Genomic DNA, 51,336 nt, shown 5'->3' with positions numbered 1-51,336 from the left:
GTTCCCTGTTTCCTTCTGTCCTGATTTTCTGCCTCTTCCTGCCTTCTCATATTTGCTTTGGGCAAATATTGCCCTTTTGATCTAATATAATTGATTGTTCTAAGGACTATGTTCCTCTCGGGTGTTATTATTTTATGGGCTTGTCTATTTGGGTAGAAGGTGGTCTCCGGGAATGGCTTCAGTTCCAGGACAGAATGGTATCTTATGGCCATAGTCTTGGGAGTTCCTCTAGTCTCTGTCAGACCAGTAAGTCTGGTCTTTTTGTGAATTTTATTTTTTGTTCTACATTTTTCTCCCACCCTTTCCGGGACCCTCTAGTGTGATCCCAGTCAGAGCAGCAGATAGTGGTAGCTGAGAACCATCTAGTTCTTCTGGTCTTGGAGTCTTGTAGGCCGCGGTTCATGTAGTCCATTAGCCCTTTGGACTAATTGCTCCCTTGAGTCTTTGGTTTTCTTCACTCTCTTTTGCTCTGGATGGGAAGAGATCAATAATTGTATTTTAGATGGCCACTCACAAGCTTTTAAGACTCCAGATGCTACTCACCAAAGTAGGATGCAGGACACTGTCTTTATGAACTATGTTGTGTCAATTGATGTAGATGTCCCCCAAATCTATAGTCCTTTGCCTTTGAGCTTAGGAACTTCATTCTGTGAGGTATTTGGTTATGTTTAAGAGGTTTCTCTGACTGTGCCCCTTGTGTGCTCTGTTATCTATATTAATATATGAGTAGGACCTATAGTCATGTATGTAGAAATATTCACCACCAAACCTGTATCTGTCGATGGGCGTGCTCCCTTACACTCTCCCACACCTCTTGGCATATCTATCTACCTATGTATCCATCATAAATTATTGTTTGTTAATACTATTGTTGCAGAATTGTCTATGCTATAGTAATTACCATACCCAGTGCCGTCGAGTCAATTCAGACTCATAGCGACCCTATAGGACAGAGTAGAATTGCCCCATAGAGTTTCTAAGGAGCACTTGGTGGATTCTAACTGCCGACCCTTTGGTTAGCAGCCGTAGCACTTAACCACTACACCACCAGGGTTTCCAGTAATTACCATAGTTGCCGTTTATTCTTGCATTCCTCTCAGTGTCCTCTCTTGCCTTGGTCATGTTGTGCTGACTTCTCCCATATTGTGTATTGCCTTTCCCTTCACCAATATTAACACGCATCTTCTATTTGGTCGTTTTCCCTCCCTCCCCTTTCCATTCTTGGTAACCATTAAGGAATGTTTTTTTCTTTTTTTCTGTGTGTAAACCTTTTGTTGTTACTTTATAATAGTGGTCTCATACAGTATTTGTCTTTTTGTATTGACTTATTTCACTCAGCATAATGCCCTCCAAATTCATCCATGTTGTGAGATGTTTCGAGAATTCATCCTTCTTCTTTACAGTTGCACAGTACTCCATTGTGTGTATTCTACAGTTTGTTAATCCATTCATCTGTTTGTGGGTACTTAGGTTGTTTCCATCTTTTTGCTATTGGGAATAATGCTGCAATGAATATGCATGTGCATATGTCTACTTGTGTCATGGTTCTTATTTCCTTAGGGCATATTCCTAGGAGTGTGATTACTGGATCATATTGAATTTCTATTTCTAGCTTTTTGAGGAAGAATCATACAGTTTTCCATAGCGGTTGTACCATTTTACATTCCCACCAGCAGTGTATTAGGGTTCCAATCTCCCCACAACCTCACCAGCATTTGTTTTTTGATTAGTGCCAGTAATGTCAGGGTGAGATGGTATCTCATTGTAGTTTTGATTTGCATCTCTCTAATTGTTAAAGATCGTGAACATTTCTTCATATGTTTGTTAGCTGCCTGAATGGTGAAGATGAAGGAACTTCTTAAAAAACAAAATAACAAAACGAAACCAAAAAGCCTTCTATGATGTATTTCATATACATAATTATTAATATTTGGAGTCTTGCCTAGTTGTTTTTGTGGCAGTCCCATAGGGCTTTAATTACTTCTCCCTATCAAGACTCTTATCCCCCCAACACACACCATCTCCAACCATTCTTTTGCTAACCCCACTGACTTCTGCTACACAAATGTTTTCATCATTCCTCACCGTGATCGTTAAGTTTGTGTGTCAACTTGGCTGGGCCGTGGTTCTCAGTGGTTTGGCGGTTATGATCCAGTTTGGCAGTTGTATGATGATGTGATCACTTCCATGATGACATTTGATATAATGTGATCACCACCATGATGGGATCTGCTGTGAGTAGCCAATCAATTGAAAGGCAGTTTCCTTGGGGGTGTGGCCTGGATCAAATATAAGTAGACTTTCTAGCAAGGACTGTGGGATTTTGCTCGCTCTGGATCCTGAAGCTGGCTCCTGTTCTTCTGACCTCTGGTTCTTGGGACTTGAGTTAGCAGCTTACCTGCTGTCTGGTCTGCCAATCCTAGGTTTGTCAGCCCCTGTGGCTACGTAAATCAGGAGAATCCTTTATCCTGACCCATGGACTTGGGACGTTTCAGCCTCTATAATCGCATGAGCCATTTCCTAGATATAAATCTCTCTATATATTTATATGCTTTATAGGTTTTGCTTTAGCAAACCCAGCCTAAGACACTCACTAACAAGTCTTCCCTCTTTCTCACCAATCTTTCACTATGCCATCTCTAATGCCAATTATGCAGTCATCCTACTAAATTTCTTATTAACTCTTTGGCTTCCCTCCTGGGTCTATCTATGAGATTTTTTCTTGCATATACATGTTCCTTATTACAGTATTACTTTCTAAGGAGAAATATCTTTTCCAGGAGAAAGCTGGGTTTCACCTTGCTTAATCTTAGGTGTATAAGCCAATCTTGCCATGGGAAAAAGGTCAAAGGACATCTCTTGAAAAAGGGCATTTGGAAAAATCTTCCAACAATTTTTTAAAATAAAATTTTGGGAGGGAATAGGGAATACAGATCTATGGTACAAAAGGGTAAAAATTTCGCTAGGCACTCAATTCCTTTCTCTGGAGGTAACCAAAATTACCATTTTCATGTGAATTCTTCCAGAGATGTTCTGGCATTTAACACCCTTAAGTACATACACAGGGTAGCCTGCTGCATCTGGTATTCAGCTGCGGTCTTCTCCACTCTGAACAAATTCTCCAATGTCTCTTCAGTGTCCGCTTAGGGCAATGCAAAGAGGATTGGTGCCCTTAGGCTGAAGGGTTCCTAGTAATGAGATCCTAGATGGTACAGCACATCCATTGCCCTTGTTCTCTGCAGTCCATTTATTCTGATTCTCTGATGCTTATCTCACTCTATTCTACCTAAGGACTTGGTTCTTTAGACCCTTAATTAACTCAAATTGTACTGGCTCTGTCCTTTCATGCATAGCAAAGGCCTCTAGCATCACTCCTACCCTCCTACGTGCACACCGAGTTACTGATTTTTTGTCTTGCTTGGTTTGGATCTCGTCACTTATGATCTCAATTTCTTCCTTTTCAATACTCTTGTAGGTATCTGTTTCCCACAGAGTCACTGCAGGTTGATGTCTACACCCTACCACAGCTGCTGGGATTCTCACTCTGAGAATACTACTATTTGTATCAAGGGAACTCTCTTCTTAGGTTCTTAATGCTGCTCACCCTCAAGGTTTCAATGTACCACCTTGTTCTCTGGAGTCCCTTGTACACCAAAGCCAGGTATTTTCTACATATAGATGTAGGGAGAAAGTCTGTCTTTTCCCACTAGGTGTTGTTCTTCATTTCCAGGGCATAGACCCAGGCCTGCTTGTGCCTCTGTGCCAATACTTCCTTTTAAAACAAGATTTTTACTTCTGCCTGTGGGCCATTTTCTTAATGGCAAGGCATGAATGCAGGGGCAGGCTGTCTTCTTCATTCCCCAAAGGCATCCTTGTACAAATAGAGTCCTCCTGACCTTACTGACCAGTATATCAGGTAAGCCTGAATTCCAGCTCAGGTGAAGGCTAGGATCATGACTCCACAAGGCATGCCAAGTCCTTCCCAGTGTGGGTCCCCACTCTGCTTTCTTCTAGCTCTTCTCCTTCTATTCCTTTTCCCTTACGCCCCCCACCCCCACCACCTTTAGGCTTCTGTGCTCCAACTACAGTGACTATTGGCTATTCCGTCAAAGTGCATCAACTTTCACATCTTCTTGCATTTACCTATTCTGGTCTCTCTTCCTGGAATGTTCTTTCACCAATTTTTACTGGAAGATTATCTCTTCATTATTCATAACCCAGCTCCAATGTTTATTCGCCTGTCAAGTCTCCCTCAATGCTCCTAGTCATAACTAATTACCTCAATACCACTTTTAAAATAATTTCTCTATTAAAAAAAACCCACTGCCATCAAGTTGATTCTGACTTATAGTGACCTAATAGGACAGAGTAGAACTGCCCCACAGGGTTTCCAAGAAGCACCTGGTGGACTCTAACTGCTGACCTTTTGGTTAGCAGCTGTAACTCTTAACCACTACGCCACCAGGGTTTCCTTCTCTGTTAAAGTATTTATGATATCCCAACTTGAAACTATTTATTGGCCAACCTTGGCAGTCTCTAACTGGGAAGTCAAACACAGACAGCTGCTTGACAGTAGGAGCTATCTCCCAGCCTCTAGCACAGAGGTTATGGTCAAAAGTAATCACGATGCGTATGATCAAATGACTGAATAGCAAAGAAAGAAAGATGTGTAACAGAAGATAGGCCGCAAAAGGTAAACAGTAGTGCTACAGCTGAAGGCGTGTAACAGTTATAAATGATGTCCTGGTTCTGAGAGTGAGAAGTTACTTCAGAAGACTAAGAAGGGGATCTGCTGGAATCTTTGACTTGTTGGCCAAGGTGCTTTGATGCACATTCAAGGGGAAGAGGCAGAGTTCCTGAAATCAGAACTTGTCACAGTCTGGGCAGTGGAACAAAAGTATTTATATACCAGTTACTTTGGAAACTCTATGGAGCAGTTCTACTCTGTCCTATAGGGTCGCTATGAGTCGGAATCGACTCAACGGCACTGGGTTTGGTTTTGGTTTTTTTTTACTCTTGGGAAGAAATGTCCTAGGTGATCCTGGCCTGAAAATATCCAGAAGAGGGGGCTCTTAGGCAGGTCTCTTGTGGGCCTGAGGATATGTCTGGGTAGAGGTTGTGCCATGTATATTTTTAATTTTCAAAAAATGAGCCACTCAATGTATTGAGTAAATAAATAATACAAAATAGTTTTAACTTCAAAGAGGGCAGCTATTAGGAAGGTATGTATGGAAATGTATTCACATTTCTCTGAACAGTCTCTTTTCCTCTTTCCCTTGCTTCCCATTTCTTGATTTTTTAAATAATTTTGCCTTTTATATATATGGCAATTTTCCAATTATTTTATTTTCTACACTTATTATGATTTTTTTTTTTACAAATAAAGACCATTCATTATAAAAAAAAAATTCAAATAAGGAAAAAGAGAGAGGGAGAAAAAAAATTTCTCAAATACTATCTTTCGAAGATGATTACTTTTAATTTTTGGTGACTACCCTTTTTTTTTTTTACCCTTACGTAGTTTTTTTACAACTATAAATTTAAATTAAATTATGTATAACTTTTTAAAGTGTGTAATTTTTAAAAAATACATAATTAAAAAAATTATTTTGTTTATAACATGATTGGAAGTGGAAAATAACTTTTCTCTCCTGCTAGAATTTTATTTTAAAAATGCCTATTCCTTTTTTGGGGGGGGGAAGGTAATACATCACATGACACAGATTTTAAAAATCACCAAAGGATATACAACTTCTTGCATATCTTCCACAGATTCTGTATGCATTATATAGTCACACAAATAGTAGCCCACTCTAAACACTATTCAACATCTTTGTTTTTGTTTTTCACTTGCAATAGATCTTTGAGATCTATTACATTTCAGTTCACTGTAATTTTCAATACTATCACTAGGTGGCAAAAATTATTAAAGTGTAAGGCATCCCTTTTGAGTGAGACTACTGAAAACAAATGATTAAAGAGATGCTAATACCTTTTGAGAGAAACTCAGACTCCTTAAGATCAGGAAGTGCAGAAAATGAGAGTTAGGCAAAAAACAAGAAGTATGAATTGGGTGGTAGGGAATTGGCCAGAGGCTGAGGAATGGTGGGGAGGGAGTTGCTCAATTCTAGCTGGGGAGGGAGCAGGCTGAGGCGAATGGAAGTGGCCAAGGCCAGTGAGTAGAGACAGGGAGGGAAAGAGAAATTTGTGGAGGAGAATAAGCAAGAATTATTGAAAATCTGAGGAATTCCTGGTTTTGTTCTACTTTGTATGTGTGGAAGGAGCGGATTCCCACCAGTTGCAATCCTCAATTTTTACTTCCTAGCAAAAAAAAAAAAAAAATTTTTTTTTTAGCACATCCTTGAGGCCTGTCTATCCCAGTGGCTGTCCTTATTGGTTCTCCTGCCTCTTGTAGTCCTCCTCACCACACTGGAGCTGCTCTAGTGTGAGAAGCCTCTCAAGGCCATCCTTGACCTATCTGGTGTGTCTCTGCTTGAGGTGACTTCTTCACCATCCTTGGGACAGAATCCAGGAGGAGTCAATCTTCCTTCCCCTGTGACTATAGTCTTGCTCTCCCAGGAGGTCCAGAACTCTCATTCAGTACATCTTCTCCAACAGCTCTGGGCTTTTCACAGATTCTCCTCCGTTCTTTGCCTATAGATAGGGAGTCCTGGAGAATTAATGACTGCTTCCTGGTTTCTAAGGGAACAGGCCTTCTGCCAACTTTCTGAGGGGCTCAGGCTATACTTTGTGTTATAATTCTTGGGTTAGATAGGGGGTTTCTGCTTACTCTCAGTGACATTCCACAAGCAGGATTTACTGATTGGTCTTTATGAAAGTAGGGATTTTGTTCAGATTGTGCACTCAAAAAATATCAGTCAAATAAATGAGCAGATAGAAATGTGGTTAGGTTCCCAGAATACCCCACAAAAGTTAATTTAGGTACAATGGAGATGGAATCTATGCTGAGAGTACTACGTACTGGGTGTTGAAGCTGGGAAAAGGAGGCTAAGCAGGACGGAAAGGGGTTCCTGTGGAGGGGACGGGTTGATTATCCCTTTCTTTCTTTTTCTATAATTTTTATTGTGCTTTAAGTGAAAGTTTACAAATCAAGTCAGTCTCTCACACAAAAACCCATCTACACCTTGCTACACACTCCCAATTACTCTCCCCTTAATGAGGCAGCCTGCTCTCTCCCTCCACTCTCTCTTTTTGGTCCATTTCGCCAGCTTCTAACCCCCTCCGCCCTCTCATCTCCCTCCAGGCAGGAGATACCAACATAGTCTCAAGTGTCCACCGGATCCAAGAAGCTCACTCCTCACTAGCATCCCTCTCCAACCCATTGTCCAGTCCGATCCATGTCTGAAGAGTTGGCTTCGGGAAGGGTTCCTGTCCTGGGCCAACAGAATGTCTAGGGGCCATGACCACTAGGGTCCTTCCAGTCTCAGTCAGACCATTAAGTCTGGTCTTATGAGAATTCGGGATCTGCATCCCACTGCTCTCCTGCTCCCTCAGGGGTTCTCTGTTGTGTTCCCTGTCAGGGCAGTCATCGGTTGTAGCCAGGCACCATCTAGTTCTTCTGGTCTCAGGATGATGTAGTCTCTGGTTCATGTAGCCCTTTCTGTCTCTTGGGCTCATAATCGCCTTGTGTCCTTGGTATTCTTCATTCTCCTTTGATCCAGGTGGGTTGAGGCCAATTGATGCATCTTAGATGGCTGCTTGCTAGCGTTTAAGACCCCAGACGCCACTCTTCAAAGTGGGATGCAGAATGTTTTCTTAATAGATTTTATTATGCCAATTGACTTAGATGTCCCCTGAAACCATGGTCCCCAGACTCCTGCTCCTGTTACGCTGGCCTTCGAAGCATTCAGTTTATTCAGGAAACTTCTTTGCTTTTGGTTTAGTCCAGTTATGCTGACCTGCCCTGTATTGTGTGCTGTCTTTCCCTTCACCTAAAGTAGTTCCTGTCTACTATCTAATTAATGAATGCTCTTCTCCTTTCTTTCTTATTAGTATCACTGGGGAGCTCTGGAAACCTGGTGGCATAGTGGTTAAGTGCTACAGCGGCTAACCAAAAGGTTGGCAGTTCGAATCCACCAGGCACTCCTTGGAAACTCTATGGGGCAGCTCTACTCTGTCCTATCCTGTCACTATAGTGTCACTACGAGTTGGAATCGACTCGATGGCAAAGGGCTTGGGCTTGGGGAGCTCTTGGGTGGGGTGAAGAGCAGGGGCTGAAACTTCAAGGGGAAGAGGGCAAGTGGAATGAAAGAGAGAGGAGTAGGAACAGCAGCTAAAAAGCTTGGAGCCCTTAGTTGTAGGACAGGATTTTCTCTTCCCTCCTTTCTTGCTATTAGGTGCTGTTGCCCAGTGAAGGATGATTTTCTGGACCACAAAACCCCTTCTCTTCTTGCAGAGAACTTTACCCCACTTTTACCTGGGGAAAGGCAAGAAGGGGCAATCAGGACTTGGGGAGAGGAACTGGAGAAACATGTAGGTGTAGTAGGGAAGTACAGTCTGAGTCCACAGTAGAAGAGGGGGCGGGGACCAGGGAAGAACTCCTATTTCCCTACCTACACATGGTACAAAGGGATATGGTCCCCCTACTGCACAAGGACCAAATCGGAAGCTGCTAGCAATTTTATAGGAGTCCTTGGGTGGTGCAAAGGGTTGAACATTCTGCTACTAATCAAAAGGCTGGTGGTTTGAAACCACCCAGAAGCACCTAGGAAGAAATGGAATTCTATTTAGGAAAAAAGAGCTCTTGTCTTGGAAGTTAACATATAAACCATTTTAGTAGATTGAGTAACAATACCATTGCTATTATTTTTAGAAAGAGGAAATATACCCTCAAACGACTAATTCTTGTGGCAGTAGATAGCAAAGGAAATGATTCTATTGTTACACTCATGATTGTTCCAGTGCCTTGACCTTCTCCAGGAACAGGTGTGCTCTTCGATGGGTGTCTGTCATATGCTCAGTGTAACACAGACCACATCATTTTCCCATCTGCAGACTCGGCCACCACATCCTGGATCTTGAAAATCTGAAAATGTAAACTGAACTATGCCCCTTTCAGGTCGCTATTCTTAGAACTTTATGTGAATTAACTTCTTACTTAAATTTTCCACACACTTAAGAAGGTTTTTCCACACAGGCTTTTGCCTCTCCTTAAGGAAACGAAACAAATAAGCCAAGCCCTTTTGATCACGTGATATTTTAGAAGCAACGGCAAAAGTATTTGTTTCAAGCATTTAAGTAGTTTTTCTTTCATGTAATAATTACGAGTATGCCAGTTGTAATTTTTTTTCCCCTTTGGGGCTCTGCATTCTCCTTACTGTTTTTAATTAGGAAATGTTTTAGTAAAATGATTTTGAAGGCAATCTGCTTGGGTTAAAATCTTAGTTCCATAGTTGTTAGCTCTCTGTTCCTGGGAAAGTCATATAACCTCTCTGTGTCTCAGTTTTCTGATGTCTAAAATGGAGCTAATATGAGTGCTTACCTGTTGGGAGGACTAAATGAGTTAATACACAAAGTTCTGAGAACAGTTTTAAGTGCATAATAAGTTCTCAGTAAGTCTTAGCTGATGTTGTTTAAACCAAACATGGTTCAATAGGAAGAAAATGGCTTGGTGTAGTTGTTATTGGAATAAGGTTCTTGCCTCTCAATGGTCAAGAATGAACAGGTAAGACATGTAGAATTTTCCATACAAGCAAAGCTTTATTGAAGAGGCTTCCAAGCAGAGATGAGGAGGGCCTAGAGCAACGCTTACCCTGTCTCACAGAACAAAAGACGGGCCTGGGTTTTTAAAAGCTCTTGGGTGGGAAAAGACACATGTTTATTCACAGGCATAGGCGGGGTATGTTAACTACGGTGCACATGCAGCAGCTTTCCAAGATGGCTCCTGTCCCGGAGGCCTCTGGGATTCGTAGCAGAACTTATTATGGGGTGTCGTGCCTGTGCAGTCTCTCGCTCCCCGGGTTCAATTCCCTGGCTGCTACTGCAGGCCCTCACTGTCCCTGGTGGAAGGTCACACAGTAGTCACAGGTGGATGTTCTGTGCATGTCCCTGGGCTGGTTTTATCCAGCTGCTTCTGAAAGACAACTTTAAAGAAGTTTGTGGACTATTTTCTGAAACCCTGCCCCATTGTTCTGGGGAATGGCTTTGTTTCTGTGCCCTGGCCCATTTCTTGTTACTTTGTTTGCAGATTTGGGGGGCCCTCTGTTCCCTGTCTTATGGTGGCAACAAAACAAGCTTAGAATCAGAAAGATCTGGTTTTGACTCCTGGTCCTTGCTTGATCTTAGACAAATTAACCTTTCTGAGCTTCAATTTCTTTATTTGTAAAATGTGAATAATAATGCCTAGTTTGTGAATATTGCTGTAAGGCTTAAATAATATATAAATACCAAGTGTAGTAGGTGTTCCAATCTCAGCAATAAATAGGTAAATGCATGTTAAGCTTGACCCACCCACCTCCCCTACTAATACTGCTCTATGTTCTTTTAGGCCAGTAGTTCTCAAAGTGAGGTCCCCAAGACCCTTACAGGGGGTCCATAAGATCAAAACTATTTTCATAGTAATACCAACATGCTATTCTTCTTTTTCACTGTTGGTGCAAATGCAATTAAAAAAAATTCTGACTCCTTAGCACAAATCAAGACAGTGGATCAAACTCTACTAGTAACCATATTCTTCACTACCATGCACTCACACATGCATACACACACAACTGCCTGTTTCATTTAAGAATATCCTTGATGAAGCAAGAAAAATGATTAATTTTATTAAATCTTGCCTCTTGGTACACTTTTAAAAATATTCTGTGTGATGAAATGGGAAACACAAAGAAGCACTCTGCTGAGTATTAAAATAGAGTACATGTCTTCAGGAATAGCACTTGAGCAATTGAGTTGCCAGCTGAACTAGCAGCTTTTTTTTTTTTTTTTTAAATACCATGTTTACTTGAAAGAACAACTGACAAGCTAGGGTTATTCAAACTTGAAAATTTGGCAGACATTTTCTTGAAAATGAATGGAATCTGTAAGTTGGAGGAAAGCAACTGATGGTATGTGTTCCCACTGATAAAATTCAAGCTTTCAAGCAAAAAATTAACATTTCTTAAGCTTGTTCTGCTAATGTGATCTTGACAGCTTCCCAATACTTCAAGACTTTTCTGATGAGATTGATCATGATATTGTATAATGAAATGTGTCAACATTTGGAAAGTCTGCATAAGTCAGTGAATCAATATTTTTTCAAATGACCAGTATGTGATGTGACAAAGTCATGCATGGTTAAAAGATGCATTTGAAGTACAAGACAGACCGATGGATTTTAATGTAACAGAGTATGAAAACAGTATTGATTAGTGTCTTAGTTATCTAGTGCTGCTATAACAGAAATACCACATACAGGTGGCTGTAACCTATCTTCTTAGTTTAGGAGGCTAGACGTCCAAATTCAGAGTGCCAGCTCTAAGGGAAGGCTTTCTCTCTGTCAGCTCTGGAAGAAGGTCCCTGTGTCTGCTGAGCTTCTGCTCCTGGGCAATCTTCATGTGGGTTGGCTTCTCTCTTGCACCATCTCTGCTTCCTTAATCTGCTCCTTTTATATTTTGTAAGAGATTGACACAAGACACACCCTACGCTAATCCTGTTTTATTAACATAACAAAGACAACTCATTCCCAAATGGGATTATAACCACAGGCATAGAGATTAGGATTTACAATACATATTTCAGGGGAGACACAATTCAATCCATAATATTCCATCTTTTGGCCCCCAAAATTCATGTACTTCCCACACACAAAACACATTCATTCCATCACCTCATCTCAAAAGCTTTAAATCCACTCCAAGTCCAAAATCTCATCTTCTGAAGCATTTAAATCAAATATGGGTGAGACTTTAGGTGTATTCCGTCCTGGGGCAAAATTCCTCTTCATCTGTGAACCTGTGAAATCTAGACTACAAATTATGTGTTTCCAAAGTAGAAAGGTAGAACAGGCACAAGGTAGACATTTCCGTTATAAATGGGAGAAATTGGAGGGAAAGAAGGGATAATAGGCACCAAGAAAATCCAAAACCCAGCAGAACAAATTACATTACCTCTCAAGGCTTGAAAATAATCCTCTGTTCTCTGAGACCACTGGGCAACGGCCCCACCCTCCAGACTCTGGGTGTTGGCCAGGGTCTCTGGATTCTGAGTGAAGGCCCCTTGGACCTGGGCTTCAGCTACACCTTCCAGGCTCACTGGGATGGCAACTCTACTTTGGGAAACCACATTGTCCTAGTTCATCTGAGTGGTGACCCCACCCCATTGGCCCCAGCAGGCCCCATTCTTCTGTCCTTTGGGCATGGCAGCCCCATCCCCCTGGCACACCTTAAAGGCAGCTCCACACTCTGGAACCAAGTAGGCAAAGATCTGACTCTTTGAAACTTAGGAGGCTGTGGTCCCACCTTTTGTGATCCAGGAGACCATGGGCCCAACCTTTGAAACCAAGAAGGCTCTGCTTCCTGTGCTCCTTCCAACAGTTCTGCTGATCTCCAAGCTGCTCCAGGGATAGTTCTTTTCTTTTCTTGGAGGACACAGGGGCAGAATGACCAGTAGCAAGGTATGCAGGGGCTTACCATAAGCAGGGTACGCTTGGGTTTACTTGTGCTTACTTACTAATCCATAGTGCACAATTTCACATGGGTTTCACCACATCAGAGATGAAATTGTGCACTACAGATTAGTAAGTAAGCACAAGTAAGCCTGTGGGTACCTTGCTAATTGAATAATCTGTCCCTGGAAGGACAAAAAATGTAGCTCCTATGTCCTGTTTTCTGCCTGTAGAATTCTAAGAGGTAGACAGTGTTCTTTCTTTTCATCCTTTTTCTGTCCCCTTCAGTCTAATTTGATGGGTTTTCTGCTGTGGTATTTGGTTAGGCCCATCAATCACAGGCTTAATCTCTTTAACAAAAGATTGTGTAGCCACATCCTTGGTGAACATTCTAGGATACATGTCCTTAGTTTGTACAACAGAATTATCAAAATCTTTAAGTTCTGTTTTCATTTTGCACAGTTCATTTTAAGTCTATCTTTCCTCTTGCATTTTAATGTAAGTGGTATCTTAGGCTGGGTTCTCCAGAAAAACAAAACCAGTGAGGTGTACACACACACACATATAGAGAGAGAATTATCTCAAGGAAATGGTTCAAGCAGTTGTAGAGGCTGGCAAGTCCCAAGTCCATGGCTCAGGCACCAGGCTAGAGGCTTCTCCTGACTCACATAGCTGCAGGGGCTGACAAACCCAAGATTGGCAGGTCAGATGGCAGGCCTCTGGCTCAGAGGCTACAGAGGCTGATGAATCCCAAGACTGGCAGGTAAACTACTAGCTCAAGTCCCAAGAACTAGAGGTCAGACAATGACAAGTCAGATGCAGGATCCAGATTGAGGGCCTTGCTGGGACGTTCATTTATATGCTGGAGGCAGGCCACACCCCCAAGGAAACTCCCTTTCAGCTGATTGGCTGCTCATAACAGATCTCATCATGGAGTGGATTATATCATTACATAACTACCAAATTCCATCATTACATCACTGCCAAACTACATCATAACTGCCAAACCAATGAGAATCATGGCTCTGTCAAGCCGACACATAACCCTAACCATCACAAGCAGCAAGGAAAAACCACACAGCACTTTTAAAGTCTTTCTCAGAAATCTCCTCAGCCAGATATCCAAGTTCATGACTTAGAAGTGCTACCTTTCGCCAAACATTTGAACATAATTTAGACAAGTTCTTCACCGCTGCATAAAAATCATTGCCCTTCCTCCATTGTCCAGTCACATGTTCATCATTTGCTTTCAAAGACTCACCAGAGCACATTTAAAGCCCACATTTCTAGCAACATTCCATTGCTGGTGCCATTTGTATTCTCTAAGACGACAGATACTTTATAGCTCTCCTCCATCATTCTAAGCCCTCACCAGAACTGCATTTGGTGTCCATAATTCTACCAATCTCTTCAAGACAATCTAGGCTTTCGCTATTTCAGTATTAGGTACCTTAAAACTCTTCTAGCCTCTACCCATTACCCAATTCCAAAACTGCTCCCACATTTTAGGTATCTGTTAGAACAGCACTCCACTCTCGGTACCAAATTCTGCTATAACAGAAATACCACAAATGGGTGGATTTAACAAACAAAAACTTATTTTCTCAGTTTAGGAAGCTAGAAATCCAAATTCAGGGTGCCAGCTCTACGGGAAGGCTTTCTGTCTCTTTTGGCTCTGGAGGAAGGTCATTGTCTCTTCTGAGCTTCTGCTCCTGGGCAGGGGCAGATGAAGCAGTAAACACAGTATGCACTGGCTTACAGTAAGCAAGGTACACACGGGCTTAATTGTATTTATGTACTAATCTGTACTGCACAATTTCACATGGGTTTTACTACATCTTTGAACCCAAAGACAAAAGGGGGAATAGTTGATGTTAGAAATGACGGAGTGGTACAGCAGTTTGGAAAAGTTGGACATTTGGACATCTTTCCCCCCTGCCTCATAGGAACCAGCTTTGTGCTGATCCTTACAAAATAAATTATTCATATATATATGTATATTTTACAACTCCCCAGGTGATATTAATGCACAGTCAGGGTTAGAAACCATTGCCCTAGGACAGTGTTTTCCAAACTCTTCCAATCATAAGAATCATTTGAGGCAGTTGTTAAAGCAATCCCAGGTCACTTCCCAGATCTAACGATTCAAATTCTCCATGGCAAGGGCTTGGAAATCTGCATGTTTAATAAGCATCCCAGGCTTATATTAAAATGAAGCAACTTTGGGAAACATTGCACCATTCTCTTCCCAACCTCCTCATTCTTGATGGCATTAGCTGCTAACAAAGGCAATTCAATTCAATTCAACCCACAGAAGTTAAGGGTACAGGACTTAAAACTTCCCCTGGGAAGTTACCTTGTGACTGTGAAACTTTGCCTATGGAAATGACTTTTAAACACAAAGGAATAAAGACTGAATAGTTAATGGTTTTACAGGATACTCTTCTTGTGTGAAGGGACTTTTCTCCCAGCCTATTCAAGTTTCACACAGTTTCGGGGGAGGTACTTCATAAATTTGGGTCGGGCAAGTGAATTCCATAAGTGCTGTTGACTCCTCAGCCCAAGTGTTTGGCCAGAAGTATGTCTGAGGACAGGCAAGAACCAGTTTTTCTTGATTTGATTGTCTTGTATCTAGTATAAAAGCTTTGTAAACATCCCAATACCATTTCCTCATGAATTGTACGAAGGCAAATAGAGCCAAGGAGAAGTTCAAGTAAATTACCTTGGAGTGAAGACTAATAAGTGATTTATGGGAATCCTACTGGAGATGTGAAACTTGCTAGAAGAAAATACACCCCTTACGTTCCTACTTTTCTGTTAAATCAGGAAGAAGGCACTGTTAGTATTAAAGTGTAATTTCCTGTCTGTAGCACCACAGACATTCTTTGTTTCCTGTTCAGAGAAATAGTAGAAATCACTCAACTACCAGCCCTCTGGAGGGAGGGATCAAGACGAAGTAGTTTTTATGTACTAAGTGCTTAATGACTGACTCATAATAAATGCTCAATAAAAATTTTCTGAATTGAATAAAGTAGTGCTCACTTGTCTAGATTTCAATGTTAAAAAGGTACAAAATTTTAATTCTACACAGAACATTTCTTTAACGTAACTTGTGCTCAATGAGGCTCACACTGGAAATTTGGAAAAAACTATAAGAACTTAGTTCTGCCAGAAAAGATAACCATAAAACTGAAAACAATATTTTCCTCTTGGCAATGGAAATGAGGGGGTTGGAGAAAAAAGACTTTTCACTTAATAGCTCTCTACCATTATTTCTTTTAAAACCCGTAAGCAACTAGTTTATAGAAGAATTTTTTTTTAATGACAAGTTTAAATATTGAATTACATAATTATACAAGTGGAGACTTTGAAGGGACCTTGAAGACCTCTCTCACTCCTCCAGCCCCAACTCTCGGAATAGTGTCATCTTCCTCTTCACTATCATGTCCAAACGGTACTTGTTAGAATGCCAACAATTCTCCATTTCTTCCATCAAGAGGTGGAATCATGGAGTCCCTGGGTAATGTAAATGGTTAAGTGCTCAGCTACTGAGAAGTTAGTGGTTTGAATCCACCCAGAGGTGCTTTGGAAGAAAGGCCTGGTGATCTTCTTCTGAAAAATCACAGACATTGAAAACCCTACAGAGCACAGTTCTGCTCTGAAACACATGGAGTCACCATGAGTTGGAATCGAAGAGACTTGATGGCAACTGGTTTCATTTTTGGTTTTATGTGATTAGTTTGGTCAAGGTATATTAGTAAACATGACCCAAGCAGAGGCTTGAAAAACACTTATTCCCTGGGGCTTGTCCTCTTGGTACTCTTATCAGTTGTCTAGCCAGCTGGATGATAAACAAGTGATCCATTTGTCCTCATTGTGCTAGCCAATAACCAGACATATGAGTGAGGCCACCTGGGACCAGTTAGCCCCCATTTGACTCTCCAATTGACCCGAGACACATGAGCAATTCCAGGCGCGATCAATTGACTCTGGCCCAGACCAGAAGAATCCTTCTACGAAACTGTGAACTAAATAAATGGCTGTTGTTTCAAATCACAAAGTTTTGGAATGGTTTGTTACACGGCAATTGGTAACTGTTTAAATTATGGAATTCTCTGCTCAAGTGAAATGGATCCATTCATTCTCTAAAACACACCATTGTTCACACACCTTTGTTCACATCCTTTCCTTAAGTGAACCGTACTTCACCTCTTAATCAAACTTCCACCTTTTCCTTGAAGCTGCCCTCAATTCCTGCACCTCCCCATGGTCAAGAACTTTCTTTTCTGAAGTTTTGAAATATGTTTTAAGTCTGTTAAGCATACCAGTGTTAGTCTTTTAATTTTATTGGAAATATTTCTCTAACATGACAGAGATTGTTACCAATTGCTGTCACTTGCTTCCAACTCATGGTAACCCCATGTGTGCACAGCAGAACTGCTCCATAGGGTTTTCCAGGCTGTGACCTTTCAAAAGCTGATTGCCAGGCTTGTCTTCTGAGTCGCCTCTGGGTGAGTTCGAACTGCTAACCTTTTTAGCTAGTACACCCAGGGACTCCCCAACAGAGATGAATGAGAGTTAATTCAAAATACTTTTATAGAAATATCTTATTAATTTTTTCCTTTCCAATTTTATTACTATTTAACTCAATAGCTTCTACTTCTTTGATACTTACACACTTTTTAAAACCTGTTATTTATCTTTTTATGTGTATGTTCAGTTTCTGCCATTTACTGTCCGAAGGACAGACACACTTCCTCATTCCTCTCTCAAAATGTTTTGTACAGGACCTTGTATATGATACATAGAGAATAGTGCCCTGGCTTTGGAGTCAGAAAAACCCGGGTCCAAATCCCTGGCACTTACTAGCCGTGTGACCTCAGGCAAAGTAATTAACCTCTAGGAAAGCCAGGCTCTCCTTATTTAAAAATAATCCTACTTTACAGGGTTATTTTGAGGATTAAATGACACAAGTCAAACCTTCTCATCAGTGTTGCACACATAGTAGACATTTTGGAAATAAAAGTGTTTGTTATTGAGGTAGAGAAAATACATTTTCTGTAATGTTTTAGCATTAACAGAAAGTATATTTTCTAGTTTAGCTGTATAAGCTGTGATTAAAATCTTTAGTCTTTGAAAACGTCGATTATTTGCTCTGGAATCTGTCTCACGATTGTTCCATTGTAGAAAAACAAATTCCATTGTAGAAAAACAAGGTAATCAAGATTTTTGTTGTTGATTAAACCATGTTTCTCTCCGAGGTGACAAAAACAATGAGTGATACCATCAGGACCTGAAATAATTGAGCAAAACCCGGACCCGTCTTGTGACAGAAACCAGGATGGCGTAAAGAGGCCTGCAAGACGTCAACAATAAGTCACTTCGTTATTACGTCCCCCTCAAAGAAGAATCAACATTCCTGGAAATTTCTAAACCCTGACCCTCTCCCTATAAAACCCTCTTGTGGTCCTCTTGGGGCAGACAGAATCTGGGGGAAACTTTGCCCCCTCTGTCTCTTGAACATGGTGTTCTATAAAGCCCTTTTGCTCCTTACCTCCTCCTGTCTCACTATTGGGTTGCGGCAGGCGGCTCGAATCCGTAATTTGCGGTAACATTATGAATAGAGGAGCCCTGGTGGTGCAGTGGTTAAGAGCTCGGCTGTTAACCAAAAGGTCCGCAGTTCAAATCCACCAGCGGATCCTTGGAAACCCTGCGGTGCAGTTCTACTCTGTCCTGTAGGGTTGCTATGAGTCGGAATTGACTTGCTGGCAACAGGTTTGGCTTTTTGGCTTTGGTTATGAATGAAAGCCTCATGTTAAGAGGCTGAACACAGGTGCCTTAAAACCTCACTACTCCAAGTATAGGCCTTCGCAGATGAGCAGCATTGTCACCCTCTGGGAGCTTGTTAGAAATACAGAATGTCAGGTCCCACCCTAGACCTACTTAATCAGAATCTGGATTTTAACTAGATCCCCAGGCATTTCATATGTACGTTGACGTTGGAAAAGGTTCTAAACACCTTAAAGTAAAACCAGGAGCCTTTGTAGCACAGTGGTTAAGTGCATGGCTGCTTACCGAAAGCTCAGTGGTTTGAACTCACCAGCTGCTGCATGGGAGAACACGTGGCAGTCTGCTTCCATAAAGATTGCAGCCTTGGAAACCCTATGGGGCAGTTCTACTTTGTTCTATAGGGTTGCTATGAGTCAGAATTCGATTCCACAGCAATGGTTTGGTTTTTGGTTTTGGAAAGTAAAACCAAGAGATCTGTAAATCTCTTTGACCTGATACCTGGATAATTAAGCACTCATCTACTGAATTAGATTCTCATGTAATCTCATTATTTAATGGGAATTTCTGATACTGAGCCCATACAAGGTAGCTTGCATCATCATGCCCATCATAATTCCTCCAAGAGAGTTGATAGAAAAGATTCTTTTTTTCTAAACTTTAAAACCAATTAATTGATTTCTACTAAACGTGAATGTGGAGACCTGTAGCTTTAAAACTCATCTTGGAAGTTTTTTTTTTCATTAGCTTCGAAGTTTTTTTTTTTCATTAGCCTCAAACATTTTTTTTTTTCCCCTCATCCCCCGGAGTTAAAGAGCAAGGGAAAGAGTTACAAAGAATAGAAATTACTTCGATGTTGTAAATGTGGTACATGTAAACAGGATAAAGTTGCTTAAACAAAACTAGATCTTGAATCTACTATCCAATATATACATTTACTTGAATTTTACTCACAAAAGAACAGGACCTGAAGGAAGATTTGAAGGAGCACCAGTTGGAAACAGACCCAGAAGCTGAGACACGCACGAGACAGGGCTGGCTATAATTAAATAGCCTCTGACTCAGTATTCTTGGAGTTTAAACCTAAGTGCAGACCACCCTATAACTTTTACTGCTGGCACTCGAGGACTACTTGTGACTAACAAACTAGGTACTTAGACAAGATAAGGGGCCATATTTCCTATCCCTACATGCTTGACCAGCTATAAATTACTGATAACCCTTCTGAGTGGTTTTTCAGGTCCCCCACCAGGTGCAGAGCATGGGCGGTAAAAATCAAGGTAACCTATGAATGACCTTCCACATGAGATAATCGTGAGCAGGGATTCCTTGCCAGGACTCGAACCTCGATCCAGAGATACCAGGCATGTGCAAAATCCCAGAATAAGTCCTTTTTGACACCCCAGCAGCCCTCGTGACAGACTCCATCTTAGTTCCAACAACCTCTGTGAGGAAATCCATCTTGAATTCCAACTGTGCACGCATTTGATTTTTATAATCCCTCCCGTTCTCCTGGAAATCTCCACTCATCTAATGAATGATGAAAATGTTTTATAAACCCTAGGAAATCCTTTGTTCATGAGAGACTGGAGGCTAGTGTAGGTGGAAACCCCTCTCCATCTCTCCCTCAAGAGCCTTTTTACTTTCTTTCTATCACTAATAAACCTTTGTGTGGAACCTCTGAATCTGTCCTGGTCATTCTTGGTCGGAAGGAGGTAAGAGGCTAGGCAGGGCTTAGTCCTGAGCTGGGAAGCCCTGCCCTGTGACAAAGCCTCCCCACAAAGGGAGAAAACCTGGAGATTTAAGAGCTCAACAACATGATTTTCACTTCTCCATTGTGTGTGAAATAATGTTTTCTGGACTGAAGTTCCAGTTTCTCTACCATAGGCCTCATGAGTCCCCGACTGTCTTATTAACATGAGTCAGTACTGTGGCATGATGAAAATAGAATCAAAAGAAAATGAAAAAGCATTCCAAAGAGAATGTCAATTTTTTTTAAATCTGGAAATTTCTCTCAGGTGCTAGAAACTGCTACTTGTCTTCAGAGTGTATAGTCCCTCTTCCTTCAGAAATCTACCCAAATTTCACAACCTGGAGCATTTTCAGTCTGTGATTAGAACTCTCGAAGATTCCAAACCAAACCAAACCCGTTGCCGATGAGTCGATTCTGACTCATAGAGACCCTGTAGGACAGAGTACAACTGCTCTAGAGTTTCCAAAGAGCAGCTGGTGGATTTGAACTGCTGACATTTTGGTTTTCAGCTGAGCTCTTAACCACTGTGCCACCAGGGCTCCTCACAAAGATTATGTAAATTTAATATTTCTAGGCTTTTTAGGCCCTTTTACCTCTGGGCCAGGGTCCAAGGGCTGTCCAGTTGGCTCTCCTCAAAGAATCTATGACCTTCTAACAGTTGCTTGGCAACAGAAAAAAATTTTTACTAGAAGACTGGGTGTAAGTATTTAAACCACTTGGAACATTTGCCCTTCAGGGCCACTGTCCTAAACCAGCTAGGGTGGAAGAGAATATCGCACTTTGGGAGCCCACTATCACCTGTACCGTGTTCTCATTCTTTGTATTTCAGAATATCTAAAAATACAGAGACAAAGATGCAAGCGATAATAGAATTCACATATCTCAAAATCCAACTTTTACCTGTTGAGGTAATGCATTTTTTCCATTTAATTCAGCCCTTTATGGAGACATCAACAAGAAGGGTTACTAAGGAATCCAATCTTCTCTTTTCCTTGCTTCTTTCAAAAGCCTGAATTGCAGATAAAAGAAAGGGTAAGTGGATAGACTTTGGTTTAAGATAAAAATCTATGCATGAAAATTGAGCTTCTTATCAGACTTGGCTGAATCTTTGGCCTCCTGGTCTTAACAAAAGGAAATTATTATAAGACCAAAGCAGAGTTCATGCAAATACTTGAGTGAGCTGCAAAGACGAGGTAAATAAACAACATCAGCAAAATGGACATTCCCTTTTGCTTAACTAAGGAACAGAGGAAGCTTTTTCTCTTTCAGACTAATCCATGGTAGAGGAAGTGAAGCATTGTCTTGGCATGAGGGGGAAGGAAGTGTCTCTGTCTCCCAAGACCTGAAAGTCAGATGAGGTAGGTGGAAATAGGAGGCTAACAGAGGCTAACGTAAAGACTAGGAAAGTGGGGCAGAAGTTTGCCAAAACGGGGCTAAAAGAAGAAAAGTCTTGTAGCAAATCTCCATCAAGTGTTTCCAGGGGTAATTTATTTTAGACTTAATGATAGGGATTTGAGTGGTGGTAAGAATTTTTGCTAGATCACTAAGGCAGATAAAATCAAGTAAAAGCAAAGGCTGACAGCTAGAAAGCAGAAACCAAAATATTTTTTATATTAAAGAAATTGCTAATTTCTTCAGCATTCAGGTACTGGCCTTGCTGCCTCTGATTAATGCCAACTAAAGGGTAACATTCAGTTCAAAACACACTACAAGGATGTGCTAATCTATATACTGTACCTGGCCTTAAAATGAAACATATGGGATTAAATTCAATTTACCCTTTTAATTGATCTCATATTTCATTCTGATATCATTTTTCACCCAAAGGAATTTCAAAATGCTTCAGAAACTTTACAAATGCGTTAATCATATTATTCGATGCTGAAATGAAAATCTCTCTGAGGTGGAAAATGGGAGTTATTCAAGAGCAAACAGTATACATTACAATCAATTATATTCTAAATAACAAAGTCTCTAGTGCACAACAAGCCATTACAGCTTCATAGGAATTCAGAATGCTATACTTAATAAAACAATTATAATCTGTCATCCCGTCCACAAGATAAGCAATACTGCCCCTGAGCTTACTTTATGGATTTCTTTGGTATAAATTAGATCTACTGAAGTATAACCAAGAATTTTTAAATGTCATATTAATTTTACTCTTTGGGATATGTAACATGTTCCTAAATTCTAATGTTAATTTTTATAGAATATCAATTAAAATTAATCTTCTGCAGAGGAAATTGCCTTATATGTAATACTATAAAAAAAATTGTGAGTTTTTTGGAGAATTGTGTCTGCAGGAAATAGTGGTTATAAAAATGACTACAATTAACTGTGAAAAATGAAAATGAGAAAAGAGGATTATGTGTTTAAGGGTGTTAAAACTTATATTTTATAGTGCATAAAAGTTTATTTTTATACTATAATTTACGGCTATATGGGCACTAAAGCTTTTTGGTCTACTTTTTTTTTTTTTTTTAATTGTGCTTTTAGGGAAAATTTACAGTTCAAGTCAGCTGCTCACACAAAAATTTATACACACATTGTTATGTGACCCTAGTTGCTCTCCGTACAATGTGACAGCACACTCCTCCTCTCCACCCTGTATTTCCTGTGTCCATTCAACCAGCTCCTGTCCCCCTCTGCCCTCTCAGCTGCCTCCGGACAGGAGCTGCCCACATAGGCTCATGTGACTACTTGAGCTAAGAAGCTCACTCCTCATCAGTATCATTTTCTGTCTTATAGTCCAGTCCAATGCCTGTCTGAAGAGTTGGCTTCAGGAATGGCTTCAGTCTTGCACTAACAAAGGGCCCAGGGACCATGACCTCCAGGGTCCCTCTAGTCTCAGTTAGACCATTAAGTCTGGTCTTTTTATGAGAATTTGAGTTCTGTACTCCACTTTTCTTCTGCTCCATCAGGGACTCTTTGTTGTGTTCCCTGTCAGGGCAGTCATTGGTAGTAGCCAGGCACCATTTATCTCTTCCAGTCTCAGGCTGATGGAGTCTCTGGTTTATGTGGCCCTTTGTGTCTCTTGGGCTGATATTTTCTTTGTGTCTTTGGTGTTCTTCATTCTCCTTTGCTCCAGGTGGGTTGGGACAAATTGATGCATCTTAGATGGCCACTTGCTAGCTTTTAAGACCCCAGACACCACTCACCAAAGTGGGATGCAGAACATTTTCTTAATAAACTTTGTTACACCAATTGACCTAGATGTCCCCTGAAACCGTGGTCACCAGTCCCCTGCCCCTGCTACTTTATCCCTCTAAGTGTTTGGTTGTATTCAGGAAATGTCTTAGGTTTTGGTTTCGTCCAGTGGTGCTGACTTCCCCTGTATTGTGTGTTGCCCTTCCCTTCACCTAAAATAATTCTTGTCTACTATCTAGTTAGTAAATACCCAGCCCCCTCCCTCCCCGCCCTCGTGACCATCAAAGAATGTTTTTTTCTGTGTTTAAACCTTTTCTTCAGTTCTTATAATAGTGTTCTCATATAATATTTGTCCTTTTGTGGCTGATTAATTTCACTCAGGATAATGCCTTCCAGGTTCATCCATATTATGTTTCACAGATTCATCGTTGTTCTTTATCGTTACGACGTATTCCATTGTGTGAATACGCCACAATCTGTTTATCCATTCTTCTGTTGATGGGCACCTTGGTTGCTTCTATCTTTTTGCTATTGTAAACAGTGCTGCAATGAACATAGATGTGCATATATCTGTTCGTGTGAAGGCTTTTATTTCTCTAGGATATATTCCAAGGAGTGGGATTGATGGATCATATGGTAGTTACATTTCTAGCTTTTTAAGGAAGTGCCAAATTGATTTCCAAAGTGGTTGCACCATTTTACATCCCATCAGCAGTGTATAAGTGTTCCAGTCTCTCCACAACCTCTCCAACCTTTATTATTTTGTGTTTTTTGGATTAATGCCAGCCTTGTTGGAGTGAGATGGAATCTCATTGTAGTTTTGATTTGCATTTCTCTAATGGCTGATGATCGTGAGCATTTCCTCATGTATCTGTCTCTTAGCTACTTCAATGTCTTCTTTAGTGAAGTGCCTGTCCATGTCCTTTGCCCACTTTTTTATTGGGTTATTTGTCTTTCTGTTGTTGAGTTTTTGTAGTATCACGTCAATTTTCAAGATCAGACGCTGATTGGAAATGTCATAGCTAAAAACTTTTTCCCAGTCTGTAGGTTGTCTTTTCACTCTTTCTGTGAAGTCTTTGGATGAGCATAAGTATTTGATTTTTAGGAGCTTCCGGTTATCTAGTTTGTGTATTGTTAGTAATGTTTTGTATACTGTTTATGCCACATATTAGGGCTCCTAGTAGTTCGAATTCACCAGGCAGTCCTCGGAAACCATATGGGGCAGTTCTACTCTGTCCTGTACGGTCGCTATGAGTCGGAATCGGCTCAACGGCAGTGGGTTTTTTTTTAGTGGTGTCCCTATTTTTACTTCCATGATCTTTATTGTTTTAGATTTTATGTTTAGGTCTTTGATCCATTTTGAGTTAGTTTTTGTGCATAGTGTGAGGTATGGGTCTTGTTTCTTTTTTTTTGCAGATGGATATCCAGTTATGCCAGCACCATTTGTTAAAAAGAGACTGTCTTTTCCTCAATTAACAGATTTTGGGCCTTTGTTGAATATCAACTGTTTGTAAGTGGACGAATTTATGTCTGAATTCTCAATTCTGTTTCATTGGTCTATGTATCTGTTGTTGTACCAGTACCAGGCTGTTTTGACTACCATGGTGGTATAACAGTTTCTAAAATCAGGTAGAGTGAGGCCTCCCACTTCATTCTTCTTCTTCGGTAATGCTTTACTTATCTGCAGCCTCTTCCCTTTCCATATGAAGTTGGTAATTTGTTTCTCCATCTCATTAAAAAATACCACTGGACGGGGGTTTGGGGCCATGGTTTCAGGGGACATCTAGGTCGATTGGATAATAAAATCTATTAAGAAAACTTTCTGCGTCCCATTTTGGAGATTGGCGTCTGGGGTCTTAAACGCTAGCAAGCAGCCATCTAAGATGCATCAATTGGTCTCAACCCACACGCAACAAAGGAGAATGAAGAACACCAAAGACACAAGGAAAGTAAGAATGGGCCACATAAACCAGAGACTACATCAACCTGAGTCCAAAAGAAGTAGATGGTGCCTGGCTACAACCGATGACTGCCCTGACGGGGAACACAACAGAGAATCCCTGAAGGAGCAGGAGAACCGTGGGATGCAGACCTCAAATTCTCATAAAAAGACCAGACTTACCAGTCTGACAGAGACTGGAAGGACCCTGGAGGCCATGGCCCCCAGACCTTCTGTTAGCCCAAGACAGGAACCATTCCCAAAGCCAACTCTTCAGACAGGGATTGGACTGGACTAAAAAAAAAAAAAAAAGACAGAAAATGATACTGGTGAGGACTGAGCTTCTTGGATCAAGTAGACACATGAGACTATATGTGCAGCTCCTGTCTGGAGGGGAGATGTGAAGGCCGTGGGGAACAGAAGCTGGCTGAATGGACACAGAAATACAGGATGGAGAGAAGGGGTGTGCTTTCTCATTAGGAGGAGAGTAACTAGGATTTTTTTATTTTCTAACTAGGAGTATATAGCAAGGTGTGGATAAGGTTTTGTATGAGAGACAGATTTGATTCATAAACTTTCACTTAAAGCACAATAAGATAAATTTTAAAAAGCCATTGGAATTTGTATTGGAATTGCATTTTATCTATAGATCGCTTTGGGCAGAATAGACATTGTCACAATGTTGAGTCTTCCTATCCATGACCAAGGTATGTTTTTCTACTTATGTAGGTTTCTTTCGGCTTCTTGAAGTAGTGTCTTGTAGTTTTCTTTGTATAGGTCTTTCACATTTCCAGTTAGATTTACTCCTAAGTATTTTATCTTCTTGGGGGCTATTGCAAATGGTGTTGATTTGGTGATTTCCTCTTCGACGTTCTCTTTGTTGGTGTAGAAGAATCCAACTGATTTTTGTATGTTTGTCTTGTATTCTGATACTTTGTTGAACTCTTCTATTAGTTCCAATAATCTTCTTGTGGATTCTTTAGGGTTTTCTGTATATAAGATCACATCATCTGCAAATAGAGATACTTTTACTTCTTACCAACCTGCGTGCTCTTTATTTCTTTATCTAGCCTAATTGCTCTGGCTAGGTCCTCCAGCACAATGTTGAAAAAGACTGGCGATAAAGAGCAGCCTTGTCTGGCTCCCGTTCTCAAGGGAAATGCTTTCAGACTCTCTCCATTTAGAACGATGTTGACTGTTGGCTTTGTATAAATGCCCTTTATTATGTTGAGGTATTTCCCTTCTATTCCTATTTTGCTAAGAGTTTTTATCATGAATGGGTGTTGGACTTTGTCAAATGACTTTTCTGCATCAATTGATAAGATCATGTGGTTCTTGTCTTTTGTTTTATCTATGCGATGGATTACTTTGATTGTTTTTCTAATGTTAAACCATCCCTGCATATCTGGTATGAATCCCACTTGGTCATGGTGAATTATTTTTTTGATATGTTGTTGAAGTCTATTGGCTAGAATTTTGTGGAGGATTTTTGCGTCTAAGTTCATGAGGGATATAGGTCTGTAGTTTTCTTTTATCGTGGTGTCTTTACCTGGTTTTGGTATCAGGGTTATGCTGGATTCATAGAGTGTGTTTGGGAGTATTCCATCCTTTTCTATGCTCTGAAATACTTTTAGTAGTCAGGGCTTTTTTTTTATTGGGAGTTTTTTGATTATCTTTTCAATCTTTCTTTTTAGTATAGATTTATTTAGTTGTTCTACCTCTGTTTGTGTTAGTTTAGGTAGGTAGCATGTTTCTAGAAATTTGTCCATTTCCTCTAGGTTTTCAAATTTGTTCGAGTACAATTTTTCATAGTATTCTGTTATGATTCTTTTAATTTCAGTTGGGTCTGTTGTGATATCAGCCATCTTATTTCATATTTGAGTTATTTGCTTCCTCTCCCGTTTTTCTTTTGTTAGTTTGGCCAGTGGTTTATCGATTTTGTTAATTTTTTCAAAGAACCAGCTTTAGGTCTTGTTAACTCTTTCAATTGTTTTTCTGTTCTCTATTTCATTTAATTCTGCTCTAGTTTTTATTATTTGCTTTCTTCTGTCACCTGCAGGCTTCTTTTGCTGCTCTCTTTCTGTGTGTTCGAGTTGTAGGGGTAATGCTTTGATTTTGGCCTTTTCTTCTTTTTGGATGTGTGTATTTATTGACATAAATTGACCTCTGAGCACTGCTTTTGCTGTGTCGCAAAGGTTCTGGTAGGATATGCTTTTATTCTCATTTGATTCTATGAATTTCTTTACTCCATCTTTAATTTCTTCTATAACCCAGTAGTTTTTGAGCAAGGTGTTATTCAGTTTCCATGTGTTTGATTTTTTTTTTTCCCTTGCTTTGTCTGTTATTGATTTCTACTTTTATGGCTACATAATCAAAAAAGATGCTTTGTAATATTTTGGTGTTTTGGATTCTGTTAAGGCTTGCTTTATGGCCTAATATGTGGTCTTTTCTGGAGAATGTTCCATGTGCATTGGAAAAGAAAGTATACTTAGCTGTTGTTGGGTTGAGTGTTCTGTATATGCCTGTGAGGTCAAGTCGGTTGATCTTTTTGATCTTTTTTTCTGGATGTTCTGTCCTTTATCGAAAGTGGTGTGTTGAAGTCTGCTACAATTATTGTGGAGCAGTCTATCTCTCTTTTCAATTCTGTTAGAGTTTGTTTTATGTATTTTGGAGCCCTGTCGTTTGGTGCATAAATATTTATTATGGTTATGTCCTTCTGGTGTATTGACCTTTAATAATTATATAGTGTCCTTCCTTATCCTTTATAGCAGATTTAACTTTAAAGCCTATTTTGTCAGAAATTATTATTGCCACTCCTGCTGTCTTTTGATTGTTGTCTGCCCTATATATATTTTTTCCATCTTTTGAATTTTAGTTTGTTTGTGTCTTTAAGTCTAAGGTGCATCTCTTGTAGGCAGCATATAGGTAGGTTTTTTTTTTTAATCCATTCTGCCACTCTCTGTCTCTTTATTGGTGCATTTACAGTCAGCATGATTATGGGTAGGCATGAGTTTAATGCTGTCATCTTGATGTCTTTTGTGTGTGTGTGTTGTTGACAGTTCCTTTTTTCAGCTTAATTTTTTGTGCTGAGTAGTTTTTCTTCATATATTTTCTTTTCCTCTTTATCATTGTTGTCGATTTTGTATTACTGAGTCTTTATGTTTTTCTTTTTTTTTTTTCTCATGGAAACCCTGGTGGCATAGTGGTTAAGTGCTACGTCTGCTAACCAAAGGGTTGGCAGTTTGAATCCGCCAGGTGCTCCTTGGAAACTCTATGGGGCAGTTCTACTCTGTTCTATAGGGTCGCTATGAGTCAGAATCAACTCAACGGCACTGGGTTCTGGGTTATGTTTTTCTTATATTTTATTTTGATGTGTAGGATTGTTAGTTTCCTTTGTGGTTACCTTACTATTTACCCCTATTTTTCTACATTTAAACCAATCTTTTATTTCTTTATATCACCTTGACTTTCCTCTCCGTATGAAAGATCTGTGACTACATTTGTTTAGTCCTTTTTTTGTTTTAGTGTTTTCATCTTTTACATATTGACTTAAAGTCACAAATCAAATTCAGTAATAAACTACACTGGGTTTTTTCATTGACTTAACAGGCACTGGTTCCTAACTGCTTATAGATATCAAGGATACAGTGGAATTAGAGGAGGCTTCAAGGTTCTAAGCTTGAATAATGTTATAAACATAAGTAAGGATGTGAAATTTGGGGTCCAAAGATGAAATATTTGGCCTTTATTTATGTGAAATTGTCAAGTGCCCACAAATGAAGATCTGGAGATAATAGAAGGGACACATCAGAACTGTGTCTGACACATCGGATACAGATACAAGTGATCAATTAGCCAAAGAAAGTTAGTGGTAGGTGTGGCAAGTGATGAGTTCACCAAGATGAGAGAAACCAGTTGCTCTCCAGTCAATTCCAACTCATGGAGACTCTATGTGTGTCAGGGCTGATTTCTCAGTAGATCACCAGGCCTGTCTTCTGAAGGGCCCCTGGGTGGACTCTAACCTCCAATAGTTCAGTTAGAAGCTAAGAGTACTAACTGCACCACCCAAAATAAGATTTGGCAAAAAAAAGAAGGAACAAGAATTTCAGTTCTAGGAAATAGAGAGTTGATGGGAAACCAATGAAGGAGATTAGGGAAAAAGAAAGTGGTGAGGTAGGATTATATTTAGCAGGGTGCAATGACACAAAAATCAACTAGAGTAGTGGTGGGGAGACCTTCCTAAAGGAGGAGCTTCAACAATAAAGAACTAGTTAAATACATTATTACTGGAACATTCATACACTGGGAGTCAATGTAGTCATTGAAAAGAATGAAGTCAACCTGCACGTACTGACATAGAAAACATTATACTAATGATTATTGAGTAAAAAAGGTAAGGGAAAAACTAGCATATGTAGTATGCTACCTTTTGTATACAAAAGAGAATGTATGTAATCTTTGGATTGATACACAAGAAACTTAAAATAGTGATTGTCCCTGGGAAGGGGGCCTAGGGACTGGAGATCAGGGAGGGGTAGGAGATTTTATTTTCACTGTATATCTTTTTGTGCCATTTATAGGTTTTATCAAAGGAACACTGGTGGTGCAGTGGTTAAGTGCTGGCTGCTAACTCAAAGGTCAGTGGTTAGAACCCACAAGTTTCTCCTTAGGAGAAAGAGTCTCAAATCCATTGCCGTGGCGTCAAACTCTGACTCATAGCGACCCTATAGGACAGGTTAGAACTGCCCCTTAGGGTATCCAAGGCTATAATCTTTATGGAAGCAGACTGCCACATCTTCCTCCTGTGGAGCAGCTGGTGTGTTTGAACAGTTGACCTTTTAATTAGCAGCCGAGCTCTTAAGCACTGCTCCACCAGGGCTCCTCTGAAAGATTACAGCCTTGAAAACACTATGGGGCAGTTCTACTCTGTCCTAGGGTCACTATAAGTCCAAATAGACTTGTCAGCAAATAGTTTGTTTTTTCTGAGTACAGGTTTTACCGTATACACAAAATTGCTTTTTTTTTTAAATTTAAAACAAATTATTAACGAAAAAGAAGGCATTAGTCGATGGTGTCAAACACTGTAGAGATGTAAAACTAAAAACCCGTTGTTGCCATCGAGTCAATTCCAACTCATAGTGACCCTATAGGTCAGAGTAGAACTGCCCCATAGGGTTTCCAAGGAGTGGCTGGTGGATTTGAACTGCCAAACTTTTGGTTAGCACCAGATCCCTTAATCACTGTGTAGAGTTGTGAAAGAGGATATAAACAGAGATAAAGGCCATTAGACTTGAGGATTAAGGAAAAAATAGGTTCAGTTCAGTCGTTTGAGTACTGAGAAAGAAAACTGTATTGTAAGTGATTGGAGAGAACTCTCTAGGAAGATAGAGAATGTATGCTGAGATAGTTGAAGTTTGATGTGAAAAATTTGTAAACTGATCAGTTTTGTGTGTGTGCACATGTATTAAAAAACCCACTGCTGTTGAGTTGATTCTGACTCATAGTGACCCTATAGGACACAGTAGAACTAACTGCCCCATAGGGTTTCCAAGGCTGTAAATCTTTTTTTTTTTAATTGTGCTTTAGGTGAAAGTTTACAGAGCAAATTAGTTTCTCACTAAACAATTAATACACAAATTGTTTTGTGACATTGTCAACCCTGCAATGTGTCAATACTCTCCGCTTCTCCACCCTGGGTTCCCTGTTTCCATTCGTCCAGTTTTCATGTCCCTTATCATCTTTGCTTTTGAGCTGGTGTGTCCATTTGTCTTGTATACATAATTGAACTATGAAGCATGTTCCTCAAGTTTGCTATTGTTGGCCCTATAGACCTGTCTTATCTTTGGCAGAAGATGAGTCTCAGTAGTGACTTTAGTAATAAGTCAAAAGGGTGTCTGGGGGCCATACTCTCAGGGTTTATCCAGTCTCTGTCAGACCAGCAAGCCTTTTCTTTTTGTCAATTTGAATTTTGTTCTACATTTTTCTCTTGCTCTGTCTGGAACCCTCTATTGTGATCACTGCCAGAGCAGTCAGTGGTGGTAAACAGACACCATCTAGTTGTTCAGGGCTCAGTCAAGTGGAGGTTGTGGTAGTTTTGGCCCATTAGTCCTTTGGACTAATGTTTTCCTTGTGTCTGTGGTTTTCTTCATTCTTCTTTGCTCCAGCTGAAATTGTACAAGTAGATGTATCTTAGAGGGCTGCTCACAGGCTTTTAAGACCCCAGACGCTGCTCACCACAATTGGATGTAGAACATTTTCTTTATAGACTGTTATGCCTATTGAGCTGGATGTCCCCCGACCCCAAGACTCAGGGCATTTGGATGTGTCTGTGAAGACTCTGTGACTTTGTCCTGGTCAAGTTGTGCTGATTTCCCCAGTATTGTGTACTGTCTTACGCTTCACAAAAACCAAAAAAAAAAAAAAACCAAACCCAGTGCCGTCAAGTCGATCCCAACTCATAGCGACCCTATAGGACAGAGTAGAACTGCCCGTAGAGTTTCCAAGGAGCGCCTGTCGGATTCAAACTGCCGGCCCTTGGGTTAGCAGCCCTTAACCACTACACCACCAGGGTTTCCACGCTTCACAAGAGGTACCACCTATCTACTATCTAGTTAGTGTTTTTCCCCTCCCCACCCCAATGCTGTAAATCTTTAGGGAAGTAGACTGCCACACCTTTGTCCTGCAGAGTGGCTGGTGGATTTGAACCACCAACATTTGGTTAGCAGTCCAGCACTTGAACCACTGTGACATTGCACAAATATACATATACATATATACTTTTCCCCAGTTATGGGAAAGGCAATTAACTGGTTTTATCTGGAACTGAAAATTGGCAAGTACAGTGTGACAGAAAGACATACTGTTGAAGAGTTTGAGAGTTCTAGTAAGAGCACGGAAACCCTGGTGGCATGGTGGTTAAGAGCTACAGCTACTAACCAAAAGGTTGGCAGTTCAGATCCACCAGGCGCTCCTTAGAAACTCTATGGGGCAGTTCTACTCTGTCCTATAGGGTTACTATGAGTCAGAATCAACTCAACAGCAATGGATTTGGTTTGGTTTTGGTTTTAGTAAGTGCACAAGGAGCTCCGGTCGTGCAATAGTTAAGCACTTGGCTACTAACCAAAAAGTTGGTTCAAACTCACAAGCCACTTGGCAGAAGAAAAGACCTGGTGGTCTGCTCCGGTAAAGAATACAATCTAGGAAACCTTATGGGCAGTTCTATTCTGTCCTACCGGGTTGCTATGAGTCAGAACGGACTTTACGACAATGGATATCTAGTATAAGGGGCCCTAGTGGCACAATAGTAAAGTGCTCTGCTGTTAACCGAAAGGTTGGCAGTTCAAACCCACCCAGCGGTTCTGTGGGATAAACACCTGGTGACCTGGTCCTGCAAAAGATTGTTGGTGTTGTTAAGTGCCATTGAGTCGGTTCCAACTCATAGTAATCCTATATACAACAGAACAAGACACTGCCCAATCCTGCATCATCCTCGCAATCATTGCTCCGTTTGAGCCCATTGTTGCAGCTGCTATGTAAGTCCATCTCATTGAGAGTCTTCCTCCTTTTCACTGACCCTCTACTTTATCAAACATTATGTCCTTCTCCAGGGACTGGTCCCGCCTAATAACATGTCCAAAGTACATGTTATGGATTGAATTGTGCTCCCCCCCAAAAAATTGTGTATTAACTGGGCTAGGCCATGATTCCCAGTACTGCTTGGTTGTCCTCTATTTTGTTATCTAATGTAATTTTCCTATCTGTTGTAAATCCTAATCTCTGCCTGTGGTTAATTAGGCAGATTAGGTTATGTTAAAGAGGATTAGGATGGGATGCAACACCCTTCCTCATGTCACAGCCCTGATCCAATGTAAGGAGGGTTTCCCTGGGGTGTGGCCTGATCAGAGAGATAGGGACCTCCTACCACCAAAAAGGAGGGCTGGGAACAGAGCACATCCTTTGAACCCCGGATGTCCCTTCCCTGAGAAGCTCCTAGACCAGGGGAAGATTGATGACAAGGACCTTCTGCTAGAGCTGACAGAGAGAGAAAGCCTTCCCCTGGAATTCTGACCCCCTAAACTGTGAGAGAAAAAATTTCTGTTTCCTGAAGCTATCCACTTGTGGTATTTCTGTTACAGTGGCACTTGATAAATAAGGCAGTATCTAAGACAAAGTCTCAACATCCTCCCTTCTGAGGACCACTCTGGCTGCATTTCTTCCAAGACAAATTTTTTTGTTCTTCTGGCAGTCCCTGGTATATTCAATATTATTTGCCAACACCATAATTCATAGGCATCAATTCTTCTTCGGTCTCCCTTATTCATTGTCCAGCTTTCACATGCATATGAGGCGATTGAAAATACCATGGCCTGGGTCAGGTGCACCTTAGCCCTCAAAGTGACATCTTTACTTTATAACATTTTAAAGAGATCTTTTGTAGCAGATTTGCCCAATGCAATACATCATTTGATTTCTTGACTGCCATTTCCATGGGTGTTGACTGTGGATGCAAGTAAAAGATTACAGCTTAGAAAACTCTATGGGGCAGTTCTTCTTTGTTACGTGGGGTCTCGATGAGTGGAGAATTGACTCGATGGCTCCCAACAACAACAGATGTACTTCAGTATATCTGGTTGTGGCTGAACATCTGCTGTGGAGTTGGTACCTCAACTCATAGCAACTGTATGAACGATGGAACTAAACACTGCCAGTCCTGTACCATCCCCATGATCTGTTGCAGATTGGGCTGTTGTAATACATAGGGTTTTCACTGACTGATTTTCATAAGTATATCACTAGGCCTTTTTTCCTAGTTCATCTTAGTCTGGAAGCTCTACTGAAACCTCTTCAGTATCATGCAACACACAAGCCTCCACTGACCAATGGGTGGTGGCTGCGCATGAATTGTTTTGGCTGGGAATTGAGCGTGAGTCTCCCATGTGGAAGGTGAGAATTCTACCACTGAACCTACACTAGAATGAAACAAAACAATGTTTGGCTCTGAAGATGCTATGAACTCTTGACCACAGCTAAGTCATTCATGGGCTACAAAAGCTAAGATATGTACCAGGGCTGATTTTATAAGGTTACACCAAGACTGACCTGCAACTGGGGCAATGAATCTAGTAGATTCTGGTGATGGCAAGTCAAGTCAAACTAGGTGCTAGTTGCAAAACTGTCCAAGTTGTAGATCAAATATTGGGAACCTGCCCTTTCAACTGTACCTAAGTAATGTTCCATGAATTAATGCCAAAAGTCGTGGAAGACTCCTCAACAGAAAGGAAAATGCCAGTACAATTTCGAAGATTTCCCTAAGTCATAGATCAAAGGCAAACAAAATAATCAAACTCTTTAAGTTGGATGTTCACACATTCAGGATTTGGAGCTTACCTTTGATCAGAGTTAGGTAGAGAAAGAGAATGGAAGTAGTTATCATTTGGGCAGGGTTATTCTTTGTTGGTTTACTTGAATCAGTCAGGGTAAACCAGGTAAACGATTTCAAATAACCCTAAATATTTTTCTGCTTTCGGACAAGAAGAACTGAGCCATTTGTGGCTAGACTTGTCTATCCCATAGGAAAGACATAAATTATAATATGTTCAGGATGCGAAATTATATACGACTTTAAAATGTTGCTGACTCATGGCAACCCCATGCACAATAGAAGGAAATACTACTCAGTCCTGTGCCATCTATAGGGTTTTCATTGACTGATTTTCAGAAGTAGATCACCAGGCCTTTCTTCCTAGCCCATCTTAGCCTGGAAGCTCCACTGAAACCTGTTCAGCATCATAGCAACATGCAAGCCTCCACTGACCAATGTGTGGTGCCTGCACATGAGTACATTGGCTGGAAATCGAACACAGGTCTCCAACATGGAAAGTATCTAAGTTATCTAGTGCTGTTATAACAGAAATACCACAAGTGGATGACTTTAACAAAGAGAAATTTATTCTCTCACAGTTTAGGAGGCTAGAAGTCCAAATTCAGGGCACCAGCACCAGGGGAAGGTTTTCTTTCTCTGTCAGCTCTGGGGGAAGGTCTTTCTCATCAATCTTCCCCTGGGTCTAGTAGTTTCTCAGCACAGGGACCCCAGGTCCAAAGTATGCACTCTGCTCCTGGCTCTTCTTTCTTGATAGTAAGAGGTCCCCCTCCTCTCTGCTCGCTTCTCTCCTTTTTTTTTGGTGGAAATTATTTTTTTTTTAATAATTTTTATTGTGCTTTAAGTGAAAGTTTACAAACTAAGTCAGTCTCTCACATATAAACTTATATACACCTTACTACATACTCCCACTTACTCTCCCCCTAATGAGTCAGCCCACTCCCTCCTTCCAGTCTCTCCTTTCGTGTCGCTTCTCTCTTTTATATCTCAAAAGAGATTGACTCAAAGTGCAACCTCATCCTATAGATTGTGTCCTGCCTCATTTTTTTTTCATTAACATAATGGATAGCTCACTCCAAACTAGAATCATAACCACAGGCATAGAGGTTAGAATTTACAACATATAGGATAATCACATCAGATCACAAAATGAAGCACAAGCACACAATACTGGGAATCATGGCCTAGCCGAATTGACACATTTTTGGGGGACAAAATTCAATTCATGACAGAAGGTGAGAGAATTCTACCACTGAACCACTAATGCTTTTGCCTTAAAAATACTAGTTTTAAAATTGAGAAGGTAATACATACACATAGATATTTTAACAGGTTTTTGAGTTAAAACTCAGTTTCATTTTCAAAAGGCAATTGTTTCTAGTTTCTTGTGTATCCCTATAGGCATATTCTATGTATAAGCAAGCATATATATATATTGGCACAGTGGTTAAACATTGGACTGCTAACCAAAAGGTCAGCAGTTTGAATTCACTAGAAGCTCCTTAGAAACCCTGTGGGGCAGTTCTACTCTGTCCTATTGGATCTCTATGAGTCGGAATTCACTCAATGGCAATGGGTTTGGTTTTTGGTTTTATTCCTTTAAAAAATTGAAACTGGAGCATATTATACGTTCTTGCTGAGCAGTGTATCTTGGAGATATTTTTCTATCTTAGATATAAAACCAGCTCACTCTAATAACTGTATTGTTGTTGTTAGGTATAGTCCAGTCAATTTTTGACTCCTAATGACTCAATGTGACAGAATAGAATTGCCCCATAAGGTTTTCTAGTTTCTAATCTATTACGGGAGTAGATAGCTGGGTCTTTTGTCCTGAAGAGCTGCTGAGTGGGTTAGAACTGCCAACCTTACAGTTAGCAGCTGAACACTTATCTGTTGCACTGCCAGGACTCCTTAATAACTGTATAAAACTCATTGCTGTTGAGTCGGTTTCGACTCACTGTGACCCTATAGGACAGAGAACTGCCCCACAGGGTTTCCAAGGAGCAGCTGGTGGATTTGAACTGCTGGCCGTTTGGCTAGCAGCCTGAGCTCTTAACCACTGCACCACCAGAGCTAGTGTTCTACAATAGGGATACATTCTTATTTATTTAACCAATATCCTATTTATGGATTTTTTCCCCCCGACGTTTACTGTCTTAAGCAATACTGCAATGAATTATCTTTTCACATATGTCTTTGTGCACAGGTACAAATATATCACTAGAATAAATTCATAGAAATGGAATTATTGGATCAAAAGGTATAAATATTTAAAATTTTGATAGTTCCTGAAAAACTGACCTCACCAATAGAATATGAGAGTGCCTGTTTCTCCACAACCTTGCCTGCACAGTGTATTATTGATTTTATATCTTTGTTAATCTTGATAATGAAAAATTTTTGTTTGCATTTTGTAAAAAATTACAAGTATAACTGAGAATTAATACTGCTTAAAAATTATGAATTAGTGGAGAGACTGAGGATTTTTTTATAGTTGTATCTGACTTTGGCTCACTTTTGGGAGAGGCATCCCAGGGAGTCTATCGTTATAGGAGTAAATTTAACTATGTTGATAGGGCTCCTGCATAATGTGTTGCAATAAGCTATTTTAACAAGAGACAGTTTCATAGACAGGTTTCATTTTTCGAAAAAGGGGAAGAAACACCATTCTGTGGCTTGATGTGGGTTTGTCAGTTATTGCCCCTCCTCTTTCTGGGACTTCCCATTGCTTCTTTAGCACAAATTATACTTGAGCAAAAACAACGTTTTCTCCCCCCATGGGATCAGTTATAAAACAAGTGGCAATGCAACGAGCAGCTTACTTTCTTGGTCTTAACCAGTGAAACGTAGGCTTACAAAAGGCTTGCAAACATTTTCTGAAAAGAACACAGGGTGGCTTGTTCAACTCTATATGGTCAATCGCTGCGTTTCTGTGGGAGCAGAGGAGCAGGTTGGTTAGTGAAGGTAAGAAAAAGGAGGCAATGGGCCCTATAACTGCTAATATTTTCTGTCATTTATCCTGTCACGCTTTCTTAGCCCTTTATCACTAGAATGCAGATCCAAGCTTATGATGTCTGAAATGCTTTCGAAGCTTACCAAATCAGAGGTGAGAGGGGACAAAGCAAGCCATCAGGGGAGCTGGATGATAAAAGAGAAATAAAACCGAACATTCTCTCCTCTTACCTCCTCAGGCTCACACTTTGGACATTTCTAAAGCATTTATTTTACCTGAAATTTTGACAGGTCTGATCAAATTTTTGTTGTATGATTTTATTCAGTCCTCTTTCACTAATTGCTACACAGGTTTAGCTTCTTCTCTTAAAAGCCTAAAAACCCAAGCAGAATTTTGCAGGGACAACTCACAGCTCTTGAATTCAGTTACAGTGATGGTCTTTTAGAGACGATACAATCACAATAAATTCCATTTGGACTTGACTCTCAATTATTCAGTGTGGCGAGTTTGTGGTAAGTGTTGTTCTTTGTGGCAGGACATTTTAAAAGTGACATGATCTATAGTGAATGATGTTTTTTGAAGCATCACCTGGGTGATTTGGGGAAAGCTGTTGGAATTAAAGACGGTGCATTCACGGGTGGGCTTTTGTTTGAATTACCTTAAGACATGCTCAAACATTCATTTTCTTGTGCATATTGATTTGTGCTTGGAAAAAAAAATTTTTCTTTTAGTTATAGACCTGGTTTGGTCAGAGTATTTGTATAGATACTTTTATAACATTTCTTGCGTAGATCAGTTTGAGAAGATTTTGTTTCTGAGCTTGAGAAGCCTCTCCTAGGAGTGAAGGAGAGTATTTGAAACTGGTGTTAAGCACTCATATTATAATAATGGTAATTTTGTGTATATACAAAGGTAATGAACTAATTCTATTATCTCAAAACAGAACAAATGTTTTAAATAGTTATATCAAGCCATTGAAATATTTCCAATCACATGCATAATGATTATCTTAGATATGTAAGATATTGCCCTTCTAGGCTCCTAACAAACATAGAGTGTAAACATGCCTTTATTAAATATAAGTTGTAGTTACTTTCCCTCCAATTTTTATTTTGAAAAAAATTCAAATTTATATAAAAGTTGGAAGAATCTTACAATGAACACCCATGTTTCTATTATGTAGATTAACCAGTTGTTAGTATTTTGCCACATTTACTTTCTCTCTCTCTCACAGTTTTTTTCCTGAATTGTTTGAGAGGATATTGACTTTGGAGCCCTGGTGGCACAGTGGCTGAAAGCTACAGTGAGCTACGGCTGCTAACCAAAAGGTTGGCAGTTTGAATCCACCAAACGCTCCTGGGAAACCCTATGGGGCAGTTCTACTCTGTCCTATAGGGTAGCTATGAGTTGGAATCAACAACAGGTTTTTTATATCGACTTTAGGACACATGTCACCTGTAAATACTTAAGCACGTATCTCCTAAGAATAAGGGTAGTCTTCTACATACTTACAACATCATTATAACATCAAGGAAATTTAAATTCAATACAATACTATTATCTAATTTATGGTCCATGTTCAAATTTTCCCAATCCGCATGTCCTCTAGAATTCAGCATCAATCAAGGATCTTGCATTGCACCTGATTGTCATGCCTATTACCATGAACATTTATTGAATTGTACAATGTTGAATTACTTGCTGTATTTTGACACAAAATGAGAGGACTAGAAAACGAAGAAGTGGGATCTTAATGTTTAATTTTTCCATTTGTGAGATGTCAAGAAAGGATATGAAGAACAGTATATTTACTAATATTTCCACACCAAATTTTATATATTCTGAAATAAGGACATCTACCTATCTAGAGAAAGCCCTGGGAAGGAGCTATTGCACTTGGTCATAAGCATCTAAGTAGAACCAAACAGAAGATTATTTGTTTACTTGGTGATGTTACTATGGAAAACAGAAACCTTTCGAATTGCAATTATATTCTCTTGATCACCAAGTTAGACTTTCACAAATTAATTCATTGAGTAAGAAACACTTCATATTTGATAGAAGAGTAGATAATCTCAAATTATATGTTTTGTAACAGGGATTGAAGTAAAGATGGATGATGTTTTAGAGCATTTGTCAATAAATGGTGTAAGAGATGAAATAAAAAACTCAACTATAGTAGGAATATAATATAAGGTATGTGAATAAACACATGTTTATTTCCAGTTCTAAAAAATATGTATTTTTCAAGATAAGAGTAAGGAAACTGCAGACGCTATTTTAGACATTGAGGTCCTTCTTAAAGAATCCCCTTATTTTGGGTAAAGTTCTTGTATTCCTCACTGAAAAAAAATTAAAGCTTATAATATAGATTTGGTTACATTATCATAACTAGATTGTGAATAAAGAAAGACTCGAGTATTCCAATGATAACTTCTGGTGATTTACATGCAAGTCCCAAGAATCAAGAAGGTCTTAACATTTAGATTGGAATAGTGTGATCTATAATTCAGATTATAGGGAAAATAAAAAGGTGAAGAAGTCCCTGTGTGGTGAAAGTGCTTAGCTGTTAACTGAAAGGTTGGAGGTTTAAGTCTACCCAGAGGTGCCTCGAAAGAAAGGCTTGGTGATTTACTTCCAAAATATCAGCCATTGAAAACTCTGTGGATTACACTTCCACTCTGACACACGTGGGGTTGCCATGAGTTGGAACCTACTCAACGATAACTGGCTAGAGAGGTGAAGAGGTGAGTAGGAAGATTTTGAGGATTTAGGGGCATTAAAAAATATCTCTATGAGTCGGAATTGATTCGACGGCACTGAGTTTTTTATATCACCTAAACATGACCTTAACAAGACAGTTTGCTTCACCCTCAAATTTGAGACATACATAAATTTACTCATCAATTGGAAAATGAAAAAATATATATATATTGAAAAATGTTAGTGGAAACTGTTAATCTCAGATATTGCTGGTGAGAATAAATTGGTCCAAGCTACTTGAAAAGCAATTTGACAACAGCTGTGATCTAGTGATTCCACTTCTCCCATTCTGGCCTAAGAAAACATTCATGAAAGCGTATACAATGATTACACATAGTGAAAAAGCCAGAACACTCTCCATGAGAAATGATTTACTAAAATAAGGTGTGCTGATAGTATGGAATATTTTGTAACTGTTCAAAGGTAGAGGGATATAGGCACTTCAGCTGGCTAGATCGGTAGAAAGGTTTTTCCTGTCTTTATTTCCACAAGGTCATCTCCTGTAATGCCAGGAGGCAGCCCCACCCCACTGCCTCCATTTCGTGCACAGCTGCTGGTGGTATCTTCTTTGCGTCCCTGTCTCACTCCAGCCTCTTGGATGTCTTAGTTTGCAGGGGCTCAAAATGTCCTTCTAGAGACAGGATCTGTTCTGTTGTCTTATTACTCCAAATTCCCCTACTCCCTACCAATCTCCCATCTTCTCGCTTTCCTTTTGCTGTTTCCCGTTACTCCTTCATGCCAACAACTGTTGCAGTCATTTGTTTCACTGTTTAAGGTATCAGCTGCTTTTGGCTAATGTTTCATACAATCCTATAACTATATTGGGGTAGGGGAAAGAAGAACCTAGAATTTCCTAATTTAGGGACAAGGATTCTGGGTGGTTGGCCAGGGGTGCTGAAATGTTAATTAGGAGATGAGACTTGAAGGGTATGGGTGGTGGGAACAGAAGTTGGAAAGGGAACTAGAGTTCTCAGAACAGAAAAAAAAAATGGACACATGGCTGGGATGAACAGTGTTTGGGGGTACTGGGAGTTCTGCATGGCTGGGTCATGGGTCCTGTGGGGAACACAGGCAGAGAGGAGGTTGGGAAGGCAGACGGGGACCATACATCATGAGGGCCTAGGGCATACAGACTTTATTCCAGGGGCGATGGGGAGGTGTAACATTAAATTACCTGCAGAGGATGTTGTAAACTTAGGGGTGAAAGGATGTTAGGCTTTAGCAGTGAGAGTGGTTAAGGAAAATTTTCATATGATTAGACTCAAGGTTCTGTTTTTTTTTTTTTCCCAGAGGATAAGGTATTTGTATACCTCAAGGACATATGGCAATCAATTGGGACATAGTTGTGGCCCTTTGGGCTGCCCCTCGGGAGTGGCCACTGGCTGTCCTCCTGGGGCTTTTCTTTCTGTACTTCACTGTACCTTCTTTTATTCAGCAGTTGGTGCTGTTATAAAATGAAATCAGTGCTGATATCCTTTTCCTGGAAGGACTATTGCCTTGTTTTCATGACTGTGTGATAGCAAACTGTTCTCAACTGTGTAGAGAGCAGAGCACGCGCTTTGAAATTTGTAAACTTGGCCTTGAATCTTGCCTCTAGTACTTAATAGCTGTGTGACCTTGGGAAAATTATTCGTCATATCTGAACCTCAGTTTTCTCATTCTGAAAGTGTGGGTTATAATAATGCCTAATGTGCAGTGTTGTGGGAAGATCAGGGTTAATGTATGGAAAGCACCCAATACGCAGTTGCTATGATGATGATGAAGATGATGATGATGATGATGATTGATGATAATGATATTCTATTCAACTCATTGCATCTGCTTTCTGACTTAGGTCAAGGGTCAGCAAGCCAAGGCCCATAGGCCAAATCCAAGCTGCTTGTTATGGTAAATGAAATTCTTTTGGCGCACAGTCACACCCATTTGTTTACATATTGTCTATGGCTGTTTTCGTGCTGCAATGGCAGAACTGAGTAGTTTCGACGGGGACCCTATGACCTGCAAAGATTCTTTACAGAAAAAGTTTGCCAGGCCCTAACTTAGGTTTTTCCAAATGTTCTCTCTTGTAAAGTTGTTCCCTCTTTAGGTTCTCTCTTTGACTCAGTGCTTGTGTTGTTTGGGCATAAATGAAAAGTGTATCTATATACAGAAGTCATAGCAACAGTTTTCTGAGAAACTATATAAATGCTAGTCTGGAAGGAAGGCTTTATATTGCAATTTCTTCTCAACTCCAAGCAAATGATTTAACAAAGTGCCATACTGTAGTATATATTTCTAAGTTGTGAATTTGCACATAAGGTTAATTTTGGTATTCCCCTGTCTGGTAATGATTAATCTAGGCTAAATTTGCCTAGAACATCTCATCTGCACATGTCCTTGGGTGTCTTTTCCTTTACACGTAACCGGTCATGGAGAATTCTAAATATATGTACTTCTCTAAGCTGAGAAACAAAAATTCAAGTGATAAAATATATTTGAACAATTAAAAGAATGTTATCAGGTTAAGTTTCAGTGTCTCAGATGAAAAGAAGTCTAGTAATGAATATATTAACATTTGTTTGAAAAATTTCTCTTATAATACCTTTGAAGAGATCCAGTGATGTTTCCTAAGAATTTTCCAGATAATCACTGAGAATTATTAAGAAAAAATGCTAACAGTTAACCAAAGCAAACCCAAATCATCTTTCTCTATTTTTAAATTTTAACACGTTATGATGCGTAGCACTGGTTTTATCTAATGGTGTATTAAAGAGTTGTTATTAAGATTAAATGCTTTAACATACGTATAATTTTTGTTTATAAGTTTTATACATTAGTACGTTGCACACCTTTAGAGCAAGCTTTCAAAAGTTGCCTTAGCATACTCTCTGCTGCTAATTTTCAGAAACTAATTTTGATTCTGAGTACTGCTCACCTGACTCTCTGATTTCTCTTAGTATGGTTATAAACTCAAGGAATATCAAAGTTTGAGGGGACTCTAGAGATAGTTTAATCCCACATTCTCATTTTACACATGAGAAGTTGAGTCTCTGAGAAGTTAAGCAACATGTGAACCTGGGTTCTGGTTTCAGACTGCTGGTGTTTGTATGCCTGGTGGCACTGGGCACAATAACTCAATTTTATCATCTGTAAAATAAGCATAACAACAGTACCTACATCTTAGAGTCTTTGTGGGGATGGATTGATTTAATACATAAAAAAGTACTTAGAATAGGACCTGGGATGTAGCTAGTACTGTTAGCAGCTGAGCTCTTAACCACTGTGCCACCAGGGCTCCTTAGTACTGCATCAACGTTAGCTATTATAGACTTGCCACTAACTCCACTAAAGCCATTAGCTAGTGACAAGGTCAAAACTTGAACTCTGGTCTCTTGACTACTAGTTCAAGATTTTTTTTTTTTTACCTCATTGACTCTGAATTCATTAGTAAATTTTACCTTGAAATGTAGATTTTTGAAATGTGACCTGTTGAGTACACTTGAAGCTCTTGTAGCCTTCGCAAAGCTGTGTGATACCACACTTCCTGTACTGTTCAAGGCAGGCTTCCCACAGAAGCTATTACAAAGTCTTACAGGCTCCTCAAGCTCCTAGTAAATAAATACTCCCTCTGCCCACACTGGGAGATAATTTCACTGCTGACTTTCAGTAACTGCTCTACTGAGCTCCCAGCCTGAATCTCCAATTGACAGTTGAACACTTAGAGACTCGGCCTCACTTTAGGCTCCTGGCTCCTTCTTGGCTTCCTGGCTCCTTCCTGGCCCTTTCTTCTGATTTCCCCATTTTGGTCAATGCTGGTGCACTTCCCCACGTACCCAGATTTGAAGGCTCAGGGTTACTTTTGGCTTCTCTATCTCCTTCACTTTCATGCCCAGGATACTTGGTCTCTCAAATTCATCTCTCTTCTTCTCAGACCGTAGTGATACATAGGGTTTTCCCTGGCTGATTTTCAGAAGTCAATCATCTGGCCTTTCTTCCTAGTCTGTCTTAGCTGGGAAGCTCCACACTGAAACCTGTTTAGCATCATAAACCCGCCCGCTGCCGTCCAGCCGATTCCGACTCATAGCGACCCTATAGGACAGAGTAGAACTGCCCCATAGAGTTTCCAAGGAGCGCCTGGTGGATTTGAACTGCCAACCTCTTGGTTAGCAGCCGTGGCACTTAACCACTACGCCACCAGGGTTTCCCTAATCATAGCAACATGCAGTCCCCCACTGGCAGACAGGTGGCGGCTGCACGTGAGGTGCATTGGCTGGGAAATGAACCCCAGTCTCCCACATGAAAGGCTCCACGTGTGTCAGAGTAGAAATGACTGATTTTTTGGAATTAGATAGCCAGGACCTTCTTCCGAAGGACTTCTGGGTTGACTAAAACCTCCAATCTTTCTGATAGTAGTCGAGCGTGTTAACCATTTGCACTACCCAGGGACTCCAATAGCCGTACTAGTGGGTGTGAAGTGGTTCACCACCTTTTGGTATCTCCTCTCCAACACACCTTGAAGGGGATACAGAAATGAACTAATTACCCAGATGTTATTCTAGAATAACATCTGGAAACCCTGGTGGCATAGTGGTTAAGTGCTACAGCTGCTAAACAAGAGGTCAGCAGTTCAAATCCACCAGGTGCTTCTTGGGAACTCTATCGGGCAGTTCTACTCTGCCCTATAGGATCGCTATGAGTTGGAATCAACTCGACGGCACTGGGTTTGGTTTTTTTTTGGGGGGGGGGTTATTCTAGAATTATTGCTATGACAGTGAACATCCATTGACGTTTCATTTGGGATTATCATTCGCTGTCTTCAGTATTTAAAAATTTTACATTATCACTTTCACCATCTTCTGTGTTATCCAATATAGCAGCCATGTGGTAATTTAAATTAATTTAAATGAAATAAAATTAAAAAGTTAGTCATATTAGCCACATTTCAAGTGCTCACTAGCTACATGTGGCTGTTGGCTACTGTTTTGGACAGCATAGATATAGACCATTATATTATTCCAGAAAGTTCTATTGGACAGTATTGGTCTAGATTTTTTCATTTTCTTAACTTTTCCTAATTTACTCCCAAAGTTCGTAGGTGATTGTCTAAATTTTACGTCATGATGGTCAGACTCAGTAGGTTGTCAATTTCATCTTTATCTCCAGGAGTCTCCTGATCTGCCCCAATCTGCCTGGCTGCCTTCTGTGCTTGCTACACAGCTTTCACCCTAGAATGTCTTTCCACTATCATCGTGGGTAGGACTTCCTCTGACACTTTCTGGGCTCAGGGCAGAAATGCAAATGGGGCCCCTCAGTCTGCAGCCCTTCAATATTCTCCCCTTAGTTCTGCTGGTTAACAGCTGTGGTTGCTAATCAAAAAAGTCGGCAGTTCGAATCTACCAGCCCCTCCTTGGAAACCCTATGGGGCAGTTCTACTCTGTCCTATAGGGCCACTATGAGTGGAATCGACTAGATGGTAATGAGAGAGAGCCCTGCTTACGCCTCACACTCAGCACATATATCCAAGCACTGTCCACAGCCCCAGCAAAAATCCACCTCTTTGTCATCTATTAGGGGCCCCTGGGTGGTACAAACGGTTAAGCACTGGGCTGCTAACCGAAAGGTTGGCAGTTCAAACCCACCCAGACGCACCTCAGAAGGAAGGCCTGTCGGTCCGCTTCTGAAAGGTCACAGCCTGGAAAACCCTGCGAAGCAGTTCTACTGTGCACACACGGGGTTGCCATGAGTCAGAATCTACTTGATGGCAATTGTCTCTTTAGTTTTTTGGTCATCTATTAGGCCTAGGGGTATGTGCATATCTAGTCCCATAATTCGCTGTAGTCATTGGATTTAGGGAAAAGCCTGCGCAGACCCTGCAACTGGGTCTGGGTGATTTTCAGGGAATTCTGAGGTCCTGAGTAGCGGGAATGTGGTTTAGATGGTGGAAATGTAGAGGCCGAGTGGGCTTTATCGTGTTGGCCCCCAGGACTCCTTACCCTCTTGGGAGAGGGACAACTGAAGGAGGGCAAGAATAATGCCTTTACAGCACAGGGCCCAGGACAGGGGCTCTTAACCGCTATGCTACCAGGGCTCCTTTCGGCACCCCTCAAATATGTATTTGTGCCCTTCATGTTGTGAAATGTTCTGTGCGAGAGATTCCAATTAATCCAGCCACGTTCAATGGTGCTATACCACCAGTGATGTCTGCCTCCCACTTGGCTTTACATGGCACTTTGTTGCAGCTGTAACCAGGTCTATCTCCCCTTTGATAAAAATTTGCCTTCCTCCTGTGCTGGATTTCTGGCTTCCTACATATCCCTGGTTTCCTCTTTATTAATTTAATTACTCTGATGATGCAAACCGTTAAATGCTTGACTACTAACCAAAAAGTTGGCGGTTCAAACTCACCCAGAGACAACTGAGAAGAAAGGCCTGAGATCACAGTCATGATAACTCTATGGGGCAGTTCTACTCTGAACCCATGGGGTCACCATGAGTCAGAATTGACTCCATGGTGACAGGTTTGTTTTTTTTTCCCTCCAGTGGAACACATCTTCCATTGACTCCCTGAGAAAGGCACCTGAGGCCCTGAAGTTGGAACACAGAAGCTGCAGCCTGACTGGGGGTATGTTGGAGAGGGTCAAAAAGTACCTGCATCACTATTAGGCTTTTATGATAAACTCTTTTGCTCTGTTAATCACCTTCTCAAAGAACCCTGGTGGCTTAGTGGCTAAGTGCTCGGCTGCTAACTGAAAGGTTGGTGGTTCGAACCCACAAGGAGCTTCGTGGGAGAAAAGACCTGGCAATCCATTTCAGTAAAGATTACAGCTGAGGAAACCCTATGGAGCAGTCTTACAGGGTTGCTATGAGTTGGCATCCACTCGACAGCACCTAAGGACAACATAACAACAACAATTATCTTCTCATGCATGTAACATTTGCCTTTTCATCTGATGTTAAACTTGCTGAGGGCAGAATAACATTTAGAAAGTTTTTTTTTCTGGAAAGAACAACATTTTCTTTACCCTTATGAGGCAAGTGTGCTCAGCATACAAGACGTAGGCACTTCATGTATTTGTTGATGATCTTTAACTTTGTACCTTCGTGCTCTGTAACAGGGCTGGCATATAGTAAACATTTAAATAACTGATAAATTTGGTGAATATATCTTGAAATCTTTCCAAAAGAGAAATTAAACATTTTAAATATTACACTTATAGAATTTCAAAAATAGAACACATTTTTTTTAACTTGGAAAATAGTACCTAAAAATAGTACCTAGATGAATGTAAAAGGGATGCTAAAATTTTTTTAAAAATTAGACCCTTACTGACAGTTAAAATATAATTCTTTAAAAAATTTTTATTTTGGGTGAAAATATACACAACAAAACATATACCCATTCAACAATTTCTACATGTACAGATCAATGCCATTGGTTACAGTCTTCACATTGTGTCTCTATCTCTACCCATATTGTTTTACTACTGTTAATTTAGGCTTTCCATGTCCATTGAAGTTGCCATCTATGCTTTAGAATTACTGTTGTCTCTTGATCTCATACAGATAGCTCTCTAAAAGAACACAATGTTCAAGGATGACATCCTTGATTAATTGAGCTAAACTGTGGTTAGTTTCAAGATAACTTCATAGGATAGTTTCGGTTCAAGGTTTAAAGATTATTTCAGGACAAGAGATTCGAGGGTTCCTCCAGTCTCAGTGGATCCAGTAATAATCCTTTCTTTTCTAATTTGACTTTTTGATATCCAGCTCCAGTTGGCAGGTATGGTTAAAAGCCCAGACCTCAAGGCCAAAGGGGACCAGTTCTTCGATATTCCTTGCTGTGGCCTTTTGCCACAGTGCCAAGAATGTCATTGTGTTTCTTTTTTAGAAAATGCAGCTGCTGGTTTCTAGCCTTTTCTAGCCACTCGTGACTCCAGTGACAACTGCTGAGGGTGAGGAGGGGAAGCAGGTGTAGGAAAATCCATGGTCAGGAAACTTTCTCGGTAACAAGGGTAAGGGTAAACACATCAACTGGACGCAGAGACAGTCCCAGGAAGTATTCTGAGAAGTGGGAGGGATAGAGCAAGAAATCCACCCTGTAAAGGTAGGAGAGGCTTCATGGTCCTTTTTAATGGGCTGACAGGGAATTAATTTCATACCAGGCAATTGTTATCAGTTATTTAATTCAAATGAACAAATATCATTTGAGTCTCTCCCAAATGCAAATAAGTGTTGGCGCTAAGGATAGAACAAGTAGGGTACAGCTCTTGTTTTCACTAGAATGTACCACATATTTCCTCATCATTTTTCTCCTGACCCACTGTCCAAACCAGCCATGTTGCTCTCCAATTTACAACTTTTCAGTCACTTTCCATTCCCTACGGGGCAGTGCACAAATGTCTTGCCATGGCTCCCAAGGCCCTTCATGATCCAATTCCAGTCTATTTTCCCAGTCCCTTCTGATTATGTGCAGCTTCTTGGTATATCATGAATGGGCCATGCCATCATATTTTCTTTTTTTAGTGTTGTAAATATATATATATATATAAAACCCTACATTTGCTAAGTTAACATTTTTTGGGTGTACAATTTAGTGATATCAATTACACTACTCATGTTGTACAAATATCACCCATAATTCTTGCCAAATTCCCCATAAACAGAAACTCACCACTTCCTAAACAACCTCCCATCACGATATTCTCTTTTAACTCTGGGCCTACAGCTGGAACTCCTACTCACTCTTGACAATGCAGCTGAACTGTCACCTCCTCTATGACACATCTCATGACTTCTCCCCTTTACCCCAGACTGTATTAGCGGCCCCTCTTCTGTGCTTCCTTTGTGCCTGTCATTATTATAACCCTCAATCACATGATATTGAAATTGTATAAAGTTTATTTTCTCTCACAGTGGGAAACTCCCTCAAGGATGGAACTGAGTTCTATTCACTTTTATATCTACAGCACACATCATTGTCCTAGTACATCCAAAAAACAGAAAACAAACAAACAAACCCATTGATGTTGAGTTGATTCTGACTCACGGCAACCCTAGAGGACAGAGCAGAACTACCCTACATGGTTTCCAAGAAATGGCTGGTGGATTCGAAGTGCTGGCCTTTTGCGGGCACTGAATTACTGGTGGCTGTGTGGATGAATGAAATGGCTTCATCCTTTGTCCTTTACTTCTGATATGTCGACTGCGGATTTTTAAAACCCCAATCTTCTTTTTCTCCATTGTTACTCATCAATTCTCTTTCCAGAATGCTGTCAGAAGGATATCTCAGTGGACTTGCCTATTGGAACGACATCCACTGGAACTGTGCATCTCATAATGAGCAAGTGGCTGAAGAAAAAGAAGAGGAGACAAACGCTGATGCTGTCCTTTCCTATTCCTCTGTGGATGAAACACAGGTCAGAAGTCTGTATGTGAGCTGCAAATCCTCTAGTAAGTTTATTTCTTCAGTGCATTCAAGAGACAGCCAACACAGCAGAAACCAGAGAGTCACAGTGCTGCAGACAAATCCCAATCCTGTGTTTCAAAGGCCAACCTTGACCACAGTTGAAATATGTAGAGACCACAGTACCAGCAGAGAAACTTACTTGGTGCCACCTTCCTGCAAAAGTATTTGCAAGAATTACAATGACTTACATATTGCAGGGGGCCAGGTGATGGCCATTAATTCAGTGACAACAGATTTTCCCTCCGAGAGCAGTTTTGAATACGGCCCTTTGCTGAAGTCATCTGAGATTCCTTTGCCCATGGAGGATTCTATTTCCACTCAGCTCAGTGACTTTCCCCCAAAACCTATCCAGCGCTACTCATCCTACTGGAGAATAACCAGCATCAAAGAAAAAAGCAGCCTGCAAATGCAGAAGCCTATTTCAAATGCAATGCTGAATGAGTACCTGGAGCAGAAGGTGGTAGAGTTATACAAGCAATACATTATGGACACGGTGTTTCATGACAGTTCTCCTACCCAGATTCTGGCGTCTGAACTCATCATGACAAGTGTGGACCAAATTAGTCTTCAAGTGTCTAGAGAGAAGAACCTGGAGACATCAAAAGCCAGGGATATAGTCATTAGCCGCCTGTTGCAGTTGGTGTCAAGTGAAATCAGCACTCCTAGTCTCCATATTTCTCAGTATAGCAATATGAATCCGTAGAGGGGATGTTTCCACTCTTCTCTCTCAGCTACTCAAACCCAAAGCAACACTTTATTACATTTATTCTGAGAAAGTGCAGGTTGTGAAGGGAAGTCAAGAGCTAGAGAAGTAATGTTGGCTGGAAATCAGGTGTGAATTAAGGGGAAAGCTGACAATATTACACCTGATGAAGGAACGTGGGAAGAGGAGCTATGAAGAATTATTTCAAAGAGAGGGTTGTACAGCAAATTAAGCAAAAATAAAAACGATCAAAAAAGAAAAGGTTATGACTCATTTAAAGGGGTATAGAAATTGAAAAAGAAGAAAAAAAAATTAGCCAAATAAGAAGGAAACACACCAATGGCAAAACTAAAAAGTCAAAAGGTTTCAGGGTAAATAGTCAAGAATATGTATGTTACCCAGATACATTCCTCCAATTTGCTTCTCCTCTGGAGAAAAGGACTGTGGGAGGCTGTTACCTTTGGGTAGAAAGACAGGTTCAAACATTTTCTAAAATATATGTTTATATTTTTTCTCCAGTAGACCCCTTAAAAATACAGCTCTGTAAAATTAAAAGTGAAGCAAATTGCAATTGTGTTTTTATTTTTGAATGATTATTTAGCCACAGCCACAGCTCGAAAACAGCCACTCAGATCCCCTAATTCTGTTTACCAGTGAAGATAAGGAAGCCCTGGTGGCGTAGTTGTTAAGTGCTACGGCTGCTAACCAAAATGTCGGCAGTTCAAATCCTCCCGGCGCTCCTTGGAAACTCTATCGGGCAATTCTACTCTGTCCTATAGGGTCGCTATGAGTCGGAATCGACTCGACGGTACTGGGTTTGGTTTGGTTTGGTTTAGTGAAGATAAAGCTTTCTAATTGAA

The 51,336-nt window shown here is 40.4% G+C and overlaps 1 protein-coding gene across 2 annotated transcripts; it reads left to right on the top strand.

The window, feature by feature from the left end:
* Positions 1-37,369: 37,369 nt before the first annotated feature.
* Positions 37,370-51,047, top strand: TASL (TLR adaptor interacting with endolysosomal SLC15A4). Of its 2 annotated transcripts, XM_023539137.2 has the most exons (3): positions 37,372-37,576; positions 46,848-46,929; positions 49,573-51,047. In XM_023539137.2, the coding sequence occupies exon 3, from the start codon at positions 49,574-49,576 to the stop codon at positions 50,474-50,476; it is 903 nt and encodes a 300-aa protein (XP_023394905.1). In that variant the 5' UTR covers positions 37,372-37,576; positions 46,848-46,929; position 49,573; the 3' UTR covers positions 50,477-51,047. The 2 variants fall into 2 exon arrangements, with proteins under 2 accessions (XP_023394906.1, XP_023394905.1); XM_023539138.2 differs by lacking the exon at positions 46,848-46,929 and having other exon boundaries at positions 37,370-37,576.
* The last annotated feature ends 289 nt before the right edge of the window (positions 51,048-51,336 follow it).

Source organism: Loxodonta africana, chromosome X (assembly GCF_030014295.1).
Source record: "Loxodonta africana isolate mLoxAfr1 chromosome X, mLoxAfr1.hap2, whole genome shotgun sequence".
NCBI classification, from domain to species: Eukaryota; Metazoa; Chordata; class Mammalia; order Proboscidea; family Elephantidae; genus Loxodonta; species Loxodonta africana.
Note: the sequence above shows the minus strand (reverse complement) of the source record. Positions and strands in the feature narration are given on the sequence as shown.

Bases quoted from the DNA above. Each gene is read 5' to 3' on its own strand.
- TASL (XM_023539138.2), top strand. From the start codon at position 49,574: ATGCTGTCAGAAGGATATCTCAGTGGACTTGCCTATTGGAACGACATC.